We start from the raw sequence: 72,089 nt of genomic DNA, 5'->3' as shown, positions 1-72,089 counted from the left end.
ATTTAACAAGGAAGTGAAAATGACGCACATAGTTGCATGACTGCACGAACGAAGGAGTGTTCTGGACGCTTTTGAAACAGGGGTTTTAGTTCAGTGGACTGGCTCTAAACTGAGTCTTCACAAAGTCTGTGGACATAGTGCAGGCGTGTGTTGTCTCTGGCAACGTGATGCCGTTAGTGCATGTTGTACGTGGAATATCCTTGATTAACTACACTGGCAAGTTGAATTTTTGGGCGTCCACCACCTTCACGGGATTTTATAGTTTTTTCGATAAGCGGACTGAATAAGTTGTTCAAGTCGAACATATAGAACAGGTCGTTCTATATGTCGACAATTTTTGGATGGAAATGAGTTTTACAATGTTTCCTTTTTTCGAAAAGATTGATCAGAAGGGTTTCCTGTTTGAGATATTTTTGCAGTAACCCATGTTGTTCTTTGGAACAGATCTATTATACACATTTTGACCCATATCAGGTAGGTGTAATTAACACTAAAATATAAAATGTTATTAATATTAACTTGGTTAGATGGGTAAAGCAATCGGTACGTGGCACCTGGTTATTAATAATAGGTAAATCGAGCATCTTTTGGTATGTTTTCAAGCTAAAATCGCCTGCATGTGGAAAGGATATTTGTGTAAAAGTCATATCTCGAATACGTTTCTTGCCAATACTTTGCAAATACAAATTGACCCATGTGTAAATTGACCCATATCTCTGCTAATGACTGTCAACAAATCCGACAGTCAAATAACTACCGTTAACGTTGAAATAAACAACTTTTAATAAACTGACGTTTGCTTGTCACAACCACGTGTGATATGTCAACGGACTAAGACAACACGCATACTTCTCACATGTTAACCGTAAATCAAAATCCTTATCATCACCTTATGTTGTCTTACCTGTAACATCAAAGAGCGCCGAAAGCACAGGTGAGAATCACAAACAATAAATCACTCTTCGCTCATCAGCAGAACAGTGCAACAGCAAGCGTATTCCGAAATCCTCACGCCGTTTATCACAGCCCTACTCTAACATCACCTCTGCTCCAATTGACGATATAGTGAGCCGACTGAACGCAAATATCGCGCGTACAATGTCATGGCCGGGTAAACATGGCTTCCTCGCTCAGCCAATCAAATCACTGAAGCCATATCGGCACGGAATCTACTATACTGAATTTAATTCTCTGGCTATTGGCTGTAAAAGGCTAAGGGCCTGCGAGCATTGCCCCGTCTTTTGTTTTCCTTCCATTTAACATATCATACCTCAGTAGGTCCGAAAAGCCGGTTACAATAGCCTTCGGGCAGACAACTGATAACTCGGGTCGAGAGATGTACCCTCGAGTTAAGGGGTGTTCTTTAAGACGCTAAAGCCAAGGGGAAGATTCTAAGTGATAATGTCTGCACATAGGATCGGCTTTCTCTCGACTTGTCCGATGTCCGATCCGATAATTAAAGTAGTTGTCACGAAAATGCGACTTTTAGCGGGTTTGAAATTGAAATGAAAGCAGTTTCGAAGAAAACAGAAGACTCGTTCTATAGGAAGACTCATTCAATGTTTATTTAATGAACCGTTAATGCTGCGAAATTAGAGATCTTTAAAATTTGACCTTTTTGGATTTGACTTTACCTTTGAAGTGCGAAGGGATGAAATTTGACGACGCCCATTTCTATTGAGTTGACTAAAGGTCACTCAATCTAAGTTTATTATCTTGAATTTTGCTATGTACTGAAGTCCGATGGTCGGCTGATAAACAGTTAATGAAGTCTATTAAAAAACGTCTGAGGAAATGTGTTTGAAGTTTGATCTTGCCGGCGTGACAAAATGGTGTTTTATTCTACTTAATTCAACTGTAATTAACACAAAATGCTCCTTAAGTTTCAACGGTTTGAATAAAATATGAAAAGCGTAGAAATAATGAAAGAACTTTGCTCATACAAACTTTGATTTTCATATAATTTTGGAAAAATACCAATAAAATTAATATTTCCTTTGGTGAAATGTCCACTATAGCGTACAACGTGTTCATCAGTAATTGAAATACATGTTAAACAATTTTTGCAATACTGTTTGAAAATGCCCTTATGAATCAGTGACAAGGATTGTAATTTGTAGCACCCCAAAAAGAGACGTACATTTTGAACTTGTATTTTAGGCAGGCGATCGCGAGAGTTGTCAGTGACATTACTATTGTCTAACGCTAAAATAAGTTGAGTTTTGATTCTCACTGCATTAAAATCCCTGCATTGGATGTGTAAACTGTCCACATATTTCTAGATTATAATGATGCAATGTTTTTTATATAGCGTGCCTTACTAGTGAGCCCGTATACTGTGATTTGGATTTTAAAGTATGTCATCGTTAATTTCATACCCTATAAATTGATTGAAACCGGATGCGTGTCTGCTTTTCTTCAGCTACCCAACCGTTTTCTTGACAGTAATCAAAATATGCATACGCAGCCCAGTCCGCTCGCGCAACTTGGCGGAAATACCACATTGACAGTTACACACCGACCACAGTAAAATAATAATAATCTCTTTCACGTTTCAAATCTTAATGATTCAGATGCCATTTAAGACAACTTAAATGTAAAAAAATACATCAGTCATAATCCTCTAAGCACTTTTAGTCTTATATGTCTGAAGTTGCAAATATTGTCATACAATGTACAGAGTGCGGTAGAGCACGTGCATGATTCTAGATGTTAGAAGGCGTACATACGCTAACCAATTGTATAACTATTAACTTAATACTGGAAGGAAGAGAATATATGTCGTACTAGAAGTTCACTTCATCTTCACCAAACTTCAACCACTCGCGTCCTTATATGTATGTAGCAACTGTGTTGCAGTTGACACCAGGACAGCCAGGCTTGATACACACTTTTAACCCACGCCTCGTACCGCCGCTACTACAAACACTATCACGGTTTCTAACACCGCTACTTCTAACAATATCCAAATATGTTTCGTAAATTGTTTTAAATATAGTATGCTCAAATATGTTTCGTAAATTGTTTTAAATATAGTATGCTCAAACATGTTTCGTAAATTGTTTTAAATATAGTATGCTCAATTATGTTTCGTGAATTGTTTTAAATATAGTATGCTCAAATATGTTTCGTGAATTGTTTTTAGATATAACTTCTGCATAGATGACACAATTGTGAATAATTAATTTGGTCTCGTCGCTGTATGGCTGAAATAATGCCGATGCGACGTTATATTTTAAGTCACTCACTCACTCATTCACTAACAATATCACGGCTCCTACCACCGCGACTACTAACACTATATTAACACGGCTCCTACCACCGCTACGACTATCACTATCAAGGCTCCTATCACCGCGACTACTAACACTATATTAACACGGCTCCTACCACCGCTACTACGAACACTATCAAGGCTCCTATCACCGCTACTACTAATCTTATCACGGCTCCTATCATTGCTACTACAAACACTATCACGGCTCCAACTACCGGTACTACTGACAATATCTCGGCTCCTAACACCGCTACTACTAACACTATCAAGGCTCCTACCACTGCTACTACTAACAATATCACGGCTCCTACCGCCGCTACTACTAACACTATCACGGCTCCTAACACCGCTACTACTAACACTATCACGGCTCCTACCACCGCTTCTACTAACACTATCACGGCTCCTAACACCGCTACTACTAACACTATCACGGCTCCTACCACCAGTACTACCAACAATATCACGGCTCCTACCACCGCTACTGCTGACACTATCACGGCTCCTACCATCAGTACTACCAACAATATCAAGGCTCTTACCGCCGTTACTGCTGATACTTTCACGGCTCCTAACACCGCTACTACTAACACGATCACGGCTGCTACTAGCAACACTATCACGGCTCAAACCGCCGCTACTGCTGATACTATCACGGCTCCTAACACCGCTACTGCTAACACTGACACGGCTCCGAACACCGCTACTACAAACACTATCACGGCCCCGAACACCGCTACTACTGACACTATCATGTCTCCTAACACATCACCATCAAGGCTCAATCCGCTGCTACTACTATTACTATCACGGCTCCTAACATCGCTACTACTATCGAGATCACGGCTCCCTCCGCCGTTACTACTGATACTTTCACGGCTCCTAACACCGCTAATACTAACACGATCACGGCTGCTACTAACAACACTATCACGGCTCCAACCGCCGCTACCACTGATACTATCACGGCTACTAACACCGCTACTACTAACACTACCACGGCTGTTACCACCGCTTCTACTAACACTATCACGTCTCCTAACACCGCTGCTACTATCACGATCATGGCTCCCTCCGCTGCTACTACTAACACTATCACGGCTCCTAACACTGCTACTACTAACACTATCACGGCTCCTAACACCGCTACTACTGACATTATCACGGCTTCTACCGCCGCTACTACTAACACTATCACGGCTCCTAACACTGCTACTACTAACACTATCACGGCTCCTAACACCGCTACTACTAACACTATCACGGCTCCTACCACCGCTACTACTAACACTATCACGGCTCCTAACACTGCTACTACTAACACTATTACGGCTCCTAACACCGCTACTACTAACACTATCACGGCTCCTGACACCGCTGCTACTACTAACACTAACACGGCTCCGAACACAGCTACTACTAACACTTTTACGGCTCCTAACACAGCTACTACTAACACTATCACGGCTCCTATTTCCGCTACTACTAACACTTTCACGGCTCCTATTTCCGCTACTACTGACACTATCACGTCTCCTAACACCGCTACTACTAACACTGTCACGGCTCCTAACACCGCTACTACTAACACTATCACGGCTCCTAACACAGCTACTACTAACACTATCACGACTCCTATTTCCGCTACTACTGACACTATCACGTCTCCTAACACCGCTACTACTAACACTATCACGGCTCCTAACACTCCTACTACTAACACTATCAGGGCCCCTTATACCGCTACTACTGACACTATCACGTCTCCTAACACCGCTACTATTAACACTATCACGTCTCCTAACACAGCTACTACTATCACTATCACGGCTCCTAACACAGCTACTACTAACACTTTCACAGCTGCTACTAACAACACTATCACGGCTCCTAACACAGCTACTACTAACAACACTATCACGGCTCCTAACACAGCTACTACTATCACTATCACGGCTCCTAACACAGCTACTACTGACACTATCACGGCTCCTAACACAGCTACTACTAACACTTTCACAGCTGCTACTAACAACACTATCACGGCTCCTAACACAGCTACTACTGACACTATCACGTCTACTAACACAGCTACTACTATCACTATCACGTCTCCTAGCATCGCTACTACTATCACGATCACGGCTCCATCCGCTGCTACTACTGTCACTATCACGGCTCATAACACAGCTACTACAAACACTTTCACGGCTGCTACTAAAAACACTATCACGGCTCCTAACACAGCTACTACTATCACTATCACGTCTCCTAGCATCGCTACAACTATCACGATCACGGCTCCATCCGCAGCTACTACTAACACTGTCACGGCTCCTAACACCGCTACTATTAACACTATCACGGCTCCTAATACCGCTACTACTGACATTATCACGTCTCCTAACACCGCTACTACTATCACTATCACGTCTCATAACACAGCCACTACTGACGCTATCACGGCTCCTAACACAGCTACTACTAACACTATCTCGGCTGCTACTAACAACACTATCACGGCTCCTAACACAGCTACTACTATCACGATCACGGCTCCATCCGCTGCTACTACTAACACTATCACGTCTCCTAACACCGCTACTACTATCACGATCACGGCTCCATCCGCTGCTACTACTAACATTATCAGGTCTCCTACTATCGTTCAATACTAACACTATCACGGCTCCATCCGCTGCTACTACTAACACTATCAGGTCTCCTACTATCGTTCAATACTAACACTATCACGGCTCCATCCGCTGCTACTACTAACACTATCAGGTCTCCTACTATCGTTCAATACTAACACTATCACGGCTCCATCCGCTGCTACTACTAACACTATCAGGTCTCCTACTATCGTTCAATACTAACACTATCACGGCTCCATCCGCTGCTACTACTAACACTATCAGGTCTCCTACTACCGTTCAATACTAACACTATAACGGGCTCCTACCACCGCTACTTCTACAACCATCACCACTGATGTGTTTATTTTTATTGTAATGCAGCCAAGTATATCCAAGCTGCATTAACTGTCTGTTTAAATATCATAACAATGACTCACCCCCTTTCTAACAAAAACATTTTAAAACCAAAGCATAAGGTAAAAAAGGAAAAAAAGCTATTACACCTCACGACCCTCTCCCGTTCTGCAGTGTACAAGACTGACATGATTATGTGTTCTGCCAGCTCTGCCATGACTCATCTCTCTACACAGTCCGGTCCGCATAACACCTCTAGTTAATGTCCTTCTAACACCATGCACGGAGGTCTTTATAAATAAATGTGTCCAAATAAAGTCCTCATAAGCGTAAACGATATTAACAGGACAGGTCACTTCGTGCTGAAATTTTACTTTCTGTTAAGGTATAGCCGATGGTCATATGAGGTTAAGACGGCCTAATCTTCGTATTGAGCGAAGTCAAACGTTCAACCAAGTCACGAAAGTTGTCAAAACGGAACACGAGATCCCGTGATATTTGAGTCAATATGGACATGCGCACACGGTTTATCTACCAAAAGCATCTGTAGGGGACTTATGCCCGGACAAAAAGGTGGACGAAATCAGAGCAAGCGAGTCATCACGCTTCGGCGATGTTCGGCAGTCGTTCGCGGCAAGACATCTAAAACCCATCTGGAAAACGATAATCAGTTGTCCCCCAGAATACAAGCAGTGACCCTTGGTTTGGGGGCGAGTGTTTGTACACAAGTCCCCCGGGGAGGGGGCCCGGACGCTGGGGCAGGTGGGGAGGGATTGTCCGAATGGGTGGAGGACAATGAGGACAAATATTTGGTCACTTTGGGGTCTATAAATACTAAAACATATCATTATGGTCGTCTTTTGTGCATCGCTCAGGGACTTGCCAGGCAACCACGACCACCACATGATGAGATAACTAGAGCCAATTACCCTGCGCTTTGTGGAGAATTATTAGAAATTTCGGGATATTAATGTACAAAATAAAGCGCACGTAGAAAGATGGTTATCGGTTGTTTTCTCATGAAAGATATATTTTCAAGGCATTGTAATAATATACGCGAGATGGAGAAGATTGTTTGTGCGACATGTGGGTTATAGCAACGCCATGTTGAATTTGATCAAAAGTGACAATAAAATATTTCGGGATCAATTTATTAAGGTAAATACTTGTGGTTATAAGGGGTAATGGGACTCACACTAAGTTAATTTAAAGTAATTGTTTGTTGAGCGTCACGGAAATTTCACGTTAATTTCGTAGATCTGGCCGTCCGTGTATTTGAGTCGATTTATATAATTTCTCCTTGTCGTTTTCAATCAGCTGATCGTGTATATTGCGCTTGTCAAACCCGGGCCTTGTCGATTTAAATCAGCTAGTTTTGTATCTTGTTTGTGTCAAATTGGCATCGTGTCGTATTTCATATTCATACAGAATGCCGACAAGATAACAGTTAAATTCTTTTGTATGATTAGTCTGGAGAGTTAGTAAATAAACGTTGTTTTACGCCGCAATCTGAAGATTACAAGTTATATCACAGCGAGCCCGGATCGAGCCTGGGTCAGGTGAACCAGTGGTTGATAGCTTAAACGACGGCCATCGGGTCACGATTACACTCAGTCAGCTCTTATGACGAGTAATCACTGGGGATTCCAGGTTGGAATAAATCCCCAGCAACCAGTGCTGGTCGTAGGAGGCATATCTGGTAGTCAAGGCTGGCCACTTGGCGTAGATTGTTGCTCATGATATCAATCACTAGATTGTCTGGTTGAACGATTTGCAAATCCACAATGACATTTAAACAAAGAAGCATGTAGCACTTGGGATCTATCCCACCAGGCGAGTAGTCTCTATGGTATATCGGTAAATACATCGACCACTGATAATGTATTACAACTTCCAGAATTTCTGCACTTATCTACGCCGATATTTTTGCATCATGTTAAGTGTGTGAGACAGTGAACGATCAACGGCCTGATCCTAAAACTAATAGTTTTATCATTTCAGAGGACTTTACTAAATTCTTCAGACAACTAAACTGCTAAAATAATTAGGCCATAAAGTGTGTTGACCTGTACAGTACAGCTGACGCTAATGTTGAAGGCAAACAACTACCCGTGGCTCTCTCTATCTGCGTGACACGTCGCAGGGCGGAGTTACATGGATACAAACTGACACTTACAATACTCTCTGCTACACAGATCGGCAAAAGAAAGTATACCGAGTTTTTAATGAAATTGAAAAATGAAAAAAAGAACTGTTGTTAATTTGATCATTTCTATTCAACCATCACTCATTGCAGTTTGTAAACGGTAATTTGTGGTTGGGTACGATTGTGTAAAAATATGTTGGTTCAGTGAAGACTTATGTTTTAAACGTTGTAAATTTGTGCCGAAAAGAGTAAATTATTGATTTTCAAAGATAACAAGTCTAAGATACCCATCAACAGTTGTGTATTATGCGAAATTTATATTTCTGTGTTTAAATCAAATGATATATTAAAAAATAAAACAATGCAGATGTTAATGTTTCTTTGAGTGGTGTCTAAGCGCTTGTGAAGTTAATGTTTTGGATATAATATCGCTAACTTAAAAATATTTTCAATTGAAAAATAAAAAATCTGATAATTTCGGCTGAGAGGTACAGTTTCTGTTGCCCCTTAGTTTAGAACACAAGAAAAACAAACTTTAAGTTACCTCAGACTATTTATCGACAATTCAAACGTCAACTATAAGCACATGTGGCAAATGAAACTTATTTATTTGTTGAAAAAGGAATACAAATATGTATCTAATTAGAGGAAACACACTGGACCGTCAGTTGTTGCTTACAAACAAAGTATAAGGATCTATACCGAAACGTCGCTTTTCACAATATTAAAGAAGTTGTTATCCATAAAATTGTGTCTATCTTGTCATCCGTCAACTTCTAAGTAATGCCTATCAAACAATTTAACAATAATATTAATGATGATGATAATGATGATATCATTATCATCACCATTATTATTATTGGAACGCATATGCTCACATTAGTTTATTAAAGTTCATTCATACGAATATGCAAATGAACAAACACATTTTCACACACAAAAGAGTAGGTCAACCAGAATAAACGCAAACAGCACATTAGCACAAGCTAATCCTGACTACCGTGCTGACCAGTGTCAAGATGACAAGATGACCTCTCGAAAGTCACCACAATGCGTGCAAATCCACGTTTAGTAAATCGAGACGATTAAGCCGCTGGTCAAACTATCATCTTAATATTATGTACCCTCGAATGAGCATCACATGAATTCCACTGAATCCGTTCGATGACGTTAAAGTCAGCAGATAAGTCTGGGAAGGTCAGCGAGCGGTTCTCGTATAATCCCTTTAACAGGGCATCTTAAGCCGATCGCAAACATTCCGAATCTCTCGGAAGCAATCGTGCACGTGCTCCGAAGATAATACGATTGTCTTAACAGATGTCTATCTCGGAATGAGATAGGGCATACATAGGGCTTATCTCTTGTCAACACATTTATGAAATTTGGGAAGACCAGGTGTCCGTTATGAATGATAAGTTGTTTGTCTTATTGACCATCCTGTCGGTTTTGAATGTTTATTTATAACTGTTGGACAATTTGCGCTTAAAACATATTGATTTACAAGTGGGTGGGTGTACCTTTTGTAATATTGCAGCCATTTCCCGACAGGGGGCGGCACGAATGAGCGCTGCCTGTTGCATGCCTGTGGAGAATCGAACCCGACCTCGTGTGTGAGGAATCAACACCCTATGCTCTTGTGTAGTGCTACGTCTGAAAAAACAGAATCCACCAGTTAACAGTAGCGTAGTGTTAGGGCCCCACCGCGTTGTATATTTTTTTAAATATAGTCTCATTAATGCTATGAGAATATTAATTTGTCCTCAGGATATCGAGATCTAAAAAAAAACCATACATAAATTCCTACACCTGACGTGGGTGATTTGAACAACCATGTATTGGGACAAATAATTGTTCAGATAAAATAAATGTACTGAGTCGCTGTGCACGTGTAAGACGTGCGACACTGTGGCTACCGACGCCATCAAGCTGATCACGACACGACGCGATACAACCGAAATGCAATGCGACCAACTCGATAATTAAACTCGTGTGTAATACCATCGATTTACACATATTGTAAGTTCTTAAATCACGATAGGTAAGCGTGTCTTCGTTGGACTAAACAAAAAGGAACTTCTCTTCAGTTCAGTCACATGAAATGCTTAAATATTTCAAAATATCGACCGTAAAATATCTCTATTTATTTGACAGATTGACTAATAATATTACGAAGTTCAAAAGGGCTCAAAACATCACATTAGACTAATTATGTTGGGATTAGAAGCCAAGAAATAAACAATTATACTTTGACTTATTTCGTGTTCTCTTAATCCTATCATTTTCAGTCACTGATCATGAGTGATGGAGTTCAACATTAAAATATTTCGAATTCGTCATCATAGTGAAAGGAAAGGAGAGATGTTTCAGCCAGTTTGTAAATAACTGGAATTTACAGGCGTTTTGTAAATTGCCTAATTGAAAATTTCAGTCATTTTACACATTGACATAAAATATACAGATTGTATTCTACTCAGCGGGTGTAGTGTCGTGGGACAGTTGATTGATTATGATCTAACCTTCTTATCAATATCCAATATCTTAAAACTCGGTAACCTAGCCAGTCATGAGATTACTGTTTGGAGTGCAGCATATTCCTTACAAATACCCTGAACATAGATGCTAGAACTCCTTTAAGCACATCATATATATTATATATGTATGTTAACGTACAATTTAAACTTTTTCTTTTCCACAAGCAATGAAATTAAAGGAAATTTAATTTTATGAATGCACAATTAATTATGATATTTTATGTTTCTATCTACCGGTGCGAACAAAGCACACAATAACATTTTGTCTCGCATATTTACACATGTGCATTAATATGTCAAAACGTTTGTCACTGGGAACAACGCCATCTGGATTGACAAAGTGGGCGTCAGGTTTGTTATTAAGTGTGTATGGTACATGTATAACAAACAATGAAGTTGTTGAAATGATTCACTATGTCTGTAATGTTATGCCTGGTCATGTTATTAAAGCAAGCGCACCATAACAACCCGAACAGGAATCTACTTGAAGACTACTTGTGACCGCACAGTTAGGAGGACGTGTTTGTCGATATCCCAGCTGGAGTTACACGATATGGAATTATGTAAGACAGTCATAACAATGTCATATCTATACACAATGAAGTGGTGATTGGTGCACTTGGGGATAGGTAATATCACGCAAGCAAGGTCAATGACAAGCGGAAATACACTGGTTATCTGTCGTGGGTCCCTGCACTGGACTCGGCGAGTAATGCTTTGTTTGTTTGTTTGTTTGTTGTTTAATGCCGCACTCAGAAATATTCCAGCTATATGACGGCGGTCTGTAAATAATCGAGTCGGGACCAGACAATCCAGTGATTGATATCATGAGCATCGATCTACATAAATGGAATACGGTGACATGCATCAACCATGTCAGGGAGCCTGACCACCCGATCCCGTTAGTCGCCTGTTACTACAAGCATAGTCGCCTGTCACGGCAAGCATGGATTGTGGAGACCTATTCTACCCCGGATCTTCACGGGTAGAGTAATATATTAGTGAACGTGATGGTTTAACGCCGGTTTTATTCCATCTTCATCACGTCGAAGAGCTTATAAATAGGCTGCACACGTTGAACCATATCGAGAATCGAACCCTGGTTTTCATAAAGACGTCGAAATGCGTGTACCTCCAGGCTTCCTCTCTGTCTGGTATGGTTGTAGCCAATCACTATTACGGCATAGGAGGTGGCTCAGTGTTCAATGCCGACATCAGTTGTATAACAACCTTATTACGAAGGCCGATCAATACCCGAGTATCATCCAGACAAACTTGTGGTTTATAGCATTCCATTCCATCGGAGTGTCTGACCCAGTCTCCGTCATGTACATGCAACAACGTTAACGATAAAGCTGTAACGTTGACAAGTGCACCATACAAAAAATATTCGCTCTTTCAGCCACTAAAACAAATACTATGCAGTCACAATTACGCAGTAAGATTTTCGACTTATTGTCTTTCTCGAATTTCACTTTTCGTTCTTAAGACCCAAGTTGTAACGGGTTCATAACACTTCCTCATCACGCAAATCTGCCTTCCACTACGTGCGGCAAACAGTGGAGAGAGAGAGGGAGGAAAGAGGAACATAGAGTTGAGGTAGAGAGAGCGAAAAATAAAATAAGGAAAAGAATGACGGTGTGTGTGGGGGGGGGGGGGGGGGGGGGAGAGAAGGAAGGCGGTAAATCAAAGGTATATCACATTTTCAGTAGAGAGATATGATAGTAGCTGTGTTGTTCTGCCGTCGTAAAAAATGAAATGAGAACCCCCCAGAATATTTTCTTTGTGTTTAATTTCAAGTTGACTTAAATGTCATTTACACCAGTATTCAGACATTCACAGTAACACGCTGACGAACCTTAAACTCCCACATCTTTTATGCTAATTTCACGTCGCTATAGCCGAATATTATCATGCATTCTATATTAAATTCCAAAGAACACGGCCGTTCAACATAATGCGACAGGTGGCCTGAAATTTAAAAGTGGGAGATAAAATATATTCCGAAAAGACAGTCCCCGGAAAAGACAAACAGACAGAAAAACATTATTCGGTAAATTTCATCTGCCCATCGCAGGTGGTTCTTGGGAAACTGAACTTGTATGAACCGTTACATTGATCTACAGGTGTCTTAGCACCATATTCTTGGGTGACGAATACGTGTGTCCTCGTGTTTATAGAGTAAAATGCATGTTTTAATAAGCTGTCTGATTTGTACAAAATCCTAATAATTAGCAACACAAAGGGATAAGCATGAGAATCAGTGAATGTTATCTTTTTCGAAAGTGTTACTTGAAGCATAACATTTACTGTGACCCAACACTCAGCGTCTGATGTACCGCCTCCGTGGTCTAGTGGTAGAGTGTGCCCCCGGAAAGCGGCAGATCCGTGCTTCCATACCAAATGACGTTAAAAGATGGTGCTTGTTGTTACCCTGCCTAGCGATGGGCATTAAGGGGCTAAAACAAGGACAGGTCGGCTCGGAATCAGTATACTGTGACTGAGTGGGGTATTCATGTTAAACTGCGGCATTGTATCTTAGTGGCTGGGACTATAAAATCGGCATTCGTCTGGACTAGTACAATCAGCCACATACTAACACACAAACGTGCATGCACGTTGTTATATAAATGCAATAACCTTGGACGCAATGTTAAGCCCCGTCTCACCTCATCTCACCTCTGATGTACGTAATGTCTTGTTTACAAAAGACAAATCATTCACAGCACAAAAATAATAATTTACAAATCCGGTCTTTGAAGGGGAACGATCTTTCAGCAATTTCAAACCTTTGTGAATAACCCGTATTATTTCAAAAAAGAAATGCATACTATAGATGCCATATTATGAATAAATAAATCTATAGGCAAAAACATATACTCTAATTTCACATTCAACATAACAAAAGAGCAGATGCTTTTGAATTGAACGCACTCTCGGTACTCTTAATAGTCCATTAATCCATGTCCTGTACGACACTAGGACACTCTAAGTCGAACCAAATACTCTCGGACAGGTACATACATCAATTTCATAACAGCTGGCACCAACTTGCAATCGACAAGTGTACATTTCAATTGCTAATGTAGCCTCCCGCCTCTGGTGCTTGTCACATGATGACAGGAGGTGAAATGTACAAGGGACGGACTCTACGTTCCCCGGGGGTAGGGCGACGACTGCATTGCAACCTGTTGAGCTCGTGCCACCGTGTCAGGTTGAAGGATGTAGTTCTGATTGTTGTCTAATTGAATTGACTGGATTTTTTTACAATGCAATCGTTTGTTTATTTCAGGGAAGTCATGTACACGGATTAAGTGTCCATGTTGACTCGTGATATTTGTTCGGATTGAAAGAGGTGTGATCAAATGGCCGGAAGGTAAATAGGAAGGGCAATCGTACATGTATATGTTTAGTGTTAACAGAGAGGCAGAGTACTGTAATTATACAAGTATTGTTGTCATGTTTGAATGAAATGTGTTCAAGAATCGTTTCGATTATACTTATTATTATTGGATTATTCTGACAAAACGAATGCTTGTCAAAAGATATGTTAGCATTATTTATTTGTTCTAATGATTGACGATTCCATTTTATGAATTGCACGTGCAGGTGCTCACGGTGATAATAGGACTTTGTACGATATAACGCAATACAAGACATGGTGTAAACATCATTGAAATCACAAAACATTTCGTTATCATCGTCTTTACAAATTACAATTTCGGAAAATGCAGTTACATCCGCGTTCCTATTCACATACATGTAATTTTTTGCTCTTTACGCCAAATGAAATTTATTTGGGCAGATAGTGGAGACTGATTGTTCTATGACGTTGACAGATTGTATCATGTTGAGGTAATCAGTTCGTGTGTTGTGAATAAAAGAGACAAAACCATTTCCATGTTCATAAGAAATCTCTGCCAAACACAGAGTCGATTGTACGATTGTGACTATATGATGAGCATGTGTTTCTGAATCACTATCAAATAGTGATGATACCAGGTGTTCGCGAAAATGTGAACGTATCCTGCCCCACCGGTGGCACCTGTCCATAACACATTCAAAGGCAAGTCAATTGTTCGCCTGAAATAACACGTGAACATATGGTTAAAGTCAAAATAGGGAATTGCATCGGATATCATTTTTGTCTCTGAAATGTCCTCCATGTGTCAACCACAAAACGTTTTGAAAGCTTTACTGAGGCCTTTAAAGTTGTAAACTTGATCAACAACTTCTGAGCAAAATCGTATGACGCTCTTTGAAATGTTCAGAAAAAGCGTGCTCGATTGTACCTCAAAAGTTGTGAAATGTGGACTCCTTGGGCGGGATCTGCAGGATTATTGCTCGACATAAAGGAAGTTAATTATAACTTATCAGCATGGCCAATTCACCTGTACACAAGACGAGGATATAGTTATGCTATAATTATCTAGTGCGAAAAAGACAACGTGGTATTCGTGTTTGTACATCTCGTATCATTTGAGGAGACTATTTCTCGAGTGTCTTTGAATCGAAATGGCGTCGATTTTAAACTGTATGATGATTTCTGGTTCTAGTTCCTGGAATATTACTGAAATCCGTGCTCGGGTGAGTCCATTATGTATATGTAGTGTGAGTGTGAGTTTTGGTGCACGGGCGACACGATTTACGGTGCTTTGCAGGAAACATGTGGTTCAGCGTAAATTTGAATCATGAGTTTCGTGACGGTTCACCATATAATGCGCCTAAATTCTTGGTTTGGGATGGTTGTGAATTTTAGAAACATGCTGCTAGAGCGAGTGACAGAACATTCGTCATCTATAAATTCATACTCGTGCATACCAGTGTAGTTTATTCTGTTTGCAGTGACGATGTTTTTGTTGTCACCTTTTACGAATTAAATGACTTGAGGACTTAATTGTTGTCAATGATATAAAATTATTTGAATTACAGAGCAGTAATCTCATATTCATTTGTATATTCTTTTCGTCCCATCAGTCGACACTAAAGAATCTGGGTACAGATAGGTCTTCAGCAAGCAAAGGCGACCATGCTTGTCGTAAGAGGCGACTAACGGGATCGGGTGGCCAGGCTCGCTGAATTGGTTGATGCATGTCATCGTATCCAAGTTGCATAGATCGATGCTCATGATGTCAATCACTTGATTATTTACAGAACGCCGACATAGAGCTGTAATAATGCTGAATGCGGCGTTAAACAACAAACAAACAAACATCTTAAACAAACACAACGACAATTATGAAAAACATGGAGCCTAAACCATTTTGCCTTAAAAGTTAATAATCTATCAAATTTATATTGAACTTGACTACCGCTGTACTGCTGTGATGTTACTGAATGCGGTGCAAGACACGTCCCCTCATTCACTTTAGTTAAGTCGTTCGCTCGTCACGCCGAAGACCCGGGTTCGATTCCCGACATAGGTACAATGTGTGAAGCCCAGTTCTGGTGTCACCCGCCGTGATATTGCTGGAATATTGCTAAAAGCGGTGTAAAACCAAATTCACTCACTCACTTATAACGAGACCCACGTGTGTATTACTTTGCGGAAGCCGAGATCCAAAACACCTTCTTCCAAGAGCACTATTTTTTAACGTAATATTAGGGTATAAAGAAAAAAAACCCGTTCACATACTATAGTTTAAATTTTATTTATTCACCAAATACATGTGTTAATATATATTAATATACTTAAGCGACTGGTTAAATGTGACACGTCATGTTGAAGCAGTTTACGTTCGCATAATGTATCAGGGTGTTAACAATTCAACGTCACAACGTAACCGCGTAAGCCATACAACGACGCATCATAGGACAAACAGTGACATATTTACTATACTGTTAACCACGTAATTGTGAAGGTCATTGCAGGTCATCTTCATCACGTACCAGACAGTAAACAATCATGTGCACATGTGGGTACTGCAAATTCCCCTCAGAATGCGGAAGCATCAGTCTTCTTTTGCACATGTATATTCATTGCAAGGGGGGCGGGGTTGATTAAATGAAAGATATATATATATATTGCTTGTGTTGATTTGTTCACTTTGAATGTAGGACATAACGTAAATCTAGAAATATTCAGCCCTGAAACGCCGTGGCAAACACGAAAGAATAATGGTACAAAGAAGTTGTTATCCATATATTGTGTCCACTATGTCATCCGTTAACTTCTCAAAATGCCTGTCAAACAATTCAAGAAAGGCGTTGTTAATAAAACGTTTCACGTTCTCATGTTCGTCCTGCTTCTAAATACACATTTATTGCTCATCATAAAGTATCACAACCAGCACATATTGGGACAAGGTGTTCAAATAGGGACACTTTAATGAAGAAGTGGCACATCACACAAATGTGTCAGGTGTTATATCTCGGTATTGTGTCGCCTGTGATTGGGTCGCGGTGGGTAGGGTGTGATACAATGCATGTAACAACGGGATATACGTTTCATGACTTTTAAGTACAAATTTACAGAAACATATTCCAGCCTGTCACACGGGAGAGCACTTGACGGACATTATAACACAAGACGACCCGCGGAGTTAAATACCTTCTGCACTCAGTCTTTGCAATCGACAGTAGTCAATTTCATGTGAGGTGATAATTGATGCAATATACCTCAAGCTTCAGGTGTTGTTTATGCGCAATTTACATCCCAGCTGATGCCGTTATTACATCAACAGTGAAATGAACATCACTGTATACCGCACAACGTTTACCGAAACGATGACAATTGATGCTGCACCGTTAGTCAAATTATCCGTACGTGACTTAGGAATCGTTTTACCCCTTGCTGATCGAAAACCGGACAACTACGGAATTAACCCACGCCCGCTGGCGAAAAACCATATGCTCTTCATATGATCAAAGCTTCCGCTTTTAGAGCAAGCTATTATCACGGTGGTACGAGCGTTATTATCTAAGTGTTAATCATCTTCCATTTCGAAATTTGATAATTAATATCCGGGGGCTCCGTGACCGAAACAAAAGTGGCCCATAAAAGCCATTTACCTCTCTGGTTCATGCTGATTGATCGAGGCGTTGTCGGAGCCATAAAATTAGGGGTACCTCGATTTTCAACATCGCCGAATCTCACATGACCTTTGATCTTAGTTATGACCACAGGGGTTACATCTTTACAAACACGGGCCGTGAAATTAACAAGGATGATGATGCTATCTGTCCGCACCTCAGGTGAAATAGACAACGAGCGGAAAGGCGAATTACTTTCAAGAAGGTATATTGTTTTTGAAAATGTTCGCGGATACTTCAAAGACGTTAACTGGTCCACTGGGACATCGCAACTAATCGTCTACTATTGTTAAGACGAACTGTGGAGAATGTAGGCATTTATTGAAAGCATTCTGGCGTTAAATTCACACGATTGTGATGTTGACCTCAATTCTTGACACCAATTTCAGTGGGAGCTTGCGACAAAGGCGAATTTATAGTGCCTCTTTATCTATCACTTCATCAGTTTGAAGAAACACATTAACACGAATTCGACAATATGTGTATTGTCAGAAACCGACGGTATGAAATAGCAGTGATTGGTGTTTTTAACCTCGACTACCAAAGGGGTGTGTGTTTTTATGGTTGAATTAAAGAAAAGAATTTAAGTTTGATTTCCCATTAAAAATTTATGACTTGAATACAGGTTTTTAGTTTTCAAGTCTTTGACGTTCCGACGCTGAGAACATTAATAAATATCTGAAGCAAGGGCGTGGCGTAGAAAGCGATTATAAAGATGTAAAGCATACACGGACCAGAACGTATATTGCAATCTCTTCCAAAACCTCGCCAAGCCAGATATAAACAACAAACACAATGTGACTTGCCCAGCGGCACACGCTGAGGCATTTACTCTGCATGAATATCTTGTTTACTTTTGAGATTCTGAATTTCTGCCGCTTTTCGAGCCACGTTTATTTGTGTAAATTAACAAGCTTATCATCAACAGACATGTCAATTTCTTCTCGGGGTATGGATAACTGTTACAGAGTATTATCACGTTTCTTGTAAATGTCTTCAGATGGCTGTTTAATAAAATAGCGATAGAAACACGTGGATAAGTTAATCAACTTATAAACAGACCGCACTATAACGGCGGCACTACATGATATTTCAAAAGCGTTTTTAATGTGTAAAGCATACCCTGACTAGAACGTGTTGTTTGTTTGTTTGTTTGTTTGCTGTTTAACGCCACACTCAGTAATATTAAAATGTATATGATGGCGGTCAGTAAATAATTGAGTCTGGACCAGACAATCCAGTGATAGACATCATGAGCATCGTTCCACGCAATTGGGATACGACATGCATCAACCAAGTCAGCGAGCCTGACCACCCGATCCCGTTAGTCGCCTCTTAAGACAAGCATGGTCGCCTTTGCTTGCTGAAGACCTATCCGTACCCGGATTCTTTAGTGTCGACTGATTGGAAGAAAAGAATATACGAATGAATATAAGATAACTGCTCTCTAATTCAAATAAACAAATAACAAACAAATAATAAATAATCAAATAATTCAAATTCACATAATGTAGAATATTGCTGACTGCGGCGTTAAACAACAAACAAACAAACAAATAAACATTAACACGCCTTCGTGGTATTCCTGGAACATTTGTGACAGGGGCGTAAACAAAAACATTGTCTCGGTCACTCAGTCTCTTCACAGTCTGACAACAGCGCTTGAATGGGTCACTTCGGTGTTTATGATCAGGAAAGCATTATAAATGGAATTATTATTATTAGTAGTAGTTTATTTTTTGTTTGTTTGTTTGTTTTGTTGTTTAACGCAACAATCAGAAATATTTCTGCCATATGACGTCGGTCTGTAAATATTCGAGTCTGGGCCAGACAATCCAGTGACTGACATCATGAGCATCGATCCACGCACGATGAAATGCATCAAGTCAACGAGCCTGACCACCCGATCCCGTCCGTCGCCTCTTACGAAACGCAGAGTCGCTTTTTACGGCAGGCATGGGTTGTTGAAGACCTTTCCGTTAGTAGTAGTAGTAGTAGTAGTAGTAGTACGGCAAGCATGGGTTGTTGAAGACCTTTCCGTTAGTAGTAGTAGTAGTCGTAGTAGTAGTAGAAGTAGTAGTAGTAGTAGAAGTAGTAGTAGTAGTAGTAGTAGTAGTAGTAGTAGTAGTAGTAGTAGTAGTGGACTACAGTGCCCATGCTAGTAATGTATGATCCCGTCACGTCTTTCTTGGCCTATCCTGGACAGTATACTGTATAGGTGTGAACACGTGTGCCAGTCAGTCGAGGGTTAGTTAACTTTGTATTGAACAACAGATTGAATGTATCATGGTGCATACGACTCCTGGCTGATGTGGAAAGAACGAACTTACCACGAAACCCAAGAGTACGGGATGGGTGCTCCCCAACTCCGTGTCATAATCGAAGAGAATAGATGTCAAACCCATGACTAAACTCTACCCCTACCACTTCGGTCACAGCCGTGTCGCCAGAATGTACCCATGCTCACACGGAAATAAAGACGGACGTTGCCCATATCAAGGAAAATATTTGGGCAGAGTAAAAATATATATTCAAGAAAATCTGGAGTTCAGAGCTGAATGCTCGCAATAAAGTTAAAGCCACAAATACTTATCCTGTGCCCTTGCCGTCGTCTTTTGGTGTTGTTGATTGGATGAAACAAGAAATTCAGGGTATTGACACCCTCACACGAAGAATAATGTCAGACAACAGATCCCACCACCCTCGCTCTTCCCTCAATCGCTTATATTTACTAATCATAGTGGGAAGGCGTGATCTGATTAACGTGGAGGCTCTTCATGATAGAATTGTATTGTGCACTTTTGCACAGATGTATTTGTTAGATGATCCTCTCGTGGAGCATGTCAAGACTCAAGATGAAAACGAGGCATTCCACAGTTTTCTTAAACAAGCCAAGGATGTGGGACGTAATCTCATTGTCAGTGGACCTCCCTTTCGAAATGTCACGCTTGCATCCCAAGTACCAAGTTGTCCGACTCCCCATTGTCCTCGGTGCCTTAGGTTTGGTACCTCCCAATCTGTTGACTGACATTTGGAGACTACCCGGGTTTGCTACCAGGAATACAGCCCTTCTGACAATCTGATTAATGCAGAAGGCTGCAGTGTTAGGGAGTCTTCACATTCTCCCATAAGTTCTTGGTGGGTTTGACTAGGCAACACTCCCTGGGAGAAGTCCCATTCGCTGTCTGGGCTGCGTGTGGAGGGGGCAAGGGCCTGAGCTGATGATAAGCCTAATCATCATCATCATCATCATCATCATATAAAATGATATCAACAACAATAAAAATAATAATTGTATTAATAATATGCGTTGATAATGAGATTGGTATACTCTTTACTACATCTCCGCCGTTTCACCGCTGAATTCTATCACGATGTTACCTCTTCGACTTTGGTACAGCTTGGTGTGTCACCTGTGTGTTCTGTAATGGCTTGGCGACTTCCTGGTTCTAAATGGCTACTGGGGAGGGCGACATATGATAGGATCTGCCTCCATACACTTGCGACTGTTCTGCTTTGTGGAAGGATTGATGGCCCTGCGATAATCTCATTTTTATGATGAACGATATCTCTACAATCATATACAGGAAAAGGAAAGCGTGGCAAATCAAATATTTCCTCTTCTGTTGGGCACTCTCGGTAATAGACAACTAGGCCTTATATACCAATTCAGTTTACTTTCTAGAACCGCTAAGACCCATATGTTCCTCTATATTGTGAGAGCATATGTTACATCATATATAATAATTACATGACATGAGAAAAAACAACTTACAATGCATACAAGAGAACGCCGACTGCCACACGTGTTGCTATTACATGCAGTTGGGGGAGCTACTCACACCTTTTTGAAAACCAAATGTAGTATGTTGAATCGAGTAGAATTATCTGAGAGAGGATTATGATATTTTAGTTCCCTCCCTTGTGAAAATACTGGATCCGCCATTGCACTGGGTAAATATTTTGCAGGGGTGCAACCGGTAGGAAAGAACATCATGTCCATGAACACCGAGTATCATGGTTGTAACACGACAGTGAGTCACACGTGCAGGTTCTCATATTGCTTCCATTCTGTCCGACTTCTCTCCCTGTGACACAGATTATGTAAACAGAAGGTACAAGATCGTACACAGGTTCGTCACAATTAACAACAAATTTACTACAGAATAAAATACTTCTTCCCGTTGTGGAAAAACGGAAATTTAGTATGAACATGTCAAAGACGGAAGGGAATGAAACCCCAGTTGGTGTTCATAAGTAGAATAAAGCTGGAAGTCATCCAGGCCACTGTCGCTACGATAGAGCCGGTCAAGATTTAGAGGACACTGACCGTGATCTTGTTATGTCTGTTGTTTTTTTAAATTTTAATGTCCGATGCAGTTCCCTGTTTTGGCTTGTACCATATGTTTCCGTGTTGAGGGGAACACTTGACTTGCCTTTGCATGTGTTTGTGCCCCTAGTTCGCGAACATCTGGTATCATCCCTATTCCATAGTGATTCATAAACACAGGCCCAAGATATCATCGACATCGTTCAATGGGCCCTTCTTTTACCACAGATTTTATATGATGATGGACAGGTTTTCGTCGCTCTTACTGACATAACCAAGTTGTCAACCTACAATTTTAAACATAATTTATGTCATCCGTTGTTCACCCCTCCCAACTTTAATGACCTGGTTACTAATGTGCAATAATGAAAGTCCTTCTTGGTCATTTGCTGGCGATATAAATGGAAAGAAAAATTTAAAGTCTTGACTACAGTAGTCTTGTTTGTTTCATTTTTTAGAACCCGTGTGTCAGGCATGCATTTCATGCATTCATGCATTCATGCATTCAGGTCTAAGGTTAAACAGATGTCAGTTTCTGCTTCAAAACGATGTTAACGTAAAGACGATCATAAGAATGAGGGTTCTTCAAAGCAATGGTAGGGCAGCGGGTATCACAACTCTCATGTATTACTATATTATACTACTTCGTTACATTATCCTGTAAAAAGCGCCACAATTGACCACACTGACGTGTGTCAGTTTGCGTACTCTATATTATTTGGTGTTTGTTGACATAGAAATATAGACCAGGAAACGGGAAAAGTCATATCCTCATGATAGAATTGTTTTGTGCAATTTTGCACACATTTATTTGTCTAATGATCCTCCTGTGAAGCAGATCAAGACTCATGATGAAAACAAGGCATTCCACAGTTTTCTTAAACAAGCCAATGATGTGGGACGTAATCTCAATGTCAGTGTTGATTTTGTTGATGGTACTGCTGGACGGTGCAGAAATGAGTGTCAACCAAACGATATGCTTTATCAAATCGGCCCAGACTCAGTTTGTGCAAGGAGAGGCTATCTGAACGACCACTGCGTCGAGTTTATGTGCAGTGTGTTAAGAGGTTCAGCAACCCTGCAGAGTCCTTCGTTTGGATGAAGCCGACAGGCCTGCTTGCTGCTCAGGACCAGTCACGTCACACTCGAAACCGTCAATGTGTGATTATGAATCAAAAGGTAAATACAAAATGTAGATTATGCAATGAATTTAGTGACACTGTCCAACTGTGTCAAATTTGAAAATATGGCTTCATCTAACAAACACTCTGGTCTAGTTCATTTAACGCACTGTAGTTTAAATGTGGAGAGAGTGAGTGACCGAGACAATGTCGTTCACTCCCTGTCATAAAGCATGGATTTCAAACGTTCTTTCCGTGAGGATCTGTTTCGCGGATCAGTGACCCTCCCTATTTTTCCTTAATCAAATTCATCTAGACAGAGTCAACGTAATAGCTGCGGGAGGCGATGTTATCGGCCCGGTCCTCACTGACATCTCGTGCCTGAGGACATTCAGGTGAGATCTGGTCAGCTAGTAGTCAATCACTTGGTCACGCGACTGGACACTGTGACGCAACGGAGGTCATTTAACACCTCACTAGCCATCGTCCAGTGCGTCGCGTCTTGCTGATAGCTTCATTTGTTAGTGACGGACAGTACAAATGGCTGATTGAGCAGTGAACTTGGTGGCTGAGTGCGTCTAGGTCTTGTAATATACTCTAAAATATACAGAAAATTCAGGTTTTAATCGCCCTGGTCAGACGCTGTTAATAAAATCAAAACAGCCGATTTATTGCAATCCGTGAAGATTATTTTTAAAGCACCACAGACAAATCACACACATTGTAGGGCTATGTCGCAAATCAGTTCCCCAAAAATTGTTGCTCTTTTTAGGCCAAACATGAAATATTTGGAACAGAAACAACCTTAGTAATTTTAGTATATCTGTCCAGGGTATGTTCGCAATTTATGGGAGGACAAAATATAAATGTCGTCTCTGAAAACACAACCCGTCCGGCCAGCTACTCACCCTCCCTCCGTCACTCACTCACTCACTCACTCGCCAGACAATCTCAGAGGACATGTCAGCCATGAACGACAATCAAACTACCGCAGTTAGTAGACAGTAGATTAAACTCGGGGAGAGGCAGTCCGTAGGTTAAACATGGCTTGTGCTCGTATTTTAGTGAGTGAGTGAGTATTGAGTCAAATTTGAGACAGATATAGCATGTCATGAGAAAATACACCTTTTTTAACTATGGGTATACAATAAAAGCGACACACCCCTTTCCGTAATCAACGAAATGTCGAAAAGAGAGTGAGCATGGTTTTACGCCACTTTTAGCAATATTCCAGCAATATCACGGCGGGGGACACCAGAAATGGGCTTCACACATTGTACCCATGTCGGGACTCGAACCGGGTCTTCGGTGTGACGAGCGAACGCTTTTACCACTAGGCCACCCGATCGCCCCTCTGATGGAAAGGGTTTCATATTTTGTTTATCAACATACCTGGATACAGGATAATAAGTTCGATGAAGGTATAATATGTGTTGGGAGATTACTTATTTCTTATAATTTAAACTTTATAATTGCAATCTATAACACGTAACATCATTAATTCTATTATTAAAATTAATAAAAATGTACCACGATTAAGATCCTTGAATTGTCAACAACATTCACTGATAACAATATTCACTCACTCTCTTACTGTGAACATATGGTGGTTCATTCACAGCTAAAATGTTTCGATGTCAGCTGTTCACATTCATAAGTACTGTGGAAGTGGGGAGGGGGGTCGAGTGTGGCTGTGGACAATGTCTGAAGCCCATGCTAAGCTGCTGTCGTATAGCTGAATTATTTTGTTAAAAGCGGCGTAAACTAGATTCACTAACTCACTCACTTACTCCCTCAATACGCACCCAAAGCCACTCACTCACCCACTCACTCACTCAATCCCGAACCCATCCACTCACTCACTCACCTATCCACCCATCCATTTAATTATTATGTGCCATATAAATGACCAAACGGACATTGTTTGACATGCCATTCCAAGCACTTATTTCTTCTTCTACTTTATATCAAATGCACATTGTGATAATCAATGAATGTTAAATACATATATTATCATGTAAGTGCTAACTCGAATATTGCGCCAATCAACAGTAATAAATAGATCAAGCATGGCCGTCTTATTATTCCGTCATATTCAACTAACAGTTGGCACTAATCTCTCTGGAGGTATGTCCTTCGACGATGGCCTGTCTAATGTCACATGATATCTTACAATTGTTTGTTAGACATAATAAGCGTGACTTTGTAGACCAAAGCAAAAGTATAAATGCCTGATAATTGTAGGTACGGTTTAGGGCAGGATCTCATAAGGACTTTACTCGATGTAGAAGGCTTAACAGGGCGAGATTTATGGTTTTTAATAAAAGTTAAAGCTTTTGATAAACTTTGTAAGATACTTAGTTGCTCAATGAATATAGACATTGCCATTTGCTTTTGTTCACCACAAGTTCAAGGTCATGGACACGATAATTAACCATTGGTGCACAGAGAACCGTTTATCCAACGCAAAGGCGTAATGTTGACAAGAAAGCGGTACCAAGTCTCGGCAGAGTTTATTTAGCGTTACTGTTGATGTTAAAGAGCACGTGCGTCAGCAATCCACGTGGTTGTTACAGTGTGCTGCTGAGAGACACGTCAGTGGATACGTGCATCGGTAGAGTACACGTCCAGCTGGTCATTGTTTGAATGACAATTTGATGTTCCAGATCACCCTCACTGCAACCATCATGTTCCCGTTTTGAAAATACATTGTAATTGAAAAGGTGCCGTGATCCTACACTGCCATCTGTCACCCCTTGGACTTTTTAGGCTTCAACGTTACAAACGTTCTTTTTTAGCGTCTGTTAGCTTCTCTCCAAAACTAGAAATAGAAACGGGCAGATAGTGTATTCGCTCTCTTCCACCAAATGAAAGATGTGTAAATTTTGTCTAAAATGCATCGAAGATGAAAAACATTTTCTTTTACAATGTCCAGTTTATGATGCTATCCATATAGCTGAATTACCAAATAGTTTTAATTCTCCACCATTTGTCAATAACACTCAAGATGTTAAAATGAAACTTTTACCACAAAATAAAGTTATTTTAGAAAAAAATGGGGAAAGTGTTATAAAATGTTTTTTCGTCGTAAATGTCTCAAAGTGATACGATTTTTTTGTATATCGTCCCACGTAAAATCTTAAAAAGTACATACAAATGTTTTAATACCATATGGATAATTTATCTGAACACACACATCTGTAAGTGTCTCATTGGCCTAATAATGCCCTGCATAAAATATACCACATTGACATGAAATTTTATGCGATTCATTCATTCATTCATTCATTCATTCATTCATTCATTCACTCACTCACTCACTCACTCACTCACTCACTCACTCACTCACTCATGCATTCTTTCATGCATTCCTTCATACATTCATTCATTCATTCATTCATTCATTCATTCATGCATGCATTCATTCATTCATTCATTCAGAGAGGCCATCTCCCAGCTTGCCACTATGTGTACCAGTATGTTTGCATGTGAAGTTTTGAGTAGCCAGTTATATCAAACATGTACAGCATTCATTGATTGGCATTCACGACATAATCTACGAAATGCAGTGAATCATCGCTGATGTTGAACACAAGATGTATAAATATTCTGTTTATTGTAATGACTTTAATGTGAATATCATACGCTCTTTTATTGAATTTGACTTCAATAACGTCGCTCTCTTCCGGGACCCTTTCATTAACCCTTTGGGTGTATCTTACACAAGTGATAACCGTTTCAGCTTCAGAAAACTCTCATGGTTGACTGTTATCTTAACTTCATTTTCTAAATTCTGTCTCTGCAGGAATATAATCAAAGACAAAAGTACAATATGTACTACAGCTAATGCACTGATGTTTGTGTTACTTTCTTTGTTCATCTAACCCACAAACAATACTTTTAAGACATCATTTTGTCGAAATACATGATATTGAAAATAAAATACTTATTTTTTACCGACCCAGATTACCTGACTGTGATTGTTTGTTTGTTATTTATAACGCCGCATTTATGTCTATAAATACACCAGACCAGACCAGACAATCCAGTGACTGACATCATGAGCATCGATCTACGTTTTTGGCAAACGATGACATGCATAAGAAAATCAGCAAGCGTGTCCACCAATCCGGTTTGTCGCCTCTGACGACAAGCATAGTCGCCTTTTACGGCAAGCATGGGTTGTTGAAGACCAATTCTACCTCGGATCTGGGGGCACGGGTCCCTTGGACACGTCAGAAATCTATGATTGTGGGTTCGAATCCCGGTTCGCCCCGATTATGTTTCTAGGTTTGTCAGCACCATACCCGCGCTCGTGGGTTTCATCGAAGTGGTAAACGTCTGAGACCTGCATCACTTCGGGCTTTCCTCCCACATTAAGGTGGCATGCCGCGATATAACTGTAATACTGTTAAAAGCGGCGTTAAACCCAACTCACTCACTCACTGCCCCAGATCTTCACGGGGCGACGGTTATTGTACATTTGCACTTGACGGCAGAACGCGTAGGTCAATGCTTGATCAACATACTGGAATAACGGTCCTGAAATCTGACACACGTGTAATAAACACGTTCATCAACATCCAGAGTAATGTATCGCGCCTTGTGAATGTACATGTTATCAACTGAAACAATTCATCATATATTATCCTTATGTCAGGCAATGTCTTTAATATCAGATGCGATGTGTTTGAAAAATGACTCCAATGTCATTTATTAATGTTATTACCATATACTGGTATTTCTCTTTATCATATGATCAACAAAACTACCGCCACATAGGGCTATCGATGCCTCAAGGTGTATTATATATCTGACGGAGGACATAGTGGCGGTGACAACAGTAGCGATGTATAATAGACACGCGGATCATGTTTCAAACGAATATTGTGTCTATTTCACCTGCTGTCATTCACGTTGCTCCTGACGAGGCATCTTGTAGATATCAAACAGAGGGCTTGACTATGTCCTTGTGAGATTGATGGCGTGCGTGGGGTGATGTAGATTCAATCTGGTCGTTATTAGTTGGGTCATCAAGTGATGGAGGTTCTCTTTTTGAAACTTGTTACGATGGTATCATAATAAAAGCTGAAATTGATGGTTGTAGATTTCGTGGTTATTGTGTCTATTTCTTCACTTTGAGGACATGCAGCATTGCTGCTCTTCAATATAATTGCTTCGGACTTTTTCGATTTTATATACCGTGTAGAACATCACGCCTACATTTGGACAGTTATATTATTTGTAGACAGTGTGTGTTCTTAAGATAATATCAGGGGAGAGGACGTATTCAGAATGTCCACTTGTCATTGTCAAGTAAACTGTCAAAATCTACTTCTCCCAGATTTGAAGACTGCATGACATGTGAGGTATGCAGTTAAGTTTGTTCATTGCCTTTAAGTTTGTGATTATTGTGTTAAAGTAGGTAGGAACTTGAGTCCTATTTACATTACTGATCGCTTAAATCAGTTACTGATTCAAAACACTGCACACCTTGAATTTGTGACCACTTTCCCACTATCCCATGGCCACATCCTGATCAAATATATCTAGTTTGACCTATCTGACCTCAAATATCTCCCGATTTTAGTTTCCATCCCACAGTGGCACTTTTTAATGTAACCCTTCCGAGCGACTTGTCATGACGTTAGTGATTATGCAAATCAGTAAATACTGCGAGGTGTCGGAGGAGTGGGGGGTCGTTTTGGTACAATTATGAATTTAATGTGGACTGGTGGGGGAATCGGAATATACACATTAATAAAAATAACATCTACTTAATTATTCTTTAAAACATGATGAAAATTAAGACTGTATTCTTATGTCGTCTATCTACCACATATTTTCTGTAGATAGCTTTGTGTAACGGTTCTGGAGATGGTATACTAAAATGCAAACATCTACTTGTCAGACTAACTGATCTAATTTGCCCACGCTCAGGTTTGTTTCAATGAATTTCTGAAAACAAAAAGAAAAAAGTCCCCCATGTTGTAATGTTTAAAAATGAGTTTTGGTGGTACTTCAGAACATTTATTTTATACAAGCGAAGATTTGACTGAATTAAAATGAAAACAAAATCTTCTCCCTGCCAACTCTGTCAGACTTGAAAGAAAATCACGAGAAACAACAATATGGTTTCAACTGGCCTTTTATTTACGTCAAAATGACGCGCACAGCGTTGAGCCATCATATCAACTCTTTTGTCAACTAACGAATCCTCTGCTCGTAGAAGCAAGTTGTATTGTAATAAGAGTATTGGAAAAAAACAGAAACCTAACATCATTCAAATAAATTGGAAAACGATGCGGCCTTTACCATCGGACCATTCAGCATACAGTCACACACACTGCATAATTGTCCTTCGGCGAGGTGCCTGACCGGAGTAAAATAAGGATGACTAAATCAAATGACATCATTTATTGTCATCTCGAAGAACTATATCTTGTTTTGGCAGATATTGATATTTCATATCATCCTTATGAAAATGTGCCCTTCTATGAACCATGGCGGTGGAACTGTGGTTCTCTTTGTTAATTGTGTATTATTTTATGTACGCTTCCTTCAATTATTGCCCTTTGTCACTCCAGCTGAAGAATTTCAGATGGGTTTTAAGTTAAGTGAGTGAGTGAGTGGGTGAGTTAGGTTTAACGCCGCTTTTAACAATATTACAGTTATATCGCGGCGTGTCAGGTTAATGTGTGAGGAAAGCCCGAAGTGATGCAGGTCTCAGACGTTTACCACTTCGATGAAACCCATGAGCACGGGTATGGTGCTGACAAACCTAGAAACATAATCGGGGCGAACCGGGATTCGAACCCACATCATAGGTGTCTGACGTGTTCAAGGGACGCAACTCTGCACAGCGAATCGCGGCGCCTTATACGACTGGGCCACCCGTGCCCCCGTTTAAAGTTAAGAGTTTTTCTATGTTATATAGGAACTCTGACGTTGCATTATTTAGTTACATTTGTATATGCTCTTTCGCAGAAGAGGTAGTTATAATAAGTATTGACCACGTTTTAACAGCAGGCAGATTATGCCATAACGTGTCAGTTTAATGTCGGAGGTGAGTTAATGCACATGTGTATGGTGCTGACTGACCAAGGATTGAAATAAGGGCGACACTCAGATTCGAACCATCTGATCCTTGGTTGATGTCATACCACGTGTATGCACGTGTCTTTACGGCACCTGAAGCAACGTGCCACCCGTGACTACCTTAGTTATGAGACACAAGATAACTGTGAAAGATTTTCAGTGTCGACAAGTATGCTCGTAACCAGAGTACATCCCTGCATCACCTGCGACAGACAGACAATTAGAGGGTACAACCCTGTATCACACGCGATGTACTCACAGTTAGACCCAGAGGATACAACCCTGCATCACACGCGATCTACTAACAATTAGACCCAGGGGATACAACCCTGTATCACACGCGATCTACTAACAATTAGACCCAGGGGATACAACCCTGTATCACACGCGATGTACTCACAATTAGACCCAGAGGATACAACCCTCCATCACACGCGATGTACTCACAATTAGACCCAGGGGATACAACCCTGCATCACACGCGATGTACTCACAATTAGACCCAGGGGATACAACCCTGTATCACACGCGATGTACTCACAATTAGACCCAGGGGATACAACCCTGCATCACACGCGATCTACTAACAATTAGACCCAGGGGATACAACCCTGTATCACACGCGATGTACTCACAATTAGACCCAGAGGATACAACCCTGCATCACACGCGATCTACTAACAATTAGACCCAGGGGATACAACCCTGTATCACACGCGATGTACTCACAATTAGACCCAGGGGATACAACCCTGCATCACACGCGATGTACTCACAATTAGACCTAGTGGATACAACCCTGCATCACACGCGATAGACCCACAATTAGACCCAGAGGATACAACCCTGCATCGCACGCGATGTACTCTCAATTAGACCCAGAGGATACAACTCTCAATACCCTCTACAATTTTTTATTTTTTATTTAAGCTTTTCCCATTTTGAGATATTTGGTTAAGGCTCTTCCAAATGTAAATCACGTGATCAAGGAAGCAAGAATATGTTTATATTTCACAATGTTTCATTCATTCGTGTCAATAACAATCATCTGATAGTAAATATCAGGAATCTGACTATCTAAATGGTATTTTATTCTCTGCAAAATCGTCATCGTCACTGTGCATTAACGCATTAAGAGTTACCTCCCCTGAATGCATCACACCCAGAGCCTGTCAGAGATTTCACACAGCTGTGAACGTTATTCTAATTATTTCGAGTTGTGTCCCTTCGATACTGCAGAAACTACAGATTTGCAGCTCGAATCCCATATCCACCTTGACGATGACCCATTGTGTGTCAAGACCACCAGATCCTCGTTCATCACAGCTAGTACAGTTATAGTGATTCATGAACACATGCTCATGATATTGTCGGAATTGTACAATTGACTCTTCTTTATGCAGAGATTTCTTTCAAGTGTGGAAAGGGTTTTGTGGCTTTATTATTATTGTTTACTGTTGGTTTTAGATGCCATTACTGGGGGATACAGATCGAACTTTAAATATAGATTTCAGATCCAAAACGAAAACCAGTTCTGTTTTCGCGGGCGCATCCATGTTTCTCAAAGACCCGTGATGGTTTTTGTTTTCGATCTTGAATCCTTATTCAAAGTCCACTTTCGAAGCCATAAAGCATAAGTGTGGTGGTAAGTGATTAAGGGAAAGATTGGTATATGTAGTTTAAACATATTGTATGATTGTATCAAGTCGGGGGCCGTCGGGTAGCCTAGTGGTTAAATCGTTCGCTGGTCACGCCGAAGACCCGGGTTCGCATCCCGACATGGGTACAATGTGTGAAGCCCATTTCTGGTGTCCTCCGCCGTGATATTGCTGGAATAGTGCTAAAAGCGGCGTAAAACCATACTCACTCACTCACCCACTTGTATCCAGTCGGAGATAGAAGGACGCTGTAAATACTACAGCACGTATTGTCGCTCCAAGTAGTGACAAATTGGAGAGCTGATATTAAACAAGGAACGGATGACGGGATACGGTAACCGCAGCTGGCTTCAACACAGTGACTAACATGAGCAGACTCATTAGACGTAGTCAATCATGAACAACCCAGTGCCATGGTATAACACAAACCCACAGCCCAACACGCTTCCGATGCCAAGAGGTGTACAGTAGCACAGTGGTTAGTCCGTTTGCTTGATGTGATGAAGGTCCGAGTTCTCATCCGTGACAAAAGGTGAAACCCTCTATTTGAATGTACACTACATGACACGGCTTCCCTTAGGGATTCCAGGGTGCCGTTGTACAAGCGATCTCAGCGCTAAGGTGATCGTAACTCCCATACCTTAACATTGACTTACGACAGCCGTAGTGCTAAGGTTTTGTACAAAGGCACCCTGGTTAGAAAATGCTCCCAGTGCTTTATGGTTGTCTTAAAATGGGGATCGGGTGGTTAAACTCTTTGACTTGGCCTACTGGCTGTCATCATGCATAGATGACGTGGATTATTACTCATGATGTCAGTCACTTGTTTTACGGACCGTTTCGATATGGGTGGAATGCTACTGACTTCTGCAAGGCTATTTACACAATATGGTTTAACGTTTAGCCTGCCCGCCTGTACAGATATATACAACACGATGATGTTTGTACCGCAACTTATCATAAACAATATTCACTCACTTTCTTATTGTGAACATACGATGGTTCATTGACAAGTGTTTCGTTGCCAACTGTTTATATGTAAAAGTACTTGGTAAGGTGGTGGGGGTTGACAATTGCAAGGCGTTGCCCGAAGACGTTGGTCCGGGTCAACACCTACACAATGCGTGTAGCCCATGTTAACCTGCTGGCGTTTAGCTGGAGTATTGTTAAAAGCGGCCAAAACTACACTCACCCATTCACTCACGTACTCTATACAGATTCTAACTGCAGATGAAGACTGGTTTCAATAAGAAACACTTGTAAACATTTTTTTCAATATTTACTTAAACAAGAAACAGTAGTTTGACACAATAGTTTCCCTCTCCTAACACAACTGTATAGAACTGGTGATAAGAGTACCTCCATTGTGTCTATGAGACGACAGTCAGACATCAGACATCAGACATCAGGAATCGATAGTTCGTGTGTTTCTTCTGACGAAATATGATGATGACTCTCAATACGATATATTTACGATTCTTAAATCCCCAAAGTGAAGTAGAACAAGTTGTTTACAACAAATATCAGAATGAAGTAGTACATAAAAAAGGTTTCGCGTAACTAGCAATATGCATCAGTCCTTGGAGTTGATTATCCGTCTATTGACATGGCACATGTTCCAAAAGCAATGTTTCATCGTTCCCACTAGAATGGGCGATATCTATCGACTGCAGCGAGGGGAGAGCATTAGAATGTACACTCCTCAGTGTGGCCCGCTCCTCTACAATGACACTTCATGATGCCCATGTGTACCTTCTCCATGGGCTGGCGACACTTTCCCAACACTTGGCATCCCTCTGTACCAACAAATACAGATCATGTATGATGGATGTCATTGTATTATTTGACCCAGAAATTAAAAGGGAAAGCTGATGCAAATGTAATCGAACGCAAAAACAGAGTCCCGATATTCGTGCTTGTTAAAGTGTGGATAAAGGAGTGAGTGAGTGAGTGAGTGAGTATGGTTTTACGCCGCTTTTAGCAATATCCCAGCAATATCACGGCGGGGGACACCAAAAATGGGCTTCACACATTGTACCCATGTCGGGAATCAAACCCGGGCCTTCTGCGTGACGAGCGAACGCTTTAACCACTAGGCTACCTGACCGCGCCTTGTGGATAAAGGAGCTTTGACAAGCATGAATATCTGGACTCGGTTATTTTGTATATTTAATACTTATATACCTGATGAAATAGTATGGTTATACAATAGGAAGAATGACCAATTTTCAAACTAAAGTGAGGGGAAAAGGCCAGTATTTCGACCAGGTCTTTGAAAGGCATTTAGAAGTGATACACTTAAGGGAGAGAATTTACGGATATCAACTTCTTTATTATGAGGAGAACAATGTTTCGGAGTACATGCTTACTTCTTCATCAGGTGAATGAATGTCATGAGACAGAGAGCATATATTTGTACATGTAAGGACAAAAACATTAATGAGATAACAAAAGGTGGAAACTGACAAGGAGTGGAAACTAACAGGGGAAGCCAACAGATGATTAGCGATGATAGGTGATTAGCAATAGACAATGGAAGCCGACACTTTACAGTAATTAGCACGGACGCCAGTACTTATCATTGATAGGTAATAGGCATTGGACAATGGGCAAACGGGAGGCCGGGGGTAATAAGCACTGATAGGTGAAAGAATGGACATAGCAATGCGCAAATGGAAGCCAGACAGATACTTATCATGTACATACATATGCTCTCTGCCTCATGGCATTCATTCACCTGATGAAGGAGTAAGCATATACTCCGAAACATTGTGTTCCTCATAATAAAGAAGCTGACATCCATAAATTCTCTTCCTTAAGTATTTCGCCTTATTTCGAGTATGAAATTTGAAATTAAAAGAACTGCTGTTAAATTTGACTATGTACATTTAACCATCAATCATTCCTGCAACTGTTCTCTGTGGTTGGGTAATTGTGTGTACAATGATTGGGAAATGGTTTCATGACGACAGGGGTAAGAAATGAATTTTCAACAATATGACCCCTACCAGGTTTGAAATAATAATTTGTGCCGACGCAGGATTTGTATTTGCAATATTGAATAAGTTCTTTTTTTAATTTCAATTTTTAAAATATTTTTTAAGATATTACACTTTCAAAATAGGTGTAATACGTCAGGTGTTTTGGTGCAAGGTGATTCTGAAAGATCTCCAAGTGGGGAATAAAAGCATGGTATCAGGTACAATACTTGCCTCAGTTTAAATCAGGTGGAAAGCTTTCAGTGATACGTGACTCTCTAACTTATAACGGAATGCTGATTACATATTGGCGCATACAGTAAACGACGTTTATAACGAACACGCTTATAACAAACTGACCGATATAACGAACTTTCTTTTTTGGTCGCGGCAATTTGCTGTATATATACTGTAAACATGCTTATTACGAACCACGGTTATAACGAACTAGAATTAGAGCTCCCTTTGAATTCGTTATATCCGTAGTTTACTGTATCTTATTCATGTTTAAGATTAAATGAGTAAACAGTTTAACAGTGCTGATAGAATACTCGTGTCAAAGTCTTCGTATGTCTGGTCTCTTATTATTGAGGTAATTATGCACTAGCACTATTGAACATTATCGTGTGGGTCAAGGTCAAAAGGTAAATATGGAGTTAAATCACTCACTCACTCACTCACCCACTCACTCACTCTCACTATCTACTTACTCTCTTCAAGAACCGTTATCTTCTCTTCAACTTTGACCTCATTTGACCCGACAACTGAAACATCGGCCAGTTCACAACTGAACTTGTTGTTACAGACGGAGGTGAATTGCCCCGCAGGTCGGCAGTGGGATTCGTCTTGACACCCTGTCACATAAATACATGCGTTCATTATTTTCATCTCAAAGTACTCACTTCAACTCGGTTCTCAGTTTTCTGTTCCTTTGTAAATCCTGTTTTAACATTATCATTTCTCAGTTGTGCATGGCTTTGAAAACAGTTCTTGAAACGGAACTTCTCACGTCAGTCACGCCGTTACTCGTTTTGTTACCAATTGAAACTCGTGCAAAGAATTGATTTTCACTTTGTGACGACGTTCATCCAATGTTTGGCCCTCACTTTATGAAGGTTGATCCTCCAATGATCTCTCACAAAGTGAGAGTCAATTCTTATGCTTACTTACTTACTTACTTACTTACTTACTTACTTACTTACTTACTTACTTACTTACTTACTTACTTACTTACTTACTTACTTACTTACTTACTTACTTACTTACTTACTTACTTACTTACTTACTTTGGAGATTTAACGTGCGCTTTCCGACTGATGCGTATTTCGCACACGGGCCCGGCCAGGCCATTTAATGTGTTGCCGAAAGGGGCGAAAGTGGTCTGTGCAACCCAAGAGGGGGGTTTAGGGGTTGCTTATATAGAATTTGGGAATTTTGAGATTTGGAATAGATGCCGATGGGGTTGGGGAGGAGAACTAAGGGAGCTGGGTATGGTGGGTGTTTGTTTGTTTATGTGATTTTGATTTGGTAGGTTATTGTGTTTTTAGATGCGTTTTATTAGTTCCGTTTTTATTAAGAATACGCCTAAGGCCTTGAAGTTTTCTAGTTTATTTTGTGGGTTTAGTATTGCTTCTAGAGTTAGAGCCTTGTTTAGATTGAGGGTGGTTTGTAATGCGGTTTGATGTGTTAGGTAATGTGTGCAGTGGATGAGTGCGTATGTTGTATGTCACTATTTTATACCTTGAGGCGGGAAGCGCTAGACCAACACGTGTGACGTCATGTTTATACTGACAGCCATACAACAACCAGCTGTATCGCGGAATAAAATAGTTCCTCAAAAGGAGAGGTGGCTCGAGCGTATGTATGCTCAACTTGCTTTACAGGAACATATGTTGTAATTTGTTGACCAGAAATGTATTCAAATACAACCATCATAGGGTGAGAAAGGTCTGTTAAGAACTGTCTCAGTAAGTTAGTAACAACGACAGCGCGTCGTAAAACATTTACCTCAAGTACTTGACTTCAAAATGGCTGACACGATAAACGTGACGGGAGAGATTTCCGAAGTTGTTAATGAACCTATGGCGGTTACGTGTTTGGGTTATCATTGATCAACTTGCGGATGATTAAAATGTGATTAAAGATGCCTCAAATAGACACTGAGGTAAATTCATAGATTGCTGTACATTGTCACTGTCAATCTAGACACGGGCCGAGTCAATACTGCGATAGTTGGGATGTGCATTTCGACGTTTCGTTCACGAGGATGGGTCGAAGCGAGGATATTGGTAAACGATCATGCATACACACTCTCTGGTGTTTCGCAATGTATGCTAAAAAGCAGAGTTCAAGATTTGAAGATTCAGAAACAACGATCCTGCATGTATTCCTGCTGAGGAATTCCCAAGGACTTCCCCAGGAATGTGGAAGTAGTCCGTCAGAGTTTAAGTCATTTTAAGAATACAGTCTCGTGAAAAACGCATGAACCGCAAATTGTGTCGTTCATATGCTCATGGACGTCAGTTTCGCGGTCATGTGACCGGCCTCTCTTTCAATGGAAAAGCCGTATATCGTGTAAACTTCAGATTAAAAATTTATCATAATTTATTATTTGGACCTTAATTAAAACAGTCATATGCTAGACAACCAATGTATGCTACGTTTGCTTAATATAATTATCACACTAGATTAAAACATGACCTCTAAACATGCCAGTTGCAACCGTAGAATGGACACATTCACCGATGACATCAATACCTAGGGTTCTTTTGCAACCCATTAAGAAGCATCGTTTCATGGAGAAAAGACCGTTACTAACACTGGTTCCATGACAGTACTCTGCCATAAATTATCACTCTGGTATCTCTGTGCGAGGGTTGATTGCTAAGCTCTGACACTGTTCCTCGCATGGAAGGAATTGCGTAAAAGTGAAATCTGTTGTTGTGGACATTACATGAATGAGTGAGTGAGTGAGTGAGTTGGGTTTAACGCCGCTTTTAACAGTATTCCAGTTATATCGCGGCGTGTCAGCTTAATGTGGGAGGAAAGCCCGAAGTGATGCAGGTCTTAGACGTTTACCACTTCGGTGAAACCCACGAGCACGGGTATGGTGCTGACAAACCTAGAAACATAATCGGGGCGAACCGGGATTCGAACCCACAATCACAGGTTTCTGGCGTGCCCAAGGGACGCAACTCAGCACAGCGGCGTTAAACCAAACTCACTCACTCACTCACTCACTCACTCACTCACTCACTCACTCACTCACTCACTCACTCACTCACTCACTCACTCACTCTAACCCATCTTTCCCTTATCTTTATCAGTTTTTGTCAATGCAATTAGTGTCCGTATAATATATAACAGGTCACTATCACCAGCTACCCATAGCTAGAGGTGGCCAATAGACACTGTCTTTGACAATGTTTGCCGTTTCCAGGAAATACATGAATGGTCATTCGGTCATTTTCAAGAGCTGGGTGACAGGGTAGAGTGCGAAGTATGACCTGCTGGAAGCGCCTATAAAAGTTCCTATAACACATTTAGTAGGATGACTGGAAAGGTTTACATATTGCACACCCGAAAGCCATTGATGATGGTGCAAGTTGGAACAATAAAAGGTCAAGGTCATTAACTGTGACATATTATAACACTGGCTAATTGTTTTTCTATGTCCAATTATTGCTGGGAAATAAAGGCTGTTTAAGGCTGAAGTCAGCAATATTGAAGCTATATGTGACCCGACGGCTTTTGAATATTCGATTCTGAAACAAGGAACACTTGTGCTTGAAAACGACGTAAGTAACGACGTGGGTCACAGTCACACGCAGTCACGCAAGGCACAGAGCCGGACAACCCGATTAATCTAATAGCATATTACGACCAACAAAAGGCGTTAGGAGCCTATTCGAACGCGAATCCGCATGGTGTAGAACTTAGGTACACGATATTCATAATATTGTAAACATTATGCCAGTACTGATGTATGTGAACTGTAAATGAAACTGCTGAGTCATCAGAATGTGACCTAATTTAATGTACTCACTGTTTTAAATATGCAGTGACGTAAAGGTTAGCCGTATATGACGTGTACAACTGTATGTCATTCTCATCATTGATCTTACCCGACTGAGCTACATCCACGACTACCTTGCCTGCCTCACATCTGTATTTGATGCACTCCCCCGAGTCGGGGTGTGTGAAGACATCTCCGACGGCGTGTTGGGAACTGCCCACGTGACAAGCGCCGTTTACAATTGTGTAGGGGATGGTGTCTGAAGATACAGAGAATAAGTTTTGACATGACAAGGATTTTTTGTAATTAATAAATATTATCACATAATAAAATATACGCCATTTTCATTAAAAACAAATCTGTTAGTCCGATACAGTGCCTGTCTGCTTAAAGATCTGACATCCATTAAAGGTCACGTCAGGTAACCCTGCGTGAACTTTGACCACAAAATCTAAATGAAGAATGCGTAGGTTCTGGAATCAATCAGATGTCAGCTTTCTAATACGAATTGGGTTCATTTGACTGTCGATCGTAGCAAAAGAAAACCAACACAGAACAAAACTTGTACCCTGGATAGTACACGGTGTAGATTCCATGGCGCTCAGAAACAAGAAAAGGTATAAAATAAAATGGCGAGGCTTTTTTAATTTGCATCCGGAACTCTCCAATTTTATTAGTTTTCGAGATTCAGAAATGAGTTGTGTTTATCTACAATTGTAAAGACACTCGTACCAGGAATTCAGAAGCCTCGATGCTGATTGGTTGATGCTAAAGTTCACCAGGGCCTACTTGCACAAAGCGATCTTAGCGCTCAGATGATCATAACTCCCATACTTTAACATAGGCTTACAATAGTCGTAGCGCTAAGATCGTTTTGTGCATGTGGGCCATGGTGTAACCCCCATTTGAGGTGTAGCAGATCTTCACATAATAAGTATCTCATCGGAATAAAAAATCTAACTGTACTGAAATTACCTTTAAGTAGCGTAAAAAGAAAATCTAACAGTTCAAATACTGTAAACACTATTCCAAACCCTTAGCTTAAAATGAAGAACACCCTTAACTTGGATGGCTGTGTAAAAGAGCATAAAATACGGTAACACAGTCAAGGCATTGATTTGCTTGAATGTCATGACACTCTCTTATATGGTATTTGATTGCTTGTGTTAGGTATTCCTTGTAACTTACGCACATGTGAATTTAGTCGGTTAGGCCGTTTTAGAAATAAAATGACCTGAGACAGAAAACATAAAGGTTGACACACATGTGCGCAGATGGGAACTGTGTCAGTCCTGGCTGAAAGTTGAACTATCGGTGTTAATATCGACCGAATCCCCATAATGTCTATGTCCGATTCCCGTTATTCTTTCTGTCCAAATCCCCGTACTGTTTGTGTCGGAATTCCCTTACTCTTTTGGTTCGATTCCCCGTACTCTCTGGGCTCAAATTCCCATGGTGCTAAGTTTCGAAAACTTTTTGTGTTGGAATTCCCATATTATTTGGGTCCGAACAGTTTGTGACGGAATCCCCGTATTGTTTGTGTGATTTTCGTTAACCCCGATATGTTTGCCCTCGTAGGTAATTCATCTTGTTATTACCTACGATTTCCCTAAATCTTGTTATTATCTACGAGGACAAACAGATCGGGGTTCATAAAAATCATATGTGCTCTAGGGTCATATCACGTCACGAGACAACAGTGTATTGTTTCCGTCATCCGGACGTCATTCGAATTTTATTGTATCGTTAAATCGGAATGACGTCACACTAGAAACGACGTCATACCTGAAGATTGTTGACGTCATTCGACAATTTGTGGTACCGCTGCTGCTGCGACTTGCTGTCCTTATAGGTAAACACTAACACTCGTCTCTGTATGTAGACATCTTCGTCGGTGATAAATAGAACATTATATTCGTGTTCCTGTATACTTTGTTTACGACATTCGTGCCTAAATTCCGTTATCAAATTCCTAAATACCGTAATTTAGCCACTCGTTTCGAAAACATAGTATGACATGACCACTCATATAATATCCTCTATATATTGCTGAACGTAACGCCCATGGTCCCTAGTATGGTGATCTCCCTTTAGTTACTGACGATCCCTAGCCCATTTTTATATTGTGTTGTTCACTGATACTTATGGCTTTTATATATTGTCAAACAGTTTTAAATCGAATCTGTGATATCCTAGTTATTGTACTGTCCTTCGTTGACAGCTTTTTATTTAGTATAAATCTATGTATTATTAATGTACTTCTCGTCACGATATGGCTGAAATAACGTTAAATCTTAACTCACTCACTCACTGAACGTAACGTACACCAGTTTCTCGTTCACTAAACTTTCACGTTGTTTCTGTCTGGAGCCCATCAAGCCAGTTTTAACTAATTTCCTACCACGGAGACTCTCAAAACAACTGCACGACTTACGGTCATGTGTTCCCGGAGCAGCAATACCGGGTCCCACATGGCTTTCAACAGCCGCCCAGATAAGGCAGGTGGCCGCTATGGACAGGTAGGTGCTGTACATGATTACCTGGAAAACAAACATGGCCATGTAGCCAAAATAGTTTTTCGTCGACCCAATAATACCCGACCTTGAAAAAAAGAAGAGGAACCTGGTGAAATATGATTGCCATGAATCATATCTTATTTTTCTGTTTCAGATTTCAAAAAATATTTCCGATTTTTAAGAAAACAAACCAATGAAAACACAAGGGACTGACAGATTGAAGATTATGGAACAATAAGGATACAATCTTTGTAAATGTATATGAAATAGTCCTGCCCCGAAACTATATCATATGATTATATATTTCATGAAACCTAAATTTAGATTATAAACAAAACAAGTCTAGCCAGCTCTATTCAGCATCAGACAAGAACAAATTAAAAGAGAAAAGTGTGTATGAATGACGATAAGTAAGTGTAGTAAATGCATCTGTAATCACACATTGACTGTATTAGTTTATCTTAAAATGACATTATTCATTTACCGGATTTAAAAAAAATTAGTTACCAAGTTTCGAAAATTAATTGGATCAAGATTCCCGACCTTCACTCGTAATTTTAATTCTCAAAATTGACATTTGCATTGACGTCTGTAGCTTCAAGAATCCCACAACTTAACCTGTTATAGTTCTTGAGTGTGCAACATGATATCATCTCGTCTCCGATCACTTATACAGAATTGGAAGAGCGTATTTTATCAAAGTGCGTATAATCCATAATTAAAACGACGTCCCTTCAACGACGGTACTTAAATACCAAATACAGCTCTGGATCCACGACTCCTTTTGGTGTGGTTTTCGTGTAACACTGACGGTTTATACAAATACCTTGTTTGATGTCCGCGATACGTCCACACAAGATGTTGTACCGATAGTTATGGCACTGGTGTCGAGTGCGAAATTGGAAAACAGCGAGTTGGACGTGTTAAGGTGATGAATTTGAGGCCTCCATCCTTTGGGTATCCACACATACAGCTTCCTTCAACCCCACTTTGAACAATATGTCAGTTAATGCAGGACGTTTACATGTACCCGCTGATGAAATACACTGGAATGCTGCTGACAAACCATGGTTCCTCCAGTGTACGGGGCTGACTCAATAATTTGATTAATTATATCTGCAACAGCACAGTTTCAGTGCAACAGAGCTGCGTTGTAACTGACTCTTTAAAGTTGCCAAGAAAACAAATCGTGGAAAGCGTGTAACGTTGATAAAATAACAGCCGTTGAAAATAGCCGTCGCGACTCATGTACGACAACGGCTTCTGTACGACGCGAGTGGTGGTGAGCTTCAGTTTTGTTTGTGTTTAGTTTGTTTATATAAAGTCTGCCACATCGTTAGTTACATCACCAGTGTTGAATGGGTTCATTCGCGTAACGCCAACTTTCAGAAAAAAATGATTCGCGTCACGCCGACCAGCGGTTTTTCTTTGATGATATGTGCGTGTTATGTTAACACACGAGGTTGTTACAAGCACGCAATGAATGGTGTTTTTGAATGGTGTTCAGGACACATTCTAACAGTAGAAACATAACAGACTTATGATAAATTTTTGTGTCGTTTATTCCACACATTATATTGTATCAAAAACTGCGACATGATCAGGCAACAGTTGATACATTTCAATTTTGGTACAACGAACAGAACATGATTTACATGAACATTTTATTAACTTGATAAGAATGGCAGATGCAACATCGGCATAGTGGATGATGTCGATTTCTTGCCTCCCCAACCTCATCTTCAAATCGGCGATCTTGATCTTGCTGAGTATTTCATCTTCTTGGGATGTCTTTTCTGTCCTGCTTCGTACTCACCTCTGTGAATTTCTGATGAGTTCTGCTCTTTGGGAAGGAAGGTAATCATCTCGAAAATGTTGGGATGTGCCTTTCCCGCGATCTTCTTGTACATGGCCCATCGATGTTGAAGTGGTTCCAGTGGTGGATGTGGAGATCGTCCTCGATCCATTGGCTGGTCATGTAGTCGGCAAGTCTTTGACATCTTTGATCGTCTGGAATGCGCTCCATTTATATATACATATGTATATGACACGTGAACACAGTTCATATCTTAATCAGCTGAGATGTTCAATCATTTTCTTCTCAAATGTGAGATGTTCAATCATTTTCTTCTCACAAGTGTTCACCTGAACCCGAATTCTGTCCTACCATAAAGATAATCCGGATTAAAAGTTAAAATCACACGCACTAATTTCATTGTTCTCTTAATCCCCAGTTAACAACCCAACTGCAATTTTTCGCGTTTTGCCGACCTTAATTTTGACCCCAAATGTCTAATGGTCGGCGTAACGCGAAGACACCGTTGCATGATTAACGCTTCCCTAGTATTTCGAAAGTTGTATTCAACAAGGGACGCTCCATAACTTCCCATTACAAGATTTTGAATATGTATGTAGTTCGACATTGTTCCACATTGTCCGGCGAGATTCATCAGTCGCAGCTTTAACACTTTTCCAGTACACTATAATACAACACGTTCTACAAGGTTGGAATATTGAGTCAATAAATGTGACAATTTCTCTCATTTCGTCATCCAAATCTAACAGACCTAAAGAACATTCCAATGCAATGTTGTCAATACGAAATTCAGTCTCAATGAGAATACATTCACACTATTCAGTAACACAATTTCTAATCGATCGGTGTTAAAGAGCACGGTGACATTTCATTGTAAATAAAGTTAATTGGATAAACGGATGTTGATGAGAAGACACACCCAATGCATCAAGTAACGGTGTATAGATTATGGGGATTCACAATAGACAAATAACAGTTCTTCAATGTTATGGCAAGTAGTTCCGGAAAGTAGCTATAATAAGAAGATTTATTTCAAGTCTCTCGCAACAATAAACTATTAACTTCCACTTATTGACGGTTTATGAGTTGAGCTATTGATGCAGGATTGATTGAATTCTCACATTTGACATCTTTGAGATGGAATCAATTTGGAATATTTCGCGGTTGACATGGCGAGGTGACATGACCAAGTACGTCATGTCAAAGGCCAATATATTGAAGCTATTATTCATACTACAATTGTTAAAGTAAATTCTCTTTTGTCAATGACGAATTGATTATTTAGAGAATTCCAGGCTGTATTAGTTATTACGTCCTGAGGAGGTTGTTTGGCTCAAGCGAGATCATGGCACGTGGGCATATTCTGATGGACAGAGGTAAGGAAAGAACGGAAAGGGGAGTGTGTTCGCCCTGTACTGTAATGAAATTGAAATAGGTAATACAGTGAACGCTCATGACATTTTAGTTATTGTGAGTGTCATTCATCACCACTCGCACCTTTCAGTAACCTGCAAGAAGTCTCGCCCTCCTATCGATGAATGTTATGTGCGAAAGTACGACAAAGCAATCAGACCTCGCGTATGACTTCAAGTACTTCAGGCAAAAAATCCCTCAGGAATACTTTTTGAACTTACATATTGTCTTGCATGTAAAACCATTACCCGACATACTACGGTGGCCCATAAGGGACATGGAGTCTGTTTTTCAATATGTTGATATTTCACTTACTTTTATCGTAACCTTTTGCAAATTAACACGATTTGTCTTATAAATATGTGATAAATCATGTGTAAATTGAAGATATCGAATCGCTGAAAAGTGAAACGAAAATGTCAAAAACTAAAATGAAAATGTCAAAAACAAAAGCGAAAATGTCAAAAACTAAAATGAAAATACAGAAAACGGAATATTATCACCGCTATGGAAATAGTTTTTTGTGGTTTCATTTTAGTTTTGGCATTTTCGTTTTGGTTTTTGACATTTCCATTTTAGTTTTTGACATTTTCGCTTCACATTTCAGCGACTCAATAGCTACTTGAAAGTACATTTTCCATGTTTTCGGTTGTTTTTATACATGATTTATCACATTTTTATATGACAAATTGTGTTAATATGCAAAAGGTTACGATAAAAGTAAGTCTCCATGTCCCTTATGTCCCTTATGGGCCACCGTAACATACAGCCTAATGTGTTTAAACATGCTGTATAATACCGGAAATCCCGATGTGTTTTAAGTATCATCTGGAAATATGTATGGGGAAAATATACGTGAATTATTACGCAACGAGTTGAAAATTCTTTTAGCTATGCTCGTTTGTGCAAAGACGGAACCCAGCTGCAAAAAATGGCCACTAGAGGGGCACGAGTCGCTATTCGGCTGATCCCGGAATAACACCAGTTGGTCACGAATGTGTGAGAGTCAGACTACTACTTCAAGAGACTGTCGGATAAGCACACGCAGTGCATAAAGAGTGTCAGATAAAAGTATACTTCAAGTCAGTCAAATGGACTCACACAATCAAAGAGTCAGATATGGCCGCCTCCACGGTCTAGTGGTAGAGCGTCTGCCCGGGGAGCGGAAGCCCCGGGGTTCGATCCCCGGCCGCGTCTTACCAAAAGACGTTAAAAGGTGGTACTTGTTGTTACCCTGTCTGGCACTCGACATAAAGGGGTTAAAACAAGGACTGGTCGGCTCGGAGTCACTATACTGTGTCTGAGTGGTGTATTCATGTAACTGCGGCATGGTATCTCAGTGTGCTGGCATTATAAATCGGCATCAGTCCGGACTAATACAAGAAGCCACACACACACACACGTGCATTTAGGTCGCTATGTAAGACGCGACGTTAATCCCAATTTCACCACCTCACCAAAGAGTCAGATAAGTCACTACTGTGAGACGCTGACAGAAACACACAAACTAACGTGTCAGAGGAACTAGTACCCAAAGACAGTCAAACAGAACCTCAAATCGATACTAGTAAGCACACAGACCTGTACTCAGACACAAGCAATGAGAGTTAGATCCACAGACCCTCAGACACACACTCTAGTTCAGCTTACCTGTTCAGGAAACGGAACACTTTTCTCCGACGTCTCCTCTCGACGCAATAAGTGAAGCAATGAAAGTGTACTCCCAAACCGTTACATTTATACGTAATCAATTCTGCTGGATAACTCAACACAAAGCCTTTGCAGGTGTTACTGTGGGCGAACACTCCTTAAATATCTGACCTCACCCAGAGCGTAAGTCATTAAATGATTTTGTCGTATACAAGGTGGCGGTGATAAACGGCATATAATTGGCATCCTATGCCATATGGCGCCATTACGGCATTTATGTGTTCTTGAGCTTTATCAAAACTTAGTTGTGTGTGTCATCGATTAATAAAATTAACCGACCAAAGGTGGAATGGGTTTGTTTACTCAACCTCTCTGTACTTTGACTTTGGGGGAAACAGTATTTCTGTTGACGCTACTGTCAGAGGTCCTCATATCACATTAACGTAACATTTATCAAGAGTCGAGGAGCTGAATGAACTTTTAGCGATTATTGACTTGCCCCGATCTGGACCTAGTTTTTCCATACTACAGCTCATGTTCAAATTTTAAAGAATTTAGGTGAACTTACTACTGGTGTGCATCATGGACATACATATTGCATCTGTGGTTGGGGTCACGTGTGTGAAGATGTTTTCAATTACACATTTACCTTCTCTTTTCACATACGAGAGATAGGGGATAGAGAGAGGGGAGTTGAGAGAGAGTGGAGGGATGGAGGGAGAAAGGGAGAGAAAGAGATTGAGAGAGAGCGGGAGAGAGAGAGAGGAGGGGTGAGAGAGAGAGAGAGGGGACATTACTTGACCGACATTAGTGATGACCTCCATGATCTCATACCTCATTCACTGCCATACAGTTTACAGGAGAGAATGAATTATGGTTTTAGGCCAGGTCAGGCGAACCAGTGGTTGATACCATGAGCAGCAATACACGCAATCTGTACACAATCGGTAACACATCGAGATCACCCTGGCCTAAACATGGGGCACATTGGGGCTTCTTGGGACTCATTCTAACCGCAAATTCACCGCGATAATGTCATTATTACACTTTTATAGGAATTACACTGTCATTTGAGAATGTTTATGAATTGTAACGTTACTTGGACTGTCCTATTCGCTTGATATTACGAATACAATGCTACTCTAAAACACAAAGAGCGAGTTATTTCCTTTAGAACCTGGAAATGATTAACTAAATACATCAGCAAATGGGTACCCGGTAGGAGGTGATGTGACTGTTTATTTCTCGCGCCTGACAAGCAGCTTTTGCTGTATTTTCCCCAGGGAGCTGAGAGTGAAAATCGAGTGCACGATAATCTACTATTAGCGCTTGGAGCATTGTGAAGACAGTTTGTTCTTCGGCGACATAAACGCGATTGTGTGGTTGTGATAAGAAACATGAATGCTGTGGAACCCGCTTATCCGGACCCCAGATCGCCGAAACCCCCCCCCCCTACCGGACAATATTCATGTGAAATGAAATAAATACCACTAAAAATGCTTCTTGTGACGAAATTAATTTTATTAATCTCTTTAACTAAGAAAACTTTAAATTTCGAAAACAAGTGCGATCCCAAAGTTCTTCCCATTTTTTATGGCGATTGATTGCCTGGTAGATGACACAATGTATTGCCGATCCCAGATCATTACAGATAGAACTGCAACAATTGAGATCCATTTTAGGAGCCGAATCTCAATACAACAGTATCCGTTGGCTGATATATGGGTCACATATAAAGACAGGCTCTGACGCTGATGAATTGATCGCACGTCAATCGTTTATCTGCTGTGTGTCTACATTACTCAATGGGCCGTGAAATAGTCGTATTAATTCACAATCATGAACATATGTCGCCACACAACAATATAAATATGACCATAACGACCCGCCCCTTGCTATTCAATACATTCCACACAAACACGTGGGCTGGCGCGTCTTGTTTGCCTGTTTGTTGTTTAACGCCGCACTCGGCAATATTCCAGCTATATGACGACGGTTTGTAAATAATCGAGTCTGGACCAGACAATCCAGTGATTAAATATCATGAGCATCGATCCACGCAATTCGGATCGCTGACATGCATCAACCAAGTCAGCGAGCCTGACCACCCAATCCGTTAGTCGCCTCTTACAACAAGCATAGTCACATTTTACGGCGAGCATGGGTTGCTGAAGACCTATTCTACCCCGGATCTTCAGGGGTTAAGATGTTAATGATTCTATCCAGTAATTAAAACTGACCGTGTTTTTTTCTATATTTAGTGCTGTCTTTTTCAACATGATGACTTATGCTGAATGTGACACACTGGGGGTGGTGTGTTCAGCTTCCCGTGCTCGGAAGAGGAGCTGGCTAAGCTTGTCATTTGTTTTGTTTTTATTGTTGCTCTAAGGCCAAACTGTGCACACACGTACATGTAATAGTTTTTGAATATTTAGTGATTTTGTTAGAACAATACAACATTACTATAGAAGTCTATGGGTAAACATTTGGTTGTGTGTAACCTGTAGCCTGTGCCGTTAACATTTTCCGAAGAAGAATCGGTCATAAAATGTAAATTTTGGAAAGACAGACGAATTAAGAAAACAACAGATAGGGGCGGTTATTTTGAAATATAATTACAACTGGTTCGACTCATTGATAATTTCAGCCAATGGGACCAAACAGTACTGTTAGTTCCTCCATTTGCCATTTTGTATTGAGTTCAGCGATACGGTCAAAGTGAAAGTCGTTTTCGCACCGGCCAAGATCGCGGCCTCCGAAACTCGGTCCATGGCCAGTTGCCTTTGGTCAAGTCGCGAAAACGTACCCCAGTTAATATATGTACTAACACTGGTCAGCCAAAATTAAACAGGGTTATGCCTTGGTCAACGCGGGTCCATCAAGGTCGTCCAGGGTATTGAAATCGAAAGCTGAAATTGTGCACGAGCTGTGCCTGGCCCCACACATATCCTGTGTATTATAATGGTGGCAGTGTGTACCGCATATAGATCCGTTGTACCATTTATTTTGTACGCTATTAATAATTCATTTATTGATATACGTATTGATATTACTAAATCGAGTTTTACATTTAATGTTATATCTTGATAGATAAGTGTCACAATTTCGTAGACATTTAATGATAATTAGGATTGATTCGTGACAATGAATGATGTGGCAAATACACGACATTTTGAAATGCACGCAATTTGGAGAATTTCATTCCAAGGTACAAGACTGTCTATAATACTTTTTTAGAATTATTCGTTCGTCATCAAGAGGCTCTTTTTTTCATATCACGGATGAATTAGTGAATAACAAGTTCTTTACGGGATTATACTAACGTCATGAATTGTTAATCAAACGTGCTCATTCCAACCACCGCCTCGACTGTCTTTTGGTAGAGCGTCTGCCCGGAGAGCAGACGGTCCTAGGTTCGATCCCCGGCCGCGTCATACCAAAACTACCTTCTTGTTACCCTGTCTGGCGCTCGGCGTTAAAGGGTTAAGCAAGAACTGGTCGGCTCGGTGTCAGTATACTGTGTCAGAATGGGATTTTCATGTTAAACTGCGGCATGGTATCTCAGTGGGCTGGCACTATAAAGTAAACACACACACACGCACACACGCACGCACGCACGCACACACAAACACACACGCGTGCGTGCGCACAAACGTGCATGCATGTCGCTATATAAGTGCAATCATCTTCGACGCGTTGTTAACCCCATTTCGCCTGACTGCTCTTTCCAAGAAAGGTGTGGAAGTAGAAATTAATTCGCTCAAACTTAGCCTGTGGGAGAACACGTGCACAATGCATGACCGTTAAACGAAAGTAGAGAACACCCGCAGTCTGTACACAGGGAAATACGCTAGTTGGGGTGAAATGTATAATGAAAGCAGTCGTACAAAGCGTCCCCTTGTATTTGCATAGTGTGTTTAGCTGTTTGCGATGCTCGATTCATACATACATATAGTTTAATCGTATGTGAGTACATGAGTTTCACACTCTAAATCTTCCAGACAGCCACAGTCTTGCTTTTTTAAGGTCACGTAGCACAGTCCTGTTTTTTTAAGGTCACGTAACACCGTGATAGGATTCTGTGACGGTGGGGGACGTTCCTGAGGACATCAGTTGAAAGCGGCACCTGCTTAATTGAAATTACACAAGGCCAAATTAGCTGAGTATAACAATTGACAATAGTTACTAAAGGGAAGCTAATTTGATAAATCTGTGTCCGGAATAATAACGACGGACAGTGAACTTTAATACCGAATACGCGTGGTGATTTTTTATAACTTAGATGTAGTTGTTATGTAAACCATTTAGTAAAGTTTAAGCTTTAAGGTCCCACGGAAATGATCATTGCGTTATGTTTTATCAACTTATTTTTAATATTTACCACTATGTTTTACTGGTGAGATAGTGACACGTTCATTGTATGACGTATCAGTATGATCAAAAAGTGTTTAATAGACAGACAGACAAACAGAATATTATATCTTATTTGTTTGTTCATTCATTCATTCATTCATTCATTCATTCATTCATTCATTCATTCATTTATTTATTTATTTATTTATTTATTTATTTATTAATTTATTTATTTATTTATTTATTTATTTATTTATTTATTGTTCCATCTCATTTACAACATGATAACATTAAAATAACAAATTTGAATTAAACTACACAGGAGGTTCCTTATGGAATTATGAGATACTGTAGTAACATGTAATACGCAACCTATATACAAATACTAATATAACATTAGTGATCCAACATGTTTCTCCGTCGTTTTAGAATATAAAAGCAGACATCGGCTAGCTATTATGGTAGATATTCACTAGACATTAAAAAGCATAGCAGTTCTAATTGTGTTATATTTTGTAAAAGAACTATTAAAACAACATAAGCAAGAAGACCCCCACACCTACACTTACGCAACCCTACAAACACACACAAACACGCACGCACACACGCATGAACGCACACGCAGGCACGCGCAGGCACGCACGCACGCATACACTCAGGCACACACACACGCTTAGGTACATAGACACCAAACTTTCAATGTTCCTAATCTTTTGTTATTAAAAAATAAATTCACTTTATACATGTTAGTTGTCATATAATAATATTTATGAATTAGTTGTTTTCTCTCTTATTCAAATGAAGGACACATATACAAATAGTAGAAATTCATCACCTAAATAATGTCATATAATTAGCAGAGTTGGCATTTTCAGTTAATGGTGTCTTCCTATGTGGGAGTGAATTTAATGAAATATGCCTCCTTTCGTCTTTTGTTTGTTGCTGACTTGGCAAATATTGCGCCATGAAATCATTACGAGTGTCTGTCACTCCCAGTTTTCGCAGTACATTCCTGCACGCAAAACTTTCCAATTTTACAGTTTACAGGTAGTCACTGATGAGTACGTCCCTGGGTATGCGCGAATTAACAGATAAGAGAAGTACGAGTTGCGAGGATTAGGAAAAGCTCGAATTACGAGATACACGGATTACGTGCATCACCAGGTACAGACTACAGATCGAGATTGTCCTTTGGGTTCATGCAAATTGTAAATAACACTGTCACCGTGAACAACTATTTTGGCAGCCATGGACAGCAAACGGAAGGTAGTCAGGATCGACATTTTCAAGTAACTAAAGTCCTGTTATTTAATTAGGTTTGTTGGAGAAATATATTCGTTCAGCGTTTTTGTCACTTTTTCTACAACCTGTCACCCCCACAATGGGAGATGTCATCTTGATTTCCAAGAAATGACTTGTTGAGCTCATTTCCAAGTAATGTCTTGGTTGACTCCAAGAAGTGCAAATATGCATCATATTTCGATGAAATTAAAGCATTTATCTTTGGAGGGTTATTCGCAACTTCTTTTTGAAAACTATGCGTTTTGAAAGATTAACTCGTCAATACTATTATTATTTTAACCTGGAACTTTAGTATTATTGGGTGCATTTACAACTACCTGTGACCCCTTTTCAGGGTCTTCTAAGATGCTAGACTTTTGAACCCATGTTTCATTACGCATTCCAAGAGAGCAGAGTTTTCAAAGCGCTCTTGCCGTCATGGTAGTGTGAGTAAGATGGCTTTTACGCCGCTTTCCGTCATGGTAGAATGGAGATTAACCTACAGTGCTCGGTTCCAAAATAAAATAAGAGGAAGCTGCCCTACAGTAAGAATACATAAAATTGCAGAACACAGTAGGATTAAATCTAAACACCTCGATAACCATCGAGAGCGCCTCGAGCGGAAGTGACGACCACCAAGTTTGGTTAACACTCGATGTAGAACTGCAGGTAATCCAACAGAATCATAAATGACAAAATGCATCAAGAGATATTACTGGTTATCTTTATTTCAGGTGCAGCAGATTCTTCTCAGGTGTGTTGAGAACTATAGTGACCACTTCATCGAGAGCAGTGAGGGTCGTGAGCGCAAGGGTCAACCACCGAGAAGCTAGCAGTCAAAAGGTCACCCTCCTCGTTAACCTAGTTGGCCATAAACCGAAGGGTCGACCAGCAAGTTGGGTTCACATGTGATGTCGGTGGAGCTGGCACACACACACGTCCCTGCAGACGTCGGTATTTCAGTGTCGAGAGAGTAGCAGCCTCCACGCACGTAGCATTGATCTGTAACAGACCAAGGTCGATCATTAAGAACAAACTGTGTCCTTCATAGAACCACACGACACTGTATAACTGGAAATAATGACATCATGAGGTGGTGTCACTCAAGGATAAACTTTTGTATTGAACGTTTCTTCTGCAGAAACATGTTTTACACAAGGTCAATTCTGTCTTCTAATAATCATGCAGTTAAAAGGTCACTGCACTACAGAAAGCGTTATTTATATGTTTTAAAGGGGGAGATGCTCTGAGATTCATCAGCAATGTTTAGCCTGTGTTTAGACGTATAAATTTGTTGCTTGTGTGAAACTGATTCAGTGCATCTGTGTACGAAAGGTAACCAGTAACTGTTAGACTGTGAGATATACATTAACGTTTAGAGTTAGCCGAAACGACTAATATCAAACTTGCTGGCCTTTAAAAGAACATCTACTAATTGTCAATAACTTTCACAATTGAAAGTTTTCTGTTCCTCAGCGCCTCGATTAGCCAGCATTGAACTCCAGTGAACAGTTTCTTCATCTAGGACATAAACGTGACGAGTATAATACAGTACCTGTTCCAACAAGTGCGACAGTCTGTGTGACGATAACCTGTTGATCATTCCTCTTCGTCTGACCGGCTACAGCACAGGTGTACGTGTTACAGCCGGAAGTGAACTCTCCAGAGTTGCAGGTGTCGCCATCTTGGCATGCTGAAAAACAAATCGTAGACTTAGCTAGATCAACAAAGCTAAACTGACCACAAGTTCTAAAACAATGATTTTCAACCGGACGTACGATCCTTTGAAAACTATTGCACTTAGCAAACTCAATAAAATCAGATCTTAGTTCTCGCTACCGCTAAGCAAAGATCTGAGGACATTACGGGTCACGTCAGACCGACCTTTCGCAGACTTTGACCGGCCAATGGAATGACTGACTGCTTTACAGTAATAGTTTCAAATTGGCGACTACACTTCAAAACAGTTTTTGACAAATTCTCGATTAAAACTTTAAAACCTGTACAAATCAACATTCTGAAATAGCGAATAGATGGCCTAGACTGTATGGATTTAGTCATAAAGCCCGTTACTGTCGTTCGGAAAACCATTTTCGGTTGCATAATTAGAAAACGTATTCTTACTGTTACTTTCCTGATCTGGTAAGAAACACTCTGATTGGTCGTATGAAAGGTCCTTCTGACGTGAATCGTAATTAGATGTCCTAAAACCCATTGTTAGTGGAAGCGAAAATTAAGGTTTGATTTTAGTGAGAATGTGCAGCTTGAGATTTCAAAAGATTGGCGTAATCAGTTAAGAATGGGTCTGTGTTAACAACACAGGTGTTCAGGTGACACTGAGTCAGCACTTACATGAGGATCCTGTCACCAGGCGGACCTTTCTTTTTCGGCACCTGTAGGTGATGCAGGGGCCGGATCCTGTGACGGTGAAGGTTTCATCCTCCTTTCTCGGAACTCCATCTACGATACAGCCGTCCTCTGTCTTCTCGTACTCGAGGGTAACTGTGAACAGACCGATATAAGGAAAATCCACTTTTAGTCAAAGGGTGTGTGAGTGAATGAACGATTCCTTTTATTCCTTGTACAAGACATCCGTTCGGTATAAAGAAGTAACAAGTACTAATAACTTCGGTCAACAATGGGATAGGAATAAGCAATCTAAATTAGGAAAAAAGTAATTGAAATCCAGTTTTGGGAAACAGGAAGCATTAGAATGTAAAATATCCCGTCTTCTGTTGAATAGTGTTTATTGAAATGGCAGTGGAGGAGTGACGTCACGGTATTAATCACATCCTGCTCATGCTTTTTTAAGCTTTAGAAGAGGTCAAGGCTGACGGATATATCTCCTTGATTCTTTAATAGGTGTGTCGTCAGATAATTAGTGAACCTGTGTGTTGTATCTGTGTTGTATGTGATAACCACGTACATGTAGTCACCCCGGGGGTGACAGCAGACCCCAGGGCTGCCAGGGAGAGAACCAACAGCAAAGTGATAGCTGACATTTTGAGCTGCAATATAAGTAATACAGGTCAGATACACCAGAAGGTAACATTCAAATGACGTATAGTGTTGTAATGGCTAACATTTTTACCTGAATACAGGTCAGATATACCAGAAAAAAACATAATGTAAATAACAGAATTACATGAATAGGAAGGCCCTGTTCTTATAGTGACAGCGAACCTTCAAGGTATTGTCATCCTACAAGATGTATGCAAGCATATTTGTACTTGGAAACAGGTTATCTACACTGCTCTATATATATACATCTCTCGCAGCATACACAAGACCTACATGTCCATAACACCTATATGTCCATAACACCTATATGTCCATAACACCTACATGTCCATACAATCTGCATGTCCTTACGTTAACATACCATTTTCTACCTAAAGCATATATATCCAATCTTTTCCCTTGGTATATATACCGCATATATGCTTTAAGTGTACATGTCACTTATGTATCTTAAATATACCTCTTTGACATTTTGAGCTGCAATATAAGTAATACAGGTCAGATACACCAGAAGGTAACATTCAAATGACGTATAGTGTTGTAATGGCTAACATTTTGACCTGAATACAGGTCAGATATACCAGAAAATAACATAATGTAAATAACAGAATTACATGAATAGGAAGGCCCTGTTCTGTGACAGCGAACGTTCAAGGTATTGTCATCCTACAAGATGTATGCAAGCATATTTGTACTTGGTAACAGGTTATCTACACTGCTCTCTCTCTATATATATACATCTCTCGCAGCATACACAAGACCTACATGTCCATAACACCTATATGTCCATAACACCTACATGTCCATACAACCTGCATGTCCTTACGTTAACATACCATTTTCTACCTAAAGCATATATATCCAATCTTTTCCCTTGGTATATATACCGCATATATGCTTTAAGTGTACATGTCACTTATGTATCTTAAATATACCTCTTTGACTTAAGTTTGTTTGTGTGTTGTTTTACGCCGCACTCGGCAATATTTCAGCTATATAATGGCAGCATGTAAAACAATAGGGTCTGGACCAGGCACTCCAGTAATCGGCATTGTGCACAATATCCACGCCGTCAGAATGACACGCAATCAACCATCGAGCCTGGTGAATTCGGTAGCCTCTTACGACCAGCAGAAGTTGCTGCGGAGCTTGTTTAACCCGGGAAAACCACGGGACTTTGACCAAAGAATACATAACACCTGTACGAGTGGCGTATGTATCTTCTACGTCTGAAATACACGTATCATCTCTAGGTCTGAAGTAATCTATCATCTACATGCCCTTAGAATACACAACATAAATACATATGAAGCAGACCAGTTAACTAGTCGTTTTCTCGACTAAAACATAAGAGTATGACTTACCAATTCCTGTCTTTCTGAAAACATGGATCCGATGCCCGATGCCTGCAGGTGATAAGGTCTAGCTTATATACTTGTAAGAACAATCCAATTAAGCTAATTAAAACCTACATATTAAATATCAAATCACAACAACATCATTAACACAGACAATGGAAGCAATTGGAATTAGGGGAGTACACAATAACATTCAGCCAACTGTATTGATAGCTCATATTATAATGGTGATTTAACATGCGATAGTATCGTTAATAAACAAATGGACCTCCATAAATGGATGCATTAAATTCGTATTCCTTAGAATATATTCATGATAACTGTTGTTAATCAATCTCAGGTTACTGATAGTTCAAGGTTACATGTTCCAAAATACACATATTGGTATCTTGGCAGCTTGGTTTGACGGTGGGTAAAATTGAAGAGTCTAATCCTTACATGTACTCACTGTATGAAACGTGATTAATATACACCAGCTTTATAACAAGATGATATTATTTACATGTCAAGATGTACTTGTATCAATGGTTACATGTTTTCTTTTTCTTTTATTGGAGTGAGTGAGTGCGTTGGGTTTAACGCCGCTTTTAACAGTATTCCAGTTACATCGCGGCTTTTCTTGAAGCGTAGGTTTGCGTTGTTAGGGGAAAACGTACCAGGTACTGTGTTACCATGGCAAACAATCTGATATTTAGTATAAAGGGGAGGATCATTGAATCAAGTCACATGTTTGGGATGCAGGGACAGGTGACGGCCGGGATAAAATGGATGATGGAGATACAGTGACGGCAAGAGAACAACCAACATAGAGATAATGGTGATACAGTGACGGCAGGAGATCAACTACCATAGGCATGATTGACATACAGTGACTGCCAGAGAACAATCAGTATAGGGGGATGGGGGGTGGAGATACAGTGACTGTCATAGAACAACCACCATAGGTAGGATGGAGATACAGTGACTGCAAAGAACAATCAACATAGGGATGATGGACACACAGTGACTGCCAGAGAACAATCAACATAGGAATGATTGACATACAATGACGGCAAGAGAATAACCAACATAGGGATGATGGACACACAGTGACTGCCAGAGAACAACCAACATAGAGGTCATCTGTCCTTGCAACAGCTCCACTTTCAGTGTCTGAAGACGCGAGTCTAAGTCTCTGTATACTCTCCTGGAACAAACACCAACGTCGTAGATTACTCATGAGGCGTAAGGTTGTGTCGTCTTAAAAAAATTCGTGGTTGTGAGGGGATGAATTTCGAACAAATGCACCAACTGTGCTAATTTTCCCAAGACCGTTAGACAAGACACACTTCCAGTGAGTTGCAGTCTGTCGGCGGTTGTTCAGGCGATACCTGAAGCCTCCAAAGAAGACGTGCTGACCTCCAGCCTGAGAAGTGATGAACTCAACTTTCTGTAACGCAGCCATCATAACACTGTCACCAAAGTTTCACACACACATTTTGTACTAATTCAGGTTTTTTAGAATAAAATACTCCTTGAAATAAAGTTATAGGTTAACAATGTGAGTAAAAGTGTGAATAGGATTAACTAATAAAAACAAACAAAGTAGATAAGTAAGTGTTTGATCTCTGAGTTAATGTGAGAATAACTTTGAATAAATTTGAGTTAACTGAGAAGGCATTGAAACTTAATAAAGTATTTTGTTAACCAATCAAAACAAACAAAGAAACATTGTCATGTCTCACATTAACCTTGAAATTATTTTGTGTCTGAAAGGCCGTGGGGCCGATGTTGTTTTTTAATCTACTCATACCACATGTATGTAAAGAAACATCTTATTCTAAACTGTGAAATTGTAGACAATTTCATTTATAAAGCAACATCTTCCTTTTCTCTCGCTGTTACATTGTGGACCTTTCCATTTTTCACCAGGTAAGATAGCATTTCACTACTCTCAGTCTGCCTACACTAATTACTAATTTATACTCAGTCTGCCTACAAAAAAAGTGTAGGCAGCGTGAGAAGTTACCTTCCAGACAGCCACAGTCTTGTTTTTGTTAGGTCACGTAGCACAGTCTTGTTTTTTAAGGTCACGTGACAGCGTGATAGAATGCTGTGACGGTGGGGGACGTTCCTAAGGACATCAGATTGGAAGCGGCACCTGCTTAATTGAAATTACACAAGGCCAAATTAGCTGAGTATAACAATTGACAAAAGTTACTTAAGGGAAGCTAATCGGATACATCTGTGTTCGGATTATTAACGACAGACAGTGAACTTTAATTCCGAACACGCGTGGTGACTTTTATAAGTTAGATGCATGTTGTTATGTAAACCATATATAGTAAAGTATAATCTTAAAGGTCCCACGGAAATGATCATTTCGTTACGTTTTATCAACTTATTTTTAATATTTTCCACTATGTTTTACTGGTAAGACAGTGACACGTTCATTGTATGACGTATCAGTATGATCCAAAAGACAGACAAATAAAATATTATATCTTGTTTATTTATTCATTTATTCATTTATTTGTTTGTTTGTTTGTTTGTTTATTTATTTTTTTATATTCATTCATTCATTCATTCATTCATTCATTCATTCATTCATTCATTCATTCATTCATTCATGAGATTCCTTATGGAATTATGAGATACTGTAGTAACATGTAACACGCAACCTATATACAAATATTAGTATAACATTAGTGATCAAACATGTTTCTCCGTCGTTGTAGAATATAAAAGCAGACATTGGCTAGCTATTATGGCAGATATTCGCTAGACATTAAAAATCATAGCAGTTCTTATTGTGCAATATTTTGTAAAAGAACTATTAAAATAACATAAACAAGAATACCCCGACACCTACACTTACGCAACCCTACAAACACACACAAACACTCAGGCAGGCACACACGCACGAACGCACGCACGCACACACAAATACACTCAGGCACACACACACACCCACACCCACACCCACACCCACACCCACCCACACCCACCCACACACACACACACACACACACACACACACACACACACACACACACACACACACACACACACACACACACACACACACACACTTAGGTACACCAAACTTTCAATGTTCCTAATCTTTTGTTATTAAAAAATAAATTCACTTTATACATATTAGTTGTCATATAATAATATTTATAACCAGCAACCACAATGGTTCGACAAGAGCTGCCACAGTGCTAAAAAGAACAAATATAAAACGTTAAACCGTTTTTGAAAAACCAATAATACTGAAAATTATGCAGAATATATATGTTTAAAGAATCAGTTTAGTAGTTTTTGCAAACAGAAGAAAAAGGACTTCGAGAATAAGATTATGGAGGATATTTCTAAAGCAGCACAATACAAAGATTGTAAACTATTCTGGAAACTAATTAAGAAACTGTGTGGATCTTACCAACAATGAAGGCAAGAAATATCAGGAGAAGAATGGCTGACCTATTTTAAGAGACTTTGAAATCCAGAGATAGAATCGGATGGAGCGTTTAACGAATATGTCAAGAATTACATTCTAGATCATAATTTTGCTAATTGCGAGAAATGTGCACAGTGTGATGACTTCATAGGAGGTGTAATAACTGAAGAAGAAATTAAACATGCATTGAACAAATTGAAAACTCGGAAATCTCCAGGAATTGATGGTCTCCCACCAGAAATATTTAAAGAATTTTGTAATATCATAATGCCTTATTTATTAATACTATTTAATGAAGTATTAAAGAACGGATATTTTCCACAGGCTTGGAATAATAGGCTTATTCCCACTCTCTTTAAGCAAGGAAGTAGAACTGACCCAAGTTATTATAGAGGTATCACCCTCCTAAATATTATGGGGAAAATCTTTACATCAGTAATTAATAAGACTTACTTCTTGGTTTGAAGTTCAAAATTGCATATCCGAATCACAGTTTGGTTTTAGAGAGGGTCATTCCCCTATTGATAATATATTTGTTCTCCTTTTACTGGCACATAAATATTTAAGGAAAAAAGGAGGTAAATTTTGCTGTTTGTTCGTTGATTTCAAGAAAGCTTTTGTTCAGGTTGATAGGACAAAATTAATGTATTTAGGTTTGACACAGTGCATCCATGGAAATGTATTTAATGTACTTAAATGTATGTATAGTAACGTTAAAGCTGCTGTGAAGCTAAGTTCTTCACATTATACTGAGTTATTTGACACCTCATGCGGTGTTAGACAAGGATGTATGCTTTCACCGCTACTGTTTTTGATGTACATAGACGAACTAGTAAATGTTATGAAGAGCGATGACACTCGTGGTATCTTCATTGATTGTGATATTGATGAAATATTTTTGCTCTTATTTGCAGATGATGTGTCCATACTTGCTGATTCTATTATAAATCTTCAAAACAAAATAACTAGTTTAGAAAGATACTGCTATAAATGGGGACTAACAGTAAATATTCATAAGAGTAAAGTTATGGTATTAAGAAATGGAGGGCCTCTATCACAACATGAAGATTGGTTTATTAATGGTGAACAGCTTGAAGTGGTGTCATACTATAAATATCTTGGTATTCTAATTTCATGTAGAAATATGTTTACTCAAGCATGTTTTACTTTAGCTAATCAGGCAAACAAGGCTCTAGTGCAAATTAAAAGAATGATGGTAAAATATCCAGACGTAAACGTTGATACATACTTTAAAATATTTGATTGTAAAATTTTACCCATTTTGCTATATGGTGCGGAAATATGGTGTACAGAAGTAAGAAAAAGCAGAAAAAGCATTGAAATTATACATACTAAATTTTGTAAATATACTTTAAAAATAGGATACAAATCTTCAAATGCTGCTGTATTAGGTGAACTTGGAAGAACGAGAATGTATGAACATGGTGTTGTGAGAATAATTAAGCATTGGATTAAACTATTAAGAATGCCTCTGGGTAAATATCCAAAACATTGCTATTTCATGCTATGTAAATATGATGAATTAGGTTATACAAATTGGGTTTCATTTATAAGGTATACATTGTTTAGTTATGGTTTCGGTTATGTATGGTTGATGCAAGATGTCGGAGACTGTGATGTTTTTATTTATACATTTAAGGAAAGAACAAGAGATTTGTATATGCAAGAATGGTCAGATTGTATATCTAATTCACCAAGGCTAGATTTATATTGCACTTACAAATCCTTACTACAACCTGAAAAATATCTATCATCGATTAAGACTGTAAATTTAAGAAGATCTTTAACAAAATTTAGATGTGCTTCAAATGATTTTAAAATACATAAACAAAGAATGTCTAGTGACCATGACTTTGCAGACAGTCGATGTAATTTCTGTAAAGAAGACTTAGATGATGAATAACCATGCACTATTTATATGTCCAGCTTATACTAAGTTAAGGATAAGATATTTGCCCTCGTATTACTATCAAAATCCTACCCTGCACAAGTTTGTATTGTTACTCACAACAAATAATGACAACATTTTATTTCAGCTTGCTCTTTATTTAGATAAAATGTTTAAACTTAGAAATTCTAAAGTCAATATTAACTGAAGCGCTCTGTCACAATATGTCAAATATTATCCAACCATCTGTTCTATTGGCCTCAGACTATACGAAATAAATTCTGTACTGTTCTGTTCTGTTAATAATATTTATGAATTATTTGTTTTCATTCTTTTTCAAATGAAGGACACGTATACAAATAGTGAAATTCATCACCTAAATAATGTCATATAATTGGCAGAGTAGGCATTTTCAGTTGATGGTATCTTCCTATGTGGGAGTGAATTTAATGAAATATGCCTCCTTTCGTCTTTTGTTTGTTGCTGACTTGGCAAATATTGCGCCATGAAATCATTACGAGTGTCTGTCACTCCAAGTTTTCGCAGTACATTCCTGCACGCAAAACTTTCCAATTTTACAGTTTACAGGTAGTCACTGATGAGTACGTCCCTGGGTATGCGCGAATAAACAGATAAGAGAAGTACGAGTTGCGAAGATTATGAAAAGCTCGAATTTCGAGATACACGGATTACGTGCATCACCAGGTACAGACCACAGATCGAGATTGTCCTTTGGGTTCATGCAAATTGTAAATAACACTGTCACCGTGAACAACTATTTTGGCAGCCATGGACAGCAAACGGAAGGTAGTCAGGATCGACATTTTCAAGTAACTAAAGTCCTGTTATTTAAGAAAAGTCCTGTTATTTGGAGAAATATATTCGTTCAGCTTTTTTGCCACTTTTTCTACAACCTGTCAACCCAACAATTGGAGATGTCATCTTGATTTCCAAGAAATGACTTGTTGAGCTCATTTCCAAGTTATGTCTTGGTTGAGTCCAAGAAGTGCAAATATGCATCATATTTCGATGAAATTAAAGCATGTATCTTTGGAGGGTTATTCGCAACTTCTTTTTGAAAACTATGCGTTTTGAAAGATTAACTCGTCAATACTATTATTATTTTAATCTGGAACTTTAGTATTATTGGGTGCATTTACAACTACCTGTGACCCCTTTTCAGGGTCTTCTTAGATGCTAGACTTTTAAACCCATGTTTAATTACGCATTCCAAGAGAGCAGAGTTTTCAAAGCGCTCTTGTCGTCATGGTAGTGTGAGTAAGATGGCTTTTACGTCGCTTTCCGTCATGGTAGAATGGAGATTAACCTACAGTGCTCGGTTCCAAAATTAAAATAAGAGGAAGCTGCTCTACAGTAAGAATACATAAAATTGCAGAACATAGTAGGATTAAATCTAAACGACTCGATAACCATCGAGAGAGCCTCGAGCGGAAGTGTCGACCACCAAGTTTGGTTGACACTCGATGTAGAACTGCAGGTAATCCAACAGAATCATAAATGACAAAATGCATCAAGAGATATTACTGGTTATCTTTATTTCAGGTACAGCAGATTCTACTCAGGTGTGTTGAGAACTATAGTGACCACTTCATCGAAAGCAGTGAGGGTCGTGAGCGCAAGGATCAACCAACGAGGACCTAGTAGCCAAAAGGTCATACTCCTCGTTAACCTAGTTGGCCATAAACCGAAGGGTCGACCAGCAAGTTGGGTTCACATGTGATGTCGGTGGAGCTGGCACACACACACGTCCCTGCAGACGTCGGTATTTCAGTGTCGAGAGAGTAGCAGCCTCCACGCACGTAGCATTGCTCTGTAACAGACCAAGGTCGATCATTAAGAACAAACTGTGTCCTTCATAGAACCACACGACAATGTATAACTGGAAATAATGACATCATGAGGTGGTGTCACTCAAGGATAAACTTTTGCATTAAACGTTTCTTCTGCAGAAACATGTTTTACACAAGGTCAATTCTGTCTTCTAATAATCATGCAGTTAAAAGGTCATTGCACTACAGAAAGCGTTATTTATATGTTTTAAAGGGGGAGATGCTCTAGGATTTATAAGCAATGTTTAGCCTGTGTTTAGACGTATTAATTTGTTGCTTGTGTGAAACTGATTCAATGCATCTGTGTACGAAAGGTAACCAGTAACTGTTAGACTGTGAGATATACATTAACGTTTAGAGTTAGCCGAAACGACTAATATCAAACTTGCTGGTCTTTAAAAGAACATCTACTAATTGTCAATAACTTTCACATTTGAAAGTTTTCTGTTCCTCAGCGCCTCGATTAGCCAGCATTGAACTCCAGTGAACAGTTTCTTCATCTAGGACATAAACGTGACGAGTATAATACAGTACCTGTTCCAACAAGTGCGACAGTCTGTGTGACGATAACCTGTTGATCATTCCTCTTCGTCTGACCGGCTACAGCACAGGTGTACGTGTTACAGCCGGAAGTGAACTCTCCAGAGTTGCAGGTGTCGCCATCTTGGCATGCTGGAAAACAAATCGTAGACTCAGCTAGATCAACAAAGCTAAACTGACCACAAGTTCTAAAACAATGATTTTCATGAACACAGATACATTTGAAATCCTTCAACCTTCAAAGGTCTAAAACAATGATTTTCAACCGGACGTACGATCCTTTGAAAACTTTTGCACTTACCGAACTCAATAAAATCAGACCTTTGTTCTCGCTACCGCTAAGCAAAGATCTGAGAACACGCCATTACGGGTCAGACCGACCTTTCGCAGATCTTTGACCGACCAATGGAATGACTGACTGCTCTACAGTAATAGTTTCAAATTGGCGACTACACTTCAAAACAGTTTTTGACAAATTCTCGATTAAAACTTTAAAACCTGTACAAATCAACATTCTGAAATAGCGAATAGATGGCCTAGACTGTACGGATTTAGTCATAAAGCCCGTTACTGTCGTTCTGAAAACCATTTTCGGTTGCTAATTAGAAAACGTATTCTTACTGTTACTTTCCTGATCTGGTAAGAAACACTCTGATTGGTCGTATGAAAGGTCGTTCTGACGTGAATCGTAATTAGATGTCCTAAAACCTATTGTAAGTGGAAACGAAAATTAAGGTTTGATTTTAGTGAGAATGTGCAGCTTGAGATTTAAAAAGACTGGCGTAATCAGTTAAGAATGGGTCTGTGTTAACAACACAGGTGTTCAGGTGAAGCTGAGTCAGCACATACATGAGGATCCTGTCACCAGGCGGACCTTTCTTTTTTGGCACTTGTAGGTGATGCAGGGGCCGGATCCTGTGACGGTGAAGGTTTCATCCTCCTCTCTCGGAACTCTATCTACCATACAGCCGTCCGCTGTCATCTCGTACTCGAGGGTAACTGTGAACAGACCGATATAAGGAAAATCCACTTTTAGTCAAAGGGTGTGTGAGTGAATGAACGATTCCTTTTATTCCTTGTACAAGACATCCGTTCGGTATAAACAAGTAACAAGTACTAATAACTTCGGTCAACAATGGAATAGGAATAAACAATCTAAATTAGGAAAAAAGTAATTGAAATCCAGTTTTGGGAAACAGGAAGCATTAGAATGTAAAATATCCCATCTTCTGTTGAATAGTTTTTATTGAAATGGCAGTGGAGGAGTGACGTCACGGTATTAATCACATCCTGCTCATGCTTTTTTAAGCTTTAGAAGAGGTCAAGGCTGACGGATATATCTCCTTGATTCTTTAATAGGTGTGTCGTCAGATAATTAGTGAACCTGTGTGTTGTATCTGTGTTGTATTTTGAGCTGCAATATAAGTAATACAGGTCAGATACACCAGAAGGTAACATTCAAATGACGTATAGCGTTGTAATGGCTAACATTTTGACCTGAATACAGGTCAGATATACCAGAAAATAACATAATGTAAATAACAGAATTACATGAATAGGAAGGCCCTGTTCTTATAGTGACAGCGAACCTTCAAGGTATTGTCATCCTACAAGATGTATGCAAGCATATTTGTGCTTGGTAACAGGTTATCTACACTGCTCTATATATATACATCTCTCGCAGCATACACAATACCTACATGTCCATAACACCTATATGTCCATAACACCTACATGTCCATACAACCTGCATGTCCTTACGTTAACATACCATTTTCTACCTAAAGCATATATATCCAATCTTTTCCCTTGGTATATATACCGCATATATGCTTTAAGTGTACATGTCACTTATGTATCTTAAATATACCTCTTTGACTTAAGTTTGTTTGTGTGTTGTTTTACGCCGCACTCAGCAATATTTCAGCTAAATAATGGCAGCATGTAAAACAATAGGGTCTGGACCAGACACTCCAGTAATCGGCATTGTGCACAATATCCACGCCGTCAGAATGACACGCAATCAACCATCGAGCCTGATGAATTCGGTAGCCTCTTACGACCAGCAGAAGTTGCTGCGGAGCTTGTTTAACCCGGGAAAACCACGGGACTTTGAACAAAGAATACATAACACCTGTACGAGTGGCGTATGTATCTTCTACGTCTGAAATACACGTATCATCTCTAGGTCTGAAGTAATCTATCATCATAGAACAATCAGTATAGGGGGGTGGGAGGGGGGGTGGGGGGTGGGGTGGGGTGGGGTGGGGGGGTGGAGATACAGTGACTGTCATAGAACAATCAACATAGGTAGGATGGAGATACAGTGACTGCCAAGAACAATCAACATAGGGATGATGGACACACAGTGACTGCCAGAGAACAATCAACATAGGAATGATTGACATACAATGACGACAAGAGAATAACCAACATAGGGATGATGGAGATACAGTGACTGCCAGAGAACAACCAACATAGAGGTCATCTGTCCTTGCAACAGCTCCACTTTCAGTGTCTGAAGACGCGAGTCTAAGTCTCTGTATACTCTCCTGGAACAAACACCAACGTCGTAGATTACTCATGAGGCGTAAGGTTGTGTCGTCTTAAAAAAATTCGTGGTTGTGAGGGGATGAATTTCGAACAAATGCACCAACTGTGCTAATTTTCCCAAGACCGTTAGAAAAGACACACTTCCAGTGAGTTGCAGTCTGTCGGCGGTTGTTCAGGCGATACCTGAAGCCTCCAAAGAAGACGTGCTGACCTCCAGCCTGAGAAGTGATGAACTCAACTTTCTGTAACGCAGCCATCATAACACTGTCACCAAAGTTTCACACACACATTTTGTACTATTTCAGGTTTTTTAGAATAAAATACTCCTTGAAATAAAGTAATAGGTTAACAATGTGAGTAAAAGTGTGAATAGGATTAACTAATAAAAACAAACAAAGTAGATAAGTAAGTGTTTGATCTCTGAGTTAATGTGAGAATAACTTTGAATAAATTTGAGTTAACTGAGAAGGCATTGAAACTTAATAAAGTATTTTGTTAACTAATCAAAACAAACAAAGAAACATTGTCATGTCTCACATTAACCTTGAAATTATTTTGTGTCTGAAAGGCCGTGGGGCCGATGTTGTTTTTTAATCTACTCATACCACATGTATGTAAAGAAACATCTTATTCTAAACTGTGAAATTCTCGCTGTTACATTGTGAACCTTTCCATTTTTCACCAGGTAAGATAGCATTTCACTACTCTCAGTCTGCCTACACTAATTACTAATTTATACTCAGTCTGCCTACAAAAAAAGTGTAGGCAGCGTGAGAAGTTACCTTCCAGACAGCCACAGTCTTGTTTTTGTTAGGTCACGTAGCACAGTCTTGTTTTTTAAGGTCACGTGACAGCGTGATAGAATGCTGTGATGGTGGGGGACGTTCCTGAGGACATCAGATTGGAAGCGGCACCTGCTTAATTGAAATTACACAAGGCTAAATTAGCTGAGTATAACAATTGACAAAAGTTACTTAAGGGAAGCTTATCGGATACATCTGTGTTCGGATTATTAACGACAGACAGTGAACTTTAATACCGAACACGCGTGGTGACTTTTTATAAGTTAGATGCATGTTGTTATGCAAACCATATATAGTAAAGTTTAATCTTAAAGGTCCAATGGAAATGATCATTTCGTTACGTTTTATCAACTTATTTTTAATATTTTCCACTATGTTTTACTGGTAAGACAGTGACACGTTCATTGTATGACGTATCAGTATGATCCAAAAGACAAATAGAATATTATATCTTGTTCATTTATTTATTCATTTATTTATTTGTTTGTTTGTTTATTTATTTTTTTATATTCATTCATTCATTCATCACAGGAGATTCCTTATGGAATTATGAGATACTGTAGTAACATGTAATACGCAACCTATATACAAATACTAGTATAACATTAGTGATCAAACATGTTTCTTCGTCGTTGTAGAATATAAAAGCAGACATTGGCTAGCTATTATGGCAGATATTCATTAGAAATTAAAAATCATAGCAGTTCTAATTGTGCAATATTTTGTAAAAGAACTATTAAAATAACATAAGCAAGAAGACCCCGACACCTACACTTACGCAACCCTACAAACACGCACGCACGCACGCACGCACGCACGCACACACGCACGAACGCACATGCAGGCACGCATGCACGCACGCACAAATACACTCAGGCACACACACAAACACACACACACACACTTAGGTACACAGACACCAAACTTTCAATGTTCCTAATCTTTTGTTATTAAAAAATAAATTCACTTTATACATGTTTGTTGTCATATAGTGATATTTATAACCAGCAACCACAATGGTTCGACAAGAGCTGCCACAGTGCTAAAAAGAACAAATATAAAACGTTAAACCGTTTTAGAAAGACAAATAATACTGATTATAATACAGAATATTTTCTTTGAAGAATCATTTTAGAAGTTTTTGCAAACAGAAGAAAAAGGACTTCGAGAAAAAGATTATGGAGGATATTTCTAAGGCAGCACAAGACAAAGATTGTAAACTATTCTGGAAACTAATTAAGAAACTGTGTGGATCTTACCAACAATTAAGGCCAGAAATACCAGAAGAAGAATGGCTGACCTATTTTAAGAGACTTTTAAATCCAGAGATAGAATCAGATGCTGCGTTTAACGAATATGTCAAGAATTACATTCTAGATCATATTTTTGCTAATTGCGAGAAATGTGCACTGTGTGATGACTTCATAGGAGGTGTAATAACTGAAGAAGAAATTAAATATGCATTGAAAAAATTGAAAACTCGGAAATCTCCAGGAATTGATGGTCTCCCACCAGAAATATTTAAAGAATTTTGTAATATCATAATGCCTTATTTATTAATACTATTTAATGAAGTATTAAAGAACGGATATTTTCCACAGGCTTGGAATAATAGGTTTATTCCCACTCTCTTTAAGCAAGGAAGTAGAACTGACCCAAGTTATTATAGAGGTATCACCCTCCTAAATATTATGGGGAAAATCTTTACATCAGTAATTAATAAAAGACTTACTTCTTGGTTTGAAGTTCAAAATTGCATATCCGAATCACAGTTTGGTTTTAGAGAGGGTCATTCCCCTATTGATAATATATTTGTTCTCCTTTTACTGGCACATAAATATTTAAGGAAAAAAGGAGGTAAATTTTGCTGTTTGTTCGTTGATTTCAAGAAAGCTTTTGTTCAGGTTGATAGGACAAAATTAATGTATTTAGGTTTGACACAGTGCATCCATGGAAATGTATTTAATGTACTTAAATGTATGTATAGTAACGTTAAAGCTGCTGTGAAGCTAAGTTCTTCACATTATACTGAGTTATTTGACACCTCATGCGGTGTTAGACAAGGATGTATGCTTTCACCGCTACTGTTTTTGATGTACATAGACGAACTAGTAAATGTTATGAAGAGCGATGACACTCGTGGTATCTTCATTGATTGTGATATTGATGAAATATTTTTGCTCTTATTTGCAGATGATGTGTCCATACTTGCTGATTCTATTATAAATCTTCAAAACAAAATAACTAGTTTAGAAAGATACTGCTATAAATGGGGACTAACAGTAAATATTCATAAGAGTAAAGTTATGGTATTAAGAAATGGAGGGCCTCTATCACAACATGAAGAATGGTTTATTAATGGTGAACAGCTTGAAGTGGTGTCATACTATAAATATCTTGGTATTCTAATTTCATGTAGAAATATGTTTACTCAAGCATGTTTTACTTTAGCTAATCAGGCAAACAAGGCTCTAGTGCAAATTAAAAGAATGATGGTAAAATATCCAGACGTAAACGTTGATACATACTTTAAAATATTTGATTGTCAAATTTTACCCATTTTGCTATATGGTGCGGAAATATGGTGTACAGAAGTAAGAAAAAGCATTGAAATTATGCATACTAAATTTTGTAAATATACTTTAAAAATAGGATACAAATCTTCAAATGCTGCTATATTAGGTGAACTTGGAAGAACGAGAATGTATGAACATGGTGTTGTGAGAATAATTAAGCATTGGATTAAACTATTAAGAATGCCTCTGGGTAAATATCCAAAACATTGCTATTTCATGCTATGTAAATATGATGAATTAGGTTATACAAATTGGGTTTCATTTGTAAGATATACATTGTTTAGTTATGGTTTCGGTTATGTATGGTTGATGCAAGATGTCGGAGACTGTGATGTTTTTATTTTATACATTTAAGGAAAGAACAAGAGATTTGTATATGCAAGAATGGTCAGATTGTATATCTAATTCACCAAGGCTAGATTTATATTGCACTTACAAATCCTTACTACAACCTGAAAAATGTCTATCATCGATTAAGACTGTAAATTTAAGAAGATCTTTAACAAAATTTAGATGTGCTTCAAATGATTTTAAAATACATAAACAAAGAATGTCTAGTGACCATGACTTTGCAGACAGTCGATGTAATTTCTGTAAAGAAGACTTAGATGATGAATACCATGCACTATTTATATGTCCAGCTTATACTAAGTTAAGGATAAGATATTTGCCCTCGTATTACTATCAAAATCCTACCCTGCACAAGTTTGTATTGTTACTCACAACAAATAATGACAACATTTTATTTCAGCTTGCTCTTTATTTAGATAAAATGTTTAAACTTAGAAATTCTTAAGTCAATATTAACTGAAGCGCTCTGTCACAATATGTCAAATATTATCCAACCATCTGTTCTATTGGCCTCAGACTATACGAAATAAATTCTGTACTGTTCTGTTCTGTTAATAATATTTATGAATTATTTGTTTTCGTTCTTTTTCAAATGAAGGACACGTATACAAATAGTAAAATTCATCACCTAAATAATGTCATATAATTGGCAGAGTAGGCATTTTCAGTTGATGGTATCTTCCTATGTGGGAGTGAATTTAATGAAATATGCCTCCTTTCGTCTTTTGTTTGTTGCTGACCTGGCAAATATTGCGCCATGAAATCATTACGAGTGTCTGTCACTCCCAGTTTTCGCAGTACATTCCTGCACGCAAAACTTTCCAATTTTACAGTTTACAGGTAGTCACTGATGAGTACGTCCCTGGGTATGCGCGAATTAACAGATAAGAGGATTACGAGTTGCGAAGATTATGAAAAGCTCGAATTACGAGATACGTGCATCACTAGGTACAGACCACAGATCGAGATTGTCCTTTGGGTTCATGCAAATTGTAAATAACACTGTCACCGTGAACAACTATTTTGGCAGCCATGGACAGCAAACGGAAGGTAGTCAGGATCGACATTTTCAAGTAACTAAAGTCCTGTTATTTAATTAGGTTTGTTGGAGAAATATATTCGTTCAGCGTTTTTGTCACTTTTTCTACAACCTGTCACCCCCACAATGGGAGATGTCATCTTGATTTCCAAGAAATGACTTGTTGAGCTCATTTCCAAGTAATGTCTTGGTTGAGTCCAAGAAGTGCAAATATGCATCATATTTCGATGAAATTAAAGCATTTATCTTTGGAGGGTTATTCGCAACTTCTTTTTGAAAACTATGCGTTTTGAAAGATTAACTCGTCAATACTATTATTATTTTAACCTGGAACTTTAGTATTATTGGGTGCATTTACAACTACCTGTGACCCCTTTTCAGGGTCTTCTTAGATGCTAGACTTTTGAACCCATGTTTCATTACGCATTCCAAGAGAGCAGAG

At 39.4% G+C, this 72,089-nt stretch overlaps 4 protein-coding genes across 4 annotated transcripts in view; all 4 read right to left on the bottom strand.

The window, feature by feature from the left end:
- Window positions 1–1,078, bottom strand: part of LOC124134379 (protocadherin-9-like) — an 18,088-nt gene extending 17,010 nt beyond the window's left edge. The window contains exon 1 of the mRNA XM_046499156.2: window positions 905–1,078. The gene's annotated coding sequence lies outside the window, so the exon portion shown is untranslated. The remainder of the gene's footprint in view (window positions 1–904) is intronic.
- A 32,370-nt stretch (window positions 1,079–33,448) lies between these two features.
- LOC124134494 lies at window positions 33,449–46,725 on the bottom strand. Its single transcript, XM_046499337.2, has 5 exons — window positions 46,575–46,725; window positions 41,614–41,719; window positions 39,289–39,438; window positions 35,875–36,018; window positions 33,449–33,982 (listed from the first exon to the last, which is right to left on the bottom strand). Exons 2-5 carry the CDS (start codon window positions 41,711–41,713, stop codon window positions 33,873–33,875), a joined length of 504 nt encoding a protein of 167 aa, XP_046355293.2. The 5' UTR covers window positions 41,714–41,719; window positions 46,575–46,725; the 3' UTR covers window positions 33,449–33,872.
- A 6,193-nt stretch (window positions 46,726–52,918) lies between these two features.
- On the bottom strand, window positions 52,919–56,658 carry LOC124134493. Its single transcript, XM_048381118.1, has 4 exons — window positions 56,594–56,658; window positions 55,135–55,216; window positions 54,561–54,710; window positions 52,919–53,901 (listed from the first exon to the last, which is right to left on the bottom strand). The coding sequence occupies exons 1-4, from the start codon at window positions 56,615–56,617 to the stop codon at window positions 53,726–53,728; spliced, it is 432 nt and encodes a 143-aa protein (XP_048237075.1). The 5' UTR covers window positions 56,618–56,658; the 3' UTR covers window positions 52,919–53,725.
- Window positions 56,659–63,619: 6,961 nt separating this feature from the next.
- On the bottom strand, window positions 63,620–65,322 carry LOC125372075. The gene is made up of 3 exons (XM_048381018.1): window positions 65,175–65,322; window positions 64,320–64,457; window positions 63,620–63,766 (listed from the first exon to the last, which is right to left on the bottom strand). The coding sequence occupies exons 1-3, from the start codon at window positions 65,305–65,307 to the stop codon at window positions 63,621–63,623; spliced, it is 417 nt and encodes a 138-aa protein (XP_048236975.1). The 5' UTR covers window positions 65,308–65,322; the 3' UTR covers window position 63,620.
- Between the last annotated feature and the right edge of the window lie 6,767 nt (window positions 65,323–72,089).

Source organism: Haliotis rufescens, unplaced genomic scaffold (assembly GCF_023055435.1).
Source record: "Haliotis rufescens isolate VD_foot unplaced genomic scaffold, xgHalRufe1.0.p SCAF_35, whole genome shotgun sequence".
NCBI lineage: Eukaryota > Metazoa > Mollusca > Gastropoda > Lepetellida > Haliotidae > Haliotis > Haliotis rufescens.
This window is presented reverse-complemented; position numbering and strand designations above follow the sequence as displayed.

Coding starts and splice junctions, on each gene's coding strand:
- LOC124134494 (XM_046499337.2), bottom strand. CDS start 41,713: ATGTACAGCACCTACCTGTCCATAGCGGCCACCTGCCTTATCTGGGCG. Junction 39,439..41,613: donor TGCTCCGGGAACACATGACC/GTAAGTCGTGCA, acceptor CTGTATCTTCAG/ACACCATCCCCTACACAATT. Junction 36,019..39,288: donor CGTGGATGTAGCTCAGTCGG/GTAAGATCAATG, acceptor TTTATGTGACAG/GGTGTCAAGACGAATCCCAC.
- LOC124134493 (XM_048381118.1), bottom strand. CDS start 56,617: ATGTTTTCAGAAAGACAGGAATTG. Junction 55,217..56,593: donor TTTCAGAAAGACAGGAATTG/GTAAGTCATACT, acceptor CTTATATTGCAG/CTCAAAATGTCAGCTATCAC. Junction 53,902..54,560: donor CCTGGTGACAGGATCCTCAT/GTAAGTGCTGAC, acceptor TTTGTTTTTCAG/CATGCCAAGATGGCGACACC.
- LOC125372075 (XM_048381018.1), bottom strand. CDS start 65,307: ATGACAGCGGACGGCTGTATGGTAGATAGAGTTCCGAGAGAGGAGGAT. Junction 64,458..65,174: donor CCTGGTGACAGGATCCTCAT/GTATGTGCTGAC, acceptor TTTGTTTTCCAG/CATGCCAAGATGGCGACACC. Junction 63,767..64,319: donor TGTCGCACTTGTTGGAACAG/GTACTGTATTAT, acceptor GGTCTGTTACAG/AGCAATGCTACGTGCGTGGA.